Below are 72,089 nucleotides of genomic sequence, written 5' to 3'. Positions count from 1 at the left end.
TGATTGAGGTACTGTCAGCAGGATGAACACCTTCAAGTACGTAACAAGACCAGCATGGCTCATCATTACATGTATCCATTACAGGATCATCCTTATGACATGGGCAAAGAGGGCAAGCATGTAACAACAAGGGGCCCCCGTCTGGGCTCACATGCGCCGCATCCCTAACTACATCACAACTAACAATCTTAGCTGACTCTGGGGGGATGGATTCACTCTCTTGTATCCTCACATCATAAGTACGGTGATCCTTATCAGCATCCTTGTCATAACCTACACAACAGTTCTCAACTGATCGAACCCATCTCAATGCCAGATCCCAATCTGACCCTGGTTGTACATTGGCTATACACCCTTGGTGGTGAGCAATCATCCGTAACACATTACAACCCAGCAATATTGGGTACTTTTCCCTACGTGGTTTGGGGTCTCCAGTGGATGCACAGTTAGTAACAAGGAAACTTGCAGTTAGCTCCTGTCCAAATATCTTGATCTGTGTTCTGAAATAGCCCTTGAGAGGTATTTCCAGGTCATTTGCTCCTCTCAGATTTATAAATGTCCCTACATTGCCTAACTTCCCTACAACCTGCTCTAAGTGTTGATGATAAAATTTGAAAGACAGGAGCGAGGTCTCTGCCCCAGTATCAAGGATGCAATCTACCGTTTTACCCCCGATGCATATTTTAGCAGTAGGACTTTTGGCAAGGAGCTCGCGACGAAGAGTGTGTACATCCACCCTATCACCCCCGGTTTGCTCATATGTGTGGGTATCAGAAGTGGGCACCTCGCTGCCCTCTGCCACAGCGCCCTCTATGACAGAGGGGGAGCATTTCCCGAACTTGACTGCAATGCTGGCTTGCGGATTTGAATTTGGTTTTCCCGTCTCAGAACTACCAGTGTGACTAGTATTTCGGGCCTCATCGTTTTGGCGTTTGTAGCAAGTCTCAATTACGTGGCCACGTTTCTTACATAAAGTGCATCGTGGTACTGACCTACTAGATTGCTTTGGCCCCTCTGTGTGTACAGCGAGCCTGTTTACTGCTGCACTCAAGTCAGCGATTGCCTTACTTGTTTGCCCTTGGTTTGAAAGCACACCTTCCATGACCTTAAGGAGTTGAGCCTGACCATTCACTAAAGTGTCTAAGCTTTCTGGGTTGCACCCCCTGCAAGTACCTTATCAACCACCATTGGTTCAATGTCACGGCAAGGACTCCCATCAACATCATCCAAATCCTGGAAAAGCCGGACCGCCAAATCGCGAAATTCGAAAAATGAAACTGCAGGGTTATCCATCTCTAACCGACGCAGCTCACTACGCAAACCTGGCCTAGCAGCACCCTTTACAAATTGCTCCCTAAGAGCCTTCTCGCGGAGATGTGCAAGAGCTTCAGCCTCCTGAGGATCAGCAGCTGCTGCCTCGACACGGTTATAAAACATTATCAACGCACGCCAAAAGTCAGACAATGATTCACCCTCCAACTGGGTGCGCGTGTAAAATGCACAGTTAAGAGACTGCACCGATTCCGCGAGCCAAATCTAGTGTTCAGAACTTTGACTAGCTTTTCCCAATCTTGGCGTGTATCATCGGGACTGCAAAAAATTTCCTCCCTGGCTACCCCAGCCAAGTGGTCAAGGGCAGCTGCTACTTTCTCAGCCCCAACTGCCGACAATAAGCCTCCACCTCATACAGCCATTCCCCCAATGTAGGTTCCCCGGCCCTCCTGGGTTTGACAATAAAATTTTGATAATTTAGCTGTAGGCACCCGTTGGTATTTTAAGCCCTGGTGGGCACCAGCCAGTGTTTCTGCTAAGGCCTTCTGGGATTCTGCAATGATTTCTCCTACATTTGGATTTGCCATATCTGGGTTTGCCATGTTTGGGGCAGGGGACCAGTCGAGCAATAAGGAAAAATATGAAAATATTAAACTAGTCTTGCCCAAGTTACACACAAGATATTATTCTCAGTCGGGCTAGAATAACCCAAACATGTAGGGCTCACGGTTAAGAGAAAATCTAAACGATAACACTGCCTGCACTACCCTATGGTTGTCTCGTACAAAACTAGAAGGAAGCATATATATGTGCTAAATGCGGAGCACCGACTACAAAAATGCTCTGACAGTATATTAAATATTAAGGGTGGGGAAAACTAAGTACGATATCCCACACACAATTAGTATACTGCAATAAGGCACAAATACTAGTAAAAAAGCATCAGTCGGAAAAAGTGCTGCAGCACCAAAAATCCTCCTGGAAGACAACACAGAGAGCAATCAGCAGGAACAACAATGTTGGCAACAGGATGTGCCACGTCTGGCTTGAACATGCAGAATTCTTGCCTGCTACTGTACTCAATTCAAGGGCATCTAAAACGGTGATGCAGAGTGACATGCAGCACGCAGGATTGTTGTCCACGTTCACGACTAATCACCGAGAGAAACCAGCCAGCGCCCGAGGAATGTTATTTCAAAAATCAACAGGTCAGAAAAAGACTAAATTACCATGTACACGAGTCAACCATAATGCTGTTATACCCCTAGAGCAACCTGTCTACGACGCCAGAATGTCAGGGGTCAGGACAGGGTAGTGCAGTTTTGCACTTCGTTGTGGTGTGTCCGCCAGTGTATTATGACCGGATGCTCCAAGGGAAACAGACAACAGACCAGAAATAATCAATCGTCAATCACACTAGTATTCAGTTTTAACTTCACTGTAATATTTGTTAACTTATCTCCAGATCACAAAAAAGATGACACGGTTACCCCAATAAGGTTCCAATATAAAAGACAATTCCCCAAAGATATGTTTCTCTAATAAATTCCCCGGACTTAGTAAATTTCTAATCTAAATTCCCCGGACGCCGGTCGGGACCGCCCTCGCTCTACACAGTGGCTGCGTACACAAGAAAAAGCATCTTATTTAGGAGACGTCCAATTGGCTGGACAGTCAACCAGCAATCGTAGGGAGGGTGAATGCACTCTCCCAGCCTCAAGATTACAGCAACAATGGCATATGTGAGAAACAAAAAGCAGAAAAATAGGCCCAATTAAAAACGCTTGTCTCACCATTCGGTGTCAGCCAGAAAAGGAGCGAGTGTTCGTCCGGCGTACGCGGAAGACACATTTCCCTATAATATTCATACGCTAGAACAATACCAAAAATGTTGCAAAATGAAAACACGCAAGTTTAGACCCTATATTAATTATTGAAAATTTTTGTAGGTTAATTACCTTTACATTGGCACGTAAATGATAGATTCCAACGAGACTTTATTACAATATAATTGGACTAAATTGCGTAAGGGCGACAGGCCCTTGGGCGGTAATTTGCCTTCAAGAAGTTTCCAGAAGACAACACTACGGTGTCCCTGAAAAGGCTACCGACCCTCACAACGGTGTGTAAGCAAAAAAAAAAGCATCAAATTTTCCGAGGCAATTGATTTTAGGTTTGTCTTCATTTGTATGTAGAATGACTTCCATTTGGATTGCCAAACTACATGTACTTCTGTCATTAAAATATCTTTCTTTAATAAGTCATGACATTCCAACAAAAGTCAAAAGACCGGTTCATCTGAGTTGTGCATTGTAAAAACACAAAAACATTAGCGGAACAGACACTAAATGCAGTAAATACATACAAGTACGCCATACTAAGATTCACCAGTAAAGTCCTTAATTCGACTTTTCTCTTGTTACAGATGTTTACGTGCGAGCTGTGCAAAAAGATATTCAATAAGCGAGGCAACTTCAATCGTCATATTGCTTGCCACAACGATGTCAACCAGCATCAATGCAATGACTGTGGTAAGGTGTTTGCCCGACGGGATAATTATGATGATGGTGCCGAACCCCAAGACCTCGTTCGTATGGTGGTTGTACACCCTGAGCTGGACTTCCCTATAACTTTACCTTTTATCTCCAAGAAACACCTGACAGCAGAGCGCTTCTTATCGAGAGTAGAGATGATTCTCCAATCCTACGAGGAGTTTACGATAAATGCTACGATCGATATTCACATAACTCAGGTTTCTATTCCGCACGGAAGTAAGGCCACGAAGACAAAGTACATCAACATGGAAAGGATTTTAAAGGAAAAACAATGCATATTCAAATCGTCAATAAAGATGAACTCTGCGGCGCACGAGCTATAGTAACGGCAGAAGCAAGAGTCGACGAACACGAGAAGTGGGATGCTATTCGTAAAGGCTTCAAGATATAGCAGACGCTCGCTAAAGAAAAAATTGCATCATCAGGCCGGGTGCATTTGGCAAAGTGCGGAACTGACCAAATTAAACAGTTTAAAGATGTACTTCCCGACTATCAGCTCGTAGTGTGTTCTAGGGACTACGCCAATGCCGTCATTTACAGGGGACCCCAGGCTACCCGACAGATTTATTTGTATCATCACGATGACCACTATAACGACATCACTAGCATGCCAGCCTTCCTCAACCGAAGTTATTTCTGCGTAGAATGTCTCAAAGGCTACGACCACACTGAAGATCACCGATGCCAGGGTTCGTGCTACCTTTGTTTCCAGCCCAAGTGACTGGGTATACTGTTCCGAATGCAATCATTACTTCAGGAGCACTATGTGCTTTGACAACCATCCTAAGCCAAACACGCAGCGCATCAGTTTGTAAAACTCATTTCCGATGTCAAGATTGCGACAGATTTGTCAGTCGAAGACGACACAGAGCCCAAAATCACAGATGTGGAGAAAAGTTCTGTAACGTTTGTAGAGAGTTTGTTCTCCCTGATCATCTTTGTTATTTGCGACCGGTCGTAGGTGGTAAAGACAAACCCGTTGTCAGCGATGCGGCGGATGGAGGATTGAAAAATGAGGAAGCTGAATGTACAAATGAAAATGACGACATCACCAGCTATATCTTTTTTGACTTTGAACATGTACAAGAAACCGGTATCCACGAACCAAATCTATGTATCGCACAAAACGTATGTAAAGTGGATGCTTGGAAGGAGATACCTTGAAGTCATGTGATCGATGCGGGAAGAAAGAGCAAATTTTCTCTGCACCAACCACGAGGCAAGATTTTTGTAATTGGCTTTTTAGCGAAGAAAATGCGAGGGCCATCGTCCTATGCCATAACTTTAAGGGTTATGACTCTTAATTTGTACTGCGGCATCTTTATGACAACGCAGTTTTGCCAGAGGTCATCTCCAATGGAGCGAAAGTAATGAGCATCACCGTACCTGCAAACAACATGAAGTTCATCGACTCCAACTTTTTAACCATGGCCCTCTCCAAACTCCCCAATGCCTTCGGTCTGAAAGAATTGGCGAAAGGTTACTTCCCCCTTTTGTTCAATACATGGGCCAATCAAAATATCGTACAGCCACGCCTTCCCGAGATGCACTACTTTAATCCTGATTCGATGAAATCTGCAGACCGACAAATCTTTGTCAAGTGGTACGAGGAGCACCAAAATGATCAATTTGATTTTCAGCATGAGATCGTTAAATACTGCCGGTCTGATGTTGACATTCTTCGTCTTAGCTTCCGGTCCCTCTTCATGGAGGTGACTGCTGACGAGTCAACACCAGGGATCGACCAGTTCCAGCATTGCATAACCATTGCCTCTGCCTGCAATTTGGTGTACCGAAGCAAATACTTACAGCCAGACACAATAGCTATCATCCCACCCAACGGTTATCCCTCCAACGACCGCCGGTCCATCAAAGCTCTCCAGTGGTTGAAATGGATGGCTGATGAAACAGGTCACTTTATCCAGCACGCAGCCAACAAGGGGGAAAAACGTATCGGTAACTACGAGGTGGACGGTTTCTACGAGGCTGATGGGATGAAGACCATTACCCTCTGTCATGACCTTTTACAAAGGTCACGGCGCAGAAAAATGTCAAGATGGCGGCGGCCGAGTCTGCAAGTGTATCAGCACGAGACGTGTCTAGCGAAACGGTTGAAAATACGAAGCATATTCTCGGGACCTACGGAGCGCCAGTTGTTGGTTGCAAGGAGGAACTGACGGCAAGACTGCACACAATAGAAAACAATCCTGTTCTGGCAAACAAATTGAAAAAACGTGAAAATCTGAAGAAATCGTCCGACGTCAAGTTTCCAAGACTGGACTGGGATGCACCACACTCAAATGAAAACTGGCAGACGTTTGATCTTGGGAAATTTCCCCTTGTTAACGTTTCAGATGAGGTTATAGCCGACCACTTGAAAAACGTCCGTGGAATAAAAGCTCAGAGACTGAAAGGATCGCGAATGTACTACTCTCGTAAGGTCATGTGTCCTCCCAAAGCTATAACAGTAGTAAATAACGCAGGACCAGGAGATGACAACGGCAGTGGGTTGAAGTTGGGAACGTACATCCGGAGTCAGGTGAGAAGAAGTTACAGAGGAGAAGCCCAAGTACACATATTTTTCCCAGCTAATAGCACATCTATTAGGGCAAAATGTACATGTCCAGTAGGAGTTTCTGGGTTGTGTTGCCATGTGATATGCACTCTCTACCTTCTCAGGGATATGGGCCAAGGCAAACCAATGCTCTTAGAGATAGTGTGTACAAGCAAACTGCAGCGATGGCACAAGAAGGGAACAGCAACAAATAACAAATTTCCATCATATCAAATGATGCCACTTGAACGTCTTTCACTAAGAGCCCCAAGGCAAAGCAGAAAACGAGATGGGAAAAGGAATATTACTTCCAGGTATGAAAGCATTGCGGAAAATGTTACAAATATAGCACGTGCTAGTGTAAGTGTTGAAAAGCAGTCCACCTGTAGAGGAAGTCAGGTTTGCAGCTTACTAATGAACAGATATTAGAGCAAAGCCCTACAAGATCACAACTATGCGTCATCTGGTAGTGGTAATAGTTTTTATTTTTCTGATGAGTTTGGCTCAAACATGTATGCTTTGTTAAATCCCACAACCGACTTCTTCAGAAAGTGAATCCGTGCCCATTCCTGGATGGAAAATTAACCCTAAACAAGTAACCCCTCCTCCCACTCAGATGCACACATAATGGGTTTTGACCTACATGTACATGTACACTTACATGTATACATGTACTTGGCCCCAGGTGTGAACAAGGTCACACTTTCTGGAATGAATGATGATGCTGGGATTTAATCCAATGTTGCAGATTTTATATTAACCATTTTTTTAATTTATGGATGAAATGCTCATGAGGGCAAAATTTCATTGTGTAGGAATTTAAAAGATTGCAGTTAATGATTTTAGTTTATGTTGTTAAATATGTTAGAAAGGAGTGTTCTTTAGTTTAAAGGCTATTCAAACAGTTAAACCTTCTAGAAATTTGAGCAAGGGCATTTTGACCAAATTGCAGTTTGTTGGGCTTGACGGCTTGGTTGTTAAACACTGGCACTTTACATTAATTTTGATTCCCAGCCAGGTTTGAATCCTGTTGGACCGATTAAGATTTCTTTGCTCAATTTGATACCAACCACTCTTTTCAAAGTTAACATGCTTGGTACCTTGGTACAGAGTTTTTGTTTGTTTGTTGGGTTGTTTGTTTGTTTGTTGTTTGTTTTATTGTGCAAAAGGACATACCTGCAGTGCATGTATTTAGTCAAAAGGGGACCTTGGGACCTGTCCGGTTAAACTTGGCAATGCATTTTACTGAAAATTAAGAAGAGAAAAGACCCAAGACACAATGATGTCAGGTTGTGATACATGTATAACAATGCCCATGTACTATGGTATGAACACGTGTTAAGGTATTGATCTTTAAGTCTGATTCAAATACCATTGAATTTAACCAGCAATTTTCCATTTTCAGTGTCTGTAAAAAACAGGATGTTTTTAAACAGAAAATACCCTGGGTTTGTCATGCCCATCCTATTCATCATTGTGACTTAGTGAAAGTAGGTCAGAAGCACTGTGAGCTACAGCTGCATGTACTTGTTCACAGGGATTCTTTTCTTTTTTGTTTGGGAAGTGTTCAATTACAGGCTGTGAAAGTTTTTTTGCTAATGGCCTCATTGTTATTCTTTGAATACAGGTAACAGTGATGCTACTGAGCACAATGACCAGGTACCATCACATGGTTCCCATCAGGCATTTCCCTTGTCTTCAAATTTGAACCCACACCCTGTAACTTCCGATATGCTCCACGCTTACAAGTACAATCATCTGGACTTTACTGCTCTGTGAAAGCTGCTGGAGAGGAAATGGGCCAGATCCCACTTCAAGTGTCCCCTGAGCTGTGTTCTGAGAAGGGACATGCTATGGTTGCACAGAACAGTCCAGAGTGGTATCAACTTAGAAAGAAGATGGTAACATCAAGTAAAGTGCCAGCACTCCTGGGGCTCCGTGGGTCCAAGTGTCAGGAACAGATGCTTAGAGAGGTGATGGAGCAAGAGACTGAAGATGATCTCAAGAAAAATAAGAGGATGGCTAGTCTTCCCAGTTTCAAGCGAGGGCAGCAATATGAAGACAAAGCTGCTGAACATTTCACCCAAGAAACAGGTATACATGTATTTGGTTGCATTGTAGTTATATGCACCTTATTACAATGTAGGCCTGAAAGCAGGATTTTTTGTTCTACGGGGGTATCTTCATAAGTTGGACCACTATAGGTAATGATAATTGTTTAATAATAATTTGCATTGAATAAAAATTGCTGAAAAAAAAACAGACATTTTCAAATGTGGGGGGTGGTGCCGATTCCCCGTCAATCGATTTTCTCAAATTATCTCTCAAAGCAGTGAAATCTATCTTTTGTTAATCTGTCAGTTATAAATTATTTTTGGATACTTTTTACCCCAAGCAATTTTTTTAAAGGATTTTTTAAAACAAATACATTATAATTTTTTGTCATCAGGTATTCCTGCTTATAAAGTGGGAATTTATCGGCAAGGGAACACAATGTTTGCAGCAAGCCCAGACAGAATTCTACCTGGCAGCTGGCTACTAGAAATCAAGACTAGAGTAGCAGGAAGTGCCAGCCCCTTGGAAAAGCTTGATGGTACTCACTTTGCCCAAGTGCAAACCCAGCTGTATTGCACAGATAGAACTGAAGCTATTCTTATGTCCTTCTTGCCTGAAGAGCAACTCGCTCACTACTTTTACATTAAACGGAATCACGTTTGGTGGAAAGTTGCAGAAGTTATTCTTGGAAGTATTGTGCACAAAACAAAAGTAGAACATTGGGATTTGAGAGAAACTGAAGTCTTGAGGAAAATAGGGAACGCTCTTCTCGGTCAAAATGCAGAATTCTCTAACACCAAAGCATTCAGATCATGGACTAATGACCTAGGATCTACATGTAAGCGAGTACAACTGCAAGCAAGTGCTACATTGTGATGTGACCTGTTGTAAGACGTGTTTGTTGGACTGAGAAACAATAGTTTGTCCGTACACACTCAACAGAAGAGTAAACATGTGGATTAGTATTCATATCAACTACATGTACTCACAAATTCAATACACTTCAATACATGTACTCACAAATTAGACCGCTTGAATCCATTTAACAGGTTTTATTTATAAAAACAGGTTAATCAAAGGAAAAATAAATTGCTACTTCTGAAAATAAAAGACTAAACACCATGAACACACTGTCACCATGTTTCATCTTTGTACTTCAGTTGGTGTTCTTAACTTCTTACTATGAAAGTTGCATCTAGGAAATCTTACCAAGGGTTCATACTTTTGGTCCAATAGGCTTCCTTAGCAGTACAAACATAAGGCAAATACCTCGCCAAATGTGTGACAACAAGTCTAGTTGTGTGATTGGCCATTTTTGTTAAGAATTTCCCATTGTCTTACTTGGCCAATAAAACGTTCAACGTGAATCCGCAGAGATGCAATATCAAAGTTTTGGTGACACTCAAATTGATCAAACTGATCCTTAGAATGAAGTGAGGGTTTGTTCAGAACAGCCCCTTTTTTGAGGCAAAGGTCGAAAATGTTAAATCCCTTGTCAGTCAGTACAGTACTGCCTTCATAGACTGGTTTCATGACTTCATCTTCAACCTGTTCTGTCAATGTTGAGTCAGTTATTGAACCTGGATAGCAGTTACTAAAAAAGGTCCCTGAACCATTGGCAGTAATTGCAACAAGGGATTTGCAAGTGGCTGCATTTTTGTAGTCTGAAACATTCATGCCATTCAGCTGATAGTCACTGAAGTTTTCATGTTTAAATTCGGTGCAATCGAGTATCAATGACGTGTCTCCATACCCTGCGCCTTTAAATACCTTTGGCATTTGGGACAAAATAAAGTCTTTTGAAGGGCACAAATCAATCTGATCCAAAACAGCTGGAATAAATAATGTCCAAGCCTCAACTAAGCGGCTAACAGTCTTTTCTGAGATGCCAAACAAGTATGATGCAACATTTTGTTTCATCCCCTGTCTCCATATTGTAAGCAAACACAGTAGTTCATTTTGCTTATCTAACCTGCGGCTTAAAGAGATACATCCAGGATAAGCAATTGCACTTAAGTATGGCTCTAGGACTCTATACAAGGTAATGAATTCTTCTACAGTTAGTCCAGATATTTCTGAGAATTTGATCTTATTTTCAGATAACGTTTCAAACGGCAGATGTACACGTGCCTTTGTTTCTATTTTGCATTCTGCATTTTGAATGTTGTCTTGAACATTGTGGTTCTTATTTTCACTGCTGGATTCTTGAAGCATCTTTTGTTCTTCCAATTTCTTTTCCAGCTGATGCTTTTCCCTTTCCAATTCCTCTATGTCAGCCATTCTAGACTTCAGCTTTTCATTTTCGTTGAAAAGCTTTCTCCCCAGTCTTGATTTGCATTTTACTGGGGCAACATTTGGTCGGTTGCTACGATCGGTTGGTGCTCGTCTGGGAGCAACATCCAATTTTCTCAGTCGTTTTGCCTTAAGAAGTTTGACCTAAATTTTCTTTTGCCTCTCTTTTCGGGGGGTTTTCGCCAACCTTTCTTCCAAAGCATTAATTACATTATCTGGAACAGCAATGTCTGGTATATGATCAAGAGACAGTCTCTGTCCGCCAGTCCAGTGAGAAGCACAGCAGTACGCTTTACTCCAGTTGACGTTGTCTGTATGTAAAGCACAAGCGTACAGCTTTTGAATATGGCTGTCAGGAGGAACTCGGTAAGCGGCCACAGATGGCTTGGTTTTGTAGTTGTTCGTGCACAGAGCTTGGCAACAGTTCCAATGGCATTTCATCTCAGAAGTCTCCATTCTATTGAAAAATGAACACGATACATTTAAAATATATTAGTGGGTGTAAATGTACATGCACTTTCATTGCTCAATGCCGCAGACTGTTTTAACCAAGACTACAACAATGAAGCCAAGTTTCAAGCCAGACGGACACGACTGCACTTTAGAAGTTCACTCTTCACGATCAACACGGCATAGCTAGTCTACATATAGTAGAGTGGCGCACTTGACGATCGCTCGATTTTCTTCACACAGCGTGGCCAAACCTTAACCTCTTTGTTGAAAAAATTCCAAATTCAGTTGATGAAATACCTAATACATTTACCTTCACGACACATGGTGTTGAACCTTCGTAAACAATTTCAGTGTCATGAAATTTCGTCTGAAATTAAACAAGGGTAACGTCCGGAAATTGGGCTTGAATTGAGTGCAGTGTCCTCTAACTTAATACATGGTGCATCCCCCCCCCCAAAAAAAAAGCTAAGAAAATCGCACCTAAACATTAACCAAGTTCCTTTAAGTTGATAAATTATAGTAAATTACAGTTTCTTGCACTCACATACCTGTCTACCATGTGTGTCTACAGTTTTGTTAGAAAATGTTTTTCTTACTTTTTGGGGAAAATCAAATTAAAAGCGAGTTCATTTTCCACTGAGAAAAAAACGTATAGGGGCCTAGCTGGAACAAAACATCGAGAATTATCAATCAGAATAGTTGTTTATTGCTCCAGTAAGAAATAAGAGCCGAAAAAATCTCAGTGCGCCACGTTTGAGGACGCGCCACGTCATGCACGTTGACGTTAGACTACATCATATCAGCAATCATAATGTAACGTTAGACATCGTAAAAAAAGAGGCGATTGCAATTCACAAGGGGTCCAGTTAAAAGTAACATTGTAGCAACTCAGACCGGGGTCAGTACTAATCAAACATACTCACTTGAAAAAGATCGGATTGAAAACGATCGTCAAGTGAGTCCAACTCACTTAACGGAGCGGATTTCCGCTGCGTTGACTCACGAGACTAGGGTCGCCATCTTGACAATTTTCCGCGATGCGCCCTCACCGTCAATATTCAGCTATTTTATGACAGAGGGTAATGTCATTAAAAGTCAATGAGCAAAGTTTTCATGAAACAAAAGGTCCAAAGAAAATCTTTCTTTTTCATCTCACAGCACCGAACCTGGTAACACTTGAAATTTCTGATCGTCACTGTTGCAAGTATAATTCAGGGAGTTGGCTGGCACCGAACACACTTTACCAATGGCTGGACTATGACAGATTTGTTTGTGCTGCCATATTTGTGTTTGACTATAAAAGCCCTGGCACTCTCCACACATAACAGTGTCTGTAGAACCCTGTTGTCTTTCCCTAATTAAATAAAGGGTGTGTGATGGTTTGCCTGGCTCCCTTGCCCTGTTAGACTATTCTCTTCATGTTTTCGTGAAAAGTCCCCTCTTTTTTATTTGTGCCATGGCCTTCAACATTTTTCCCAAAGGAGATCCAGTTCAAGCTTATTTCATGTTCCTCCGGCGGCTGAGTTGGGCCTGTTGTTCTCCACAGTATAGGCATGGATGTTTGGGCCGAATTTTTGGTACTTTTTGTTGTTCTTCAACCTACATGAATAACAGCAAACACAAGTTTGTGACACTGTAGCATCGTCATTTGCAACGGAACATACGGTGTACATGTGTGCACGTGCATGTGGATGAAGTCAATGCTCCTGATGAGCTTTCAATTTTAAATGTGTATGTATACTTTTAAGTGGCACATGGTCTAATATTTCCTTATTTGAAGTTGTATCCTTCATCCGTGAGGACAATTTTTCTACGAAAATAGTGGCAATGATACAAGGTAATTGTCTAAATTCTTTTACCATCTCCTTCAGAACATTTTACTGTCCGAAATTTTACTTGGGTACATGTACATGCATTCAAGCATCCTTTAGTACATGTATTTTAGTCACGTAGCATTTTTGCACTGCACAGAAATGACACTATTTAATCGTTAAAAATATCAAAAAACAGTTTACGTACATGTAAATCACCGGCTGCACATGAACTGATGTGACATGGACAGTTGGTGCACCAAAAACAGACAAAATGCTACATGTTGCATGCCCAGGAAAAGGTCGTTAGTGGCCAAAATAGACAAAAACCACTTTTGGAGATAATAAAATTCAAAGGTTTTTGCGCTCCAATTTCCAAATTAAAAATCACATAAAGCTTGAATTTGGGGGCATGATTTTTGTTCATAATTGTAATAATTATGGGTAATTTCTGATTAAATGTGATACATAATTTTCAATTTATTTGCATGTTTAAGTTAACGACGTCTTGCCGGAAACTCTCTTGGCTGTTACATGCTTTAAGTAGCACAGTAAGTCATTAACGTCCTTTTGCCAGGAATAAAGTTTGCTTTCAGTACGAATTTCAGTGGGACGTTAGAATGATTGGAACACATTTTGCAACATTAAAAAAAATACGTTGACTTTTTTTGCCGGGCAAATTTTTTTTAAAAGGCCTTCCGCCCTTTCCTTGTTATTAATTACGCCATTATGACGTAGACCCTTTAGAATTATGTTTTACACGCCGTATTCAACGGGGTGTAAACGCGCTCCGGTTTGATCTGCCGGAAACAAGATTTGCCGAATTTCTCGACTCAATGGTTGCAATACTGACAACCCACATTGCAGTGCATCACCAAGAAGTTATCAAATAGAGGCCTTTTTGCAGTGCATTATGGGATAGTGGACAAGTGTCATTTTCTAACTGCCCTGTGCGCGGAAAACGTTTGTCTATCCCGGTTGGGAATTAGAAATTCCTCATAGCGAATGAGTTTTATAGGTAGTCAAACTGGTGGATTTTGTGTGATGCAGGGAAACCCCTCCATTAATCATATAGGAATATCATATGGAGTACGCTTAATTGCGGCAGCTTGTCGACCGTGACCGTAAATTTGACCTGTCTGTGGCAAACTCTGGGTGGGGTGCTTTATTGTGAATTAACCGTATTGTGTGGACTGTTTGCACCATTTGTTTTTAATTTTATTGCATTTAATCCTTAACAGTTAATCATTTATTCATGGGCCATACCTTGGCCTTTTTTTCGCCACATCATCAATAAGGCAAATCTGCGCTGAATATTTATACGTAACACAAGACACCGACATTCAATGGGATACAAATTTGGACAGAAACGAATAAAGAAGAAAAGAGTCGAGTCCAAAACTTATTTTGACGGGAATGAAAGAACCTATATATGCTTTGCTAGCTCCACGTTTGGCTCAACCGTTGCCCGAGTCGCAAAGAGGAAGCATCGTGGTGTCTACCGGGTACTACGGAATCGATTGGTTTGATTTTATTTTAAACGCCATCCCTGGAGTAAGTTTTAAGGTGCACTCGGAATCGAAAAGGGTGACCTTAACCATTACGGATCCCAATCTCAAATTGCAACTCAATAGAGAGGTGGCTAATTGTTAAGCTTACCCGAAAACAAACTTTCACCCAACGTTATTTACATAGGTGAGTATAACTCAACTCCTACGTTTATTCACTGCCAACAATTGGAGCACTCCATCAATTTTTATAACGGAAAGTCTTCTAACCTGCTTGACGTTATCCCTTACGACTCAACGAATAAAACGCCTGAAAAGCTGATACCCCGCAACATCGGCAAATTGAACTCCTGAACAACACCAGCAAAATTTTGATTGAATTAGATATCTATTAATAAAATGGAGAAAGATATTGAGACCCACACATTTCACTTGACTAAAAATCCACGGACATTTAAACTTAAAAACGAGATCAAAAATGAAGAAGGGACCAAACGTATCTGCGTCAAAAATATTCAGCTTGAAAATTTTTTTTAAACATTACGAGGGATACAGAGATCGAGTGGATAGTAAAAGAGGAAGCAGCTGAGGAGCCTGGTGCGGATGGGTTAGTAAATTTAAAATTGATAAAAAATATATACCAAGTATTTTGTTCGGGATACTGGTTTCCCCTCTTTTGGTTATAGTTTTAGAAATGTAATAGAAATATTTATAAACTGTTATGTAACAACTTTCGATTTTTTACAAAACCAACATAAATATATTGCTAATTGGGCCTTTAATGTTAAACGAATCAAGGTCATGAGAAGCATGATGCTTTCTATTTTGCAAGCTTTTAGAGTTGGTTATTCTACTTTTATACCGGGCAGAGAAGAGGGTAAACCTTTTTCTGTTTTTGAACCTGGAGAAACGGGCGATGAAAATACAGCGACAGTGAAAGAAGAGCTTTTACGTATTTTTAATGTTTCTGCAAAAGATCGTTCTAGTTTAATAGATACTTTTTTTGAGAATAATAATCTAAGTGTTATAGATTTTTAGACTTTTCCTGGGGTAATAAGAACATCGTACGGGGCTTTTTTGGAACAAGTTGATGCTGGGTTTTCATCTGTATTTTCAAATATTGATAATTTTATTTTAGCGGCGAAGGTTCTCTTGGGATTGGTTTTAGGGCTTGAAGGTATATTTGATACACTAGATTACCGAAGCGCTCTTTCGGATCAACCACCAAACGTCGACAGTCTCTCTACCGAAATGAAGAGAAAGTATGTTTGGTATTCTAGTGAAAGTAAATTAGTTCTTGCGCCTGGTGAACTTGTTGAAGGCGATGAGCAACCAAGTGATCGTGTAGACCCCATATTTAACCGGCTTTACGCCGAGCGAGCGTTTGAGTCAGTGAACGTCTCAGGGGCGAGTGGTAGTATCGTATTAGAGCCCGGATATTATGGAATCGAATGGTTTGATTTTATTTTAAACGCCATCCCGGGTGTTATTTTTAAAGTTTACAAAGAGTCTCAAATAGTTAACCTGATCCTTTTTGACCCTTTTTTAAAACTAAAACTAAACAAACACGCGGGTAAATTGCTCGGTCTGCCCCACGACGAACAACAAAGCCTAGTTGTATACAAAGGCAACTATGACATTGATAATATCAAACATCTGTTTATCCACGCGAGCAGCTCGACCCACATTATAATTTTTATGATGGGAAGTCTTCAACGGTACTCGCTACCCGAGATACAGATTTATGTAATTTAGAGGTCAACCCAACCTGTAAAAGGCTTATAGATCGGAACATAGACGAACTCACCTTTTCTTTAAAAAGCGACACGGGTAGGTTAGTAAGCGGTAAAGGAGATGGAATTTTGCTTGAGGTGAATATCGTTTAAAAAATCTTAATTATAAAAGATGATATACCCAGATTTAAGTAAACACTTAAACTCAGCTGAAACGAGCGAAGCGAGTGAAACCAAAATTTACAGACTCAGAAAGATTGAAAAATTAAATCCCAAATCCAAAGAGAACACGACGCGAGGGAAAATAGTTACAAAAGGATCAAACGACTTTTAACCGCGCTCGGATACGTGGGGTACGGCATGGAAGCCCTAGGCATGTCTTCGGCAGCCGTCGGCATTCCCGCCATTTTGGGCGTCGTTACCGGACCAGTCGGACTTGTGATGGAAGCATCGTTATCGGTGCGTTTGGCGCTTACGCAGTTCTTAAGTACACCTCCCGTAGACTCAACCACAAAACTAAAAAACACGACCAAATTCGAATGTTGGCAGACGCTAAATTAAACACCATCGAGGAATATGTATCTCACGCGATTGAAGACGGTGACATATCCCAGGAAGAATTTGTCCTTATTTTATCCGAGCTGAAAAGCGAGCAGCGAAGCGAGCACTAAAGGAGAATTCGAACGTCAAGTTAACGAAAGAGCAGAAGCGCTAGCCAACGAACGGGCGGCGGTTTTTAAAAAAGATCTTATGAAAAAACTTGGCGAATAAGTTTTACAAAGTCGGTTAAATACGAAGAGAAACCAGAATCTCCACCCGCTTATCGAGAAGCAAGCAACCCGACCATTTTCACCCAACCGACGGCACCTCCTTTGAAATTCTTTTAAAATAAATGGGAGGCAATTTTAGTAGTCTAAATATTTTAGTCAACGAAGACAATTCCTTTACAGCCGAGTTTCCAAATTTAACGCACGCGTATAAATTACCGAAAGTAACCACGGACGAAGCGGTCAATAGGTGGTCTACCGAGTCGATATTGTTTTACCAAAATCAATTTAATTTCGCAGTCTATTGCGCAACGACGGCCTGCGGTGTGGGCTTTGATCTGCTGTCCGACCCCAATCCGTACGTCTCGGCTTTATTTAACTTTCACGTGTATTACACCGTACGAAAAATATTTTACGACTGCGTGACGCCCATTCCTAGCGACGACGTATTTGACGTGTTACACAATAATTACGACCATCGGAAGTTTACCGACACGTGGCTTTTATACGGAGTAGACCCGAATAAATCGTATGCAAGAGACACTTTTTTGGAACGGATTAGGCACCGCTTGTTATTTCACAGTCGGATGCAGTTACTTTGGCCTGGTGGGATTTCGTTCCTAAAAAGTCTCGGTTGACGGACGTGGGAATCACCAAGGTAAATGAATCAATTCGAGCTTACGTCTACGCATTACTCGGGGCACAGGCACAGACCAAGACCAGCGTGTTTGCCACCGGCACCGAATTAGACGCGCAACGGCAATTTATTACAATCGTGGAATCTTTAATCAATTCGGACCCCGATCTCGAATAGTCGATCGACCAATTTCAAGATTCGCTACAATACGCAAAAACTGCAAAGGGCAAAGCGCCTAAAGCTTTCAACCCGAGTTTCTTCAACACGTTTGCCAGGTTCCACAGTTGACGTTTGATCCAATCGGTAATTCCACCTTTGGAAGGAGGAGCCGGCGTTGGTTTAGGTGCGGGTTCAGGTTCAGGTGTTGGTTTGCTCACTCCGGCAGCTCTGACGCTAGCTACGATACTACTAACGATGGTACTTACCGCTAAACTAAAAGCCGTTAAAATGCTTACGATTGTGACGCCTTGCTCTCTAAATATCGTTCGAATCTTATCACCCAGGGTGTCATCCGAATGTAAAGCGTAATTAATTAAATCTTTAACTCGCGATATTTGGCTTTTGAGTTGACCGTTTAATATGTCTTTTTGAGCTTGTAGTCCTTCGAGTTGATCTTGCAAGTCACGTAAGATCTGTATCCTCAGAAGTCTCGAGAATACTTATTTCTTCTTGAATTTCTGTAATTTTAGCTTCGTTTAATCGTATCTGTCCTCTAATAGTTTGCAATTGTTTGTCTAATCCTAAGAGCTCTTTGTAATTTAAACCCTCGGTTTGAACGTTTGTATCTTGGGTGAGCTCTTCTACGATGTCAATGACTTGGTCTGATATTTGTGGTAGCTCTTCCATTGGAATGCTCTCGGGTTGAATGGCGTTTAGTCTTTTTCTGGTAATCCAAAAAACCGAGTTCTTCGCGAATAAATTTTGATCCACTTTTAAATCCAGCTTTTTTAGCACGCTTTGCTATGGTATCTAGCGATTCAAATCTTCTCGGGTTACGTTCGTCTGTAAGTAATATCTTACTGGGTCCCAGTACATTTTTATAATATAGACCTTTTTTTGAGTTTACTACATTTGTCTGGCTTTTTGTGATATATTCAAAATTTTCGAAAGCGGGCTTTGGTATATCTGATCGACTTTTATCTTTGTAAAAATTGTAAAAATCGTTTACTCTGGGATTACCGATAAACATCGGTCGACCCTCTTCTAAAATTTCGTCTGTCGTTTCGCCTTCTATAAAGGACGTTTCTTGTCGCTCATTCTCAACAAAATCTTGGTCGCGCTCGCTTATTTCTTGATCTTGATGTTCTAAGAGAGGTATTTCCTCGGGATCGAATCCTCCTGCCATTTCTTTTATAATATACATTTTTTAAGCGGTGGGCAGGCTCGCGGGCAGGATACCTTGTGCTTCCAACAAACCCTGGGTGGCCAATGCACCGCTAGACAGCGCGGTCAATTTCAACGCGTCTTCAGCAGACAATTTATTGATATCCGGCGGTTTGACCTTGAACAGCTTGCTCGATAGCATGGCGTAACCGAGCGATAGCCCCAAAACGACCGCATCGTGGTAAACAGTATTGGCGATTCCGTTTGCGTCGATTGATTTAGCGTTACTCATATTTAGTAATAAGGAATCTTAAATTTATTCCAGGTCTAAAATCTGTTCTTAAATTTTATTTTCTTGGCTCGAGTTTGCTTTGTTTCGCTCGCTTTTTGGTTGAACTAATTGGTTTCTCGACATCAGAAGCTTATCCGTGATGCTGCAAGACTAGAAGCCAGCTTCCACGAAGTGTTGATGAACTTCGCTGATGTCCATCACGGGATAAACCACAGCAGACCAATCGACGAGGAGGACCTGAAAAGGATTGGTAAGCAAATTAAAAGACCAGCTGTGTGACCAATGTTTACATGTTATCAATTGACATGCATGTATTATGGGTATTCCTTATCTCATTTGGTGCAGAGCAACTGTGCGGAAGACTAATGTACTGACAACAGTCTTCTTTGCATTTCTCTACTTCAGCACACTCTGCAACAAATGAAATCATGAAATATCCTTTGTAAGTCATGTAATGGCATGTAAACACATTGGTCATGTAAGCAGTCTATTGTTTCATTCCTTTTTAATTTTTTGAGTGTGAAAACTATTTCGGTTGCTAATTGGTTAAAACTGCACATTAATTTATCTACATGTACTTTCAATTTTAAGGTCGATGCATCACTAGGTTTATGGAGTCATACCAAAGCCACTTCCCACAGCGTCCATCACCCCTATAATGCACCTTCTTGAGGACCATGCCCTTGACAAACTGCAGCGGTTCGTGTTTTGGATTCGCTGTGCTAAATGAGCAAGGAGGGGAGCTCATACCGAATTCAATCGCACAGGAAAAGTAGTCCACGGCATGCGAGACCAGCTGAAACGCCTCCTCACTACAATGGAACTGCATCACATCAGCAGCACCACCCCAGAAATTCAGGGCAGCATGATTACAAAACCGCACGAGGAATGAACACCTGCCTCCTGCAAATTAAATGAAATAAAAGCTTTACAAATGAAATATTTACAGTCAGTCAGCTCTGATCACTCTACATGTATAATTTATTACTTGTCATATGTTACATACACTGTATACATTGCAACTTGTAGACCTTATTTGTTCATGTAGCTGCATATTATATACCTCATGTCCACTTTTATACTTTACACAAATTTCATTTTAACTCTTCTGTCATACATGTACATGTAGTTTCGAGCATGTATTCAAGTCCTATGAGCATAGAGCTAGGATGCTACGAGTATGAAGATTTATTCCTTACAGGCCTACGTTAGTACATGAAGGCCTACTAACAACTACATGTACAATAACTAAGGTCAAGAAGATAGATACTGCCTGCATTTTATTAAACGTCACTAGGCTACTCCCCTGTTTAGAGGTCAATATGGTGTTTGTGTGACCTTTAGAGTTAGCATACACAATGAAAACGCTACATGTACATGCAGACCTGTTGATTGGTTGGTGCATGGTTGGATGAGTTGAAGTTTCGCGCAAAGATAGTGTAGGCCTAGGCGTACTGTTGCTAGGCCCCTTACTTATTAGGCCTACTAACATTTATACATTGACATACAAATTCGTGCCTAATGTTACCAATATAAATGCACAGATATTGATTGGGGGATTCAGACTTTTAACAAGGCCAAATTGATACTAATGATTTGGAAAATTTATGTTTTTCCATGAAGGAAATGTCCAACTAGACTCAGTCAGTCCGCAGCGCTCGCGATAATGAGGTCAAATCCCGAACTTTATGTGCTCAGCCAAACGTACGTGTACGAAATAGCTGCGAGAGTTCCGCGCGTTGTTGCGAGATTTCAACCGATCTTTTGTAACGAACTACAGGTTCTAAAAGAAGTAGTGGGCATCCAAGATGGCGTGGTCAGTAGAAGGAACACGTTTTTCCGATTCGAATGGTGGTAAAAATACCCAGTTTAAACCACTTTTTAGCCGTTTTTTTGCACGTCTAAAGTTTAGGCGTAATGCTGTGGCTGTTTTCATTTGCGTTTTTATTTGCTGCGCCCTGACTGGACTAGGTAACAATGACGAAAACTATCACTACAGATCGAAAGAGAAAGCGATAAGCTTTCATTTGGTTTAAATTTTAGCATGTGGGCGAAGTGCGTGCACTTTTTCTGTGACACTTTTTGCGCACGAGATTTCATCTTTTTCAGGAATTTTTTTATAGAGCACGTGCGTTGTGTGCGTTGGTAATAAGGTACAGTGCAGCCTACATGTACTACAGGTGTACAGTACATGTGAATTACTGTGCATGTAAATGCTAAGCAAATAGGCTCAACACTGTAACAGGCCAATTTTTTACATCAAGTTCAAATATAATGATTCATGCTAGGCCTTTTAATAATACAATTGTTCGACTAAGGCCTACTCGTTTGTATTTTTATGAGTAATTTAATGCATGAATTTGGAAAAAAGTGGAAAAATTGTTGCAGCCTGACGCTTTCATGCCTTCTTAATTGCCTTATTTTGAAATAGGCCTTGTACTGTAGTTTTCAGTTGAAAATCAAGTTTTTCCATTACTTTGATTTCTTGAAAATGTCAATGTTTAATATACACTTTTGTATGAAACGCAAAACAAAAAAACCCCATCATTTCCATGTTGTTGCTTGTTGCCTCCAAAATTATATGAGTTACATGTACCTTGTGTCTATGAGCCCAAAGAAGACATGTTTCTTTTTATATTGCTGAACATTGTGATGAAACTAAAGGTTTTAGTGTTACATGTGGATGTACACATGTATGACCACTGAAAATACATGCATCTTTTTGTTCGTTTGTAGGTCAGGCCGTCCACCACCATGGCCAGTCCCACCACAGCCAGCATCACTAGATCAGCCAACGCGATCATGTTGGGAGCCTATATGAAAGGCTAGAGCTCTCATACTTGGAGATTCCCTAACAAAGTACCTCAAAGAAAACATCACAACTGAATTAGTTGATGTGGAGGTAGCAACTCGCCGCGGTGCAACAATTTCGGGCCTTCGAAAGCATTTGCTTCAGTGTCGTGACATGTATACAACTACGCCTGACATTGTTGTAATCCATGTCGGAACAAACGATTTAGAGTGGGGTTTCCTGCACAGCAACTTGAAGCATTTCAGGGAACTCATCACCACCTTACGCGAGATCTTTCCAACTGCTAAGCTGGTGTGCAGTTGAATTCTTCCTCGGCAGGACAGTGAAAGTTTGGAGGCCTCACGTGTGAGCTACAACATTCACTTGGGGAATGTTTGTGGGCAGCTTGGTTGTCATTTTTTTGACAGTGGCGACAAGTTTTAACATTGGCATTTTGCCAGAGATGGCCTTCACTTGAATTGGGATGGGAATTCCCTACTTGGTGCGGTGGTTGAGGGCCATCTAGAGAGATATGCCAGGATGCTTTCACCAATTTCTGGAAAAAGCTCCTGCAACGACACAAGACGGTTTGAGCCTCCAGAGCTGCGCAGGTTGGTACGGAGACCAATGCGGGTGAAGAAGCCCAAGTCAACTCCAGCAGAAACAACCAAATTGCGTCCCTCAATGCTTCCTCCTCCCAAGGACATTGGTTGTGCAAGCCAACCAAGACGAATGAAGATGCCGTCTGTTTCGTCGGTAAAGAAGAGGATGAGGCGGATCAGCATTAATGTCCAGGGTGAGGATTTCAAGATATATGGGCTAGCTCCATTCAAGCCGAAATCTACCCCTGCTGACAAGCCGCACAGTGCAATGGCACATATTGCATACTCTCAAGTGCATGGTCCGACACATCGCTTCAGGGAATTCGGGAATGGCGTTTCCTTGCCAAAACCAAATTCTCCCTATGTTTCATCCTGGAGGCAAACCAAGAGGAGACACTCGGTGCAGAAACGTACGAAGAAGAAAAGACGACGGCGAAAGCGCAAGGTTTGAATAGAAATAGAAATGATTTTTTTTCTTCATGCTAAAGTTGTTGGAAAAAAAGTCTCTCTTTCTGTTTACTCACAAAAATATTGCCCAACTATGCCTTGTGAAAACTAATTGTAATGTTTAAAAATGCCATTAGAGTAACAAGTCAGTTGAAATATTCAGGCAACGAATCGATACTCCAGTGCAGTACAAGATTCAGGTGCGCCAGCTGAGAGCCTCACATCTAGATAATCACTATGTAGCAGCCCTTCTGATGTACCTGTAAAGGTTCGTAATCATGCTGGGTCGAGTAAGATGTTGCTTAATGTTCAGTGATGACAAAGTTAAGTGCCCTTTGGAGAACCAGGCCATATTTTGAGCACAGGTGTGAGAGGACGGTCATCTTTAGCTCCAACCACTACAAGCCATCAGGCTGAATACCACGATATTCCTAAGAAGAGCTCTCTTACCCCATCTGTGTACTATGATTTTGAGATTCCCCAGTCGTCAAAAGCGTCATTTTACAGAGGGAAAATCAATGTGTCAGTGAATGACAGTGCCTTTCAGTCATCAAGACCTTCGCGCCACGGTGCAGCAAATGTGCACATTCTCCGAAATCTTCCAGGGGGTGTACCTTCAGTGTTCGCATAGTTCAGTGATGACGGTACAGACCAGAGAATCACACTTGAACATGTAAAATGCTCTCACATTGCAGAATTTAAATTGCTGAATCTGGACCTCTTGGTTGCATGTCGATGTGCCCCAGGCCAGAGCTGGATCAACTTGGCAAAGCAATGGATGTCACTTCTCAACTTGAGTCTACAAAACTGTGCCTTGGAGAGAGAGAACTGCAGTCAAGAGACAGGACAGAAGTTGAAATCACTTGTAGGAGTAGCTGCAATCCGAGAGGCTGGTAGTTCTGACCCAAAGCTTGCTGTCGAACGGAAAGAATCTTTGAAACCCATACAGGTAAACACCGATATGCTTTGCAGTTCCCTCTCCCAGAAATGTTGGGTTCGTATTTGAACTTTCCAATAAGCCATTAATGAGCAGAGATTTTAGAGGTTGAGTTTGAAAGGAGAGCCAGTGTCCGCCTTCCCTGTTGATGATCAGCAGATTAGCGAACTGGGGGAAGTCTTTTTCTGATTATTGACCTTCAGAAGCTGACAAACTAAGGGCTGAAGAAAACATATCACAAATGGGTAGCAGCACATTGCATTGAAAGAACATACTCCTTCCAGATCAAAAGGTATTGTGCATGAACCCAATACATGAACCTGTCTATATGTAGGTGCAATCTGAAAGCATTTTCTGCATTGAGTTTTTTCCAATACCTTAATTGTGTCCTTAATTCATTAAGGCTCTGCTTTTATAATCCACATGATTATTTAGGTGCAAAAACCCTTTTGTGTTGCCCTGAGCCTCGTCTTGGGTGGGACTAGGTTGATAGAACTGGCCAACTCCATGACCCAGTTTTGAACCCCACTGGCAAACACTTCCACAAATTTGAGGAGGTCGTTGGCAAAAGTGATCTGCATGCAGCACAGCCCCCATCTATGGAACCAATTGTGAAAACCAAGAAGAAACAGGTTTGGGTTTGTTAAATTTAAATATGGCACAATGTACATTTTAAAAGGGTTAGAATTGAAGAGTACTGACAAACATTGAAAGGTATCAATTGGCTTAAAGAGTATGGATGAACAAGGTATTGGGGTCAAGCGTCTCCCTTTACTTTTCCCTTTCTAAAATCTGTTTTCGAGCGGGCCCTGTGGCATCTCTGGGTATCATCCATAATTATGCTAACACATTTATCAGCACTGCTGTCATATGAAGAAGGTTCAGTGCGGGTGGAATGGATGAAGCACAACAAAGCTCCTGAAAGAAATTGTTCCCAGTACATGATGGACACAGCATGACCACGCTAACGGTGGTGGATTAGACTGACGATGGATCTCGGGGGAACAGTTTTGGAAATCCTAGAAAAATACCCACGTCTCCTGGAAGATGGAAAGGTGAGTAGTAATTTCCGTTCTCTAATAATATAACAAATCAGAATTTATCGTCTTTTGTTTAATTTGTGATATGTAGATTGTCTGGCTTTTGATGTGGAAGAAGCAAGTTCAAAAGCAAGTGTGGCTTTGCACTTACACAAGATGCTGTTACCACAAATAAAACCGAAAGCCATACTGTCCTCATATGCTTGCTTTTCTTTGGTGGTGTATTAAGGTTTGGTATTTGATAAGTAAATATACCAAATACTATTTTCCTGTTTGTCCCTTGATTTTTCTTTGTAAACAAATTGAAAAAACAAAGACCCCTCCGCAATGACACATCACTGTTTCCTGATATACATGCATAGGATGACCTCCCTCTCGATGCTGGTTGATGAAACATAGATGTCAATAGTGTGGCATTTTTCATTACTACCTGCTTGGTGTAAAGTCGATTTTCATGACAAACCTCTCTCAACCGCTGCTGGCAGTCAAACTTATGGAAACTGTTGCTTAGGCAATAACATGAGTGTTGTCATTGTACTTTTCTGGAATTTTTACCTGTTTAGATAGATAATGAAATCCAGAACTTGAAAGCCCTGACGATGTCTTGGAGTAAAACGATCCATGATATTCTAATCGCGGTAAACGGCAGATTCAGTAAGGAAAACAATCAACTCCGAACATCCAAGCATCGAAACTACAAACTCAGAGTCCAGAGGCTATACATTGCTACAAAGAAGCGAATCTCAATCCATGAAAAAATTTTGATGAACAAACTGTTCAAAGAACGGAAAAGAGCCCAAGAAATGACCTCAACCGGAAAAGCGTTTTGCTTTCATTACTTCACTAACCTTCAAATTTATTTCTATCTATGTACAATTATAATCTCCCACCCACCGATCTTCTTCCCACAAAGTTACACCGTGCAGTCACCCTTTTGCTTACTTACCAAGAGTATGAACTCGTCCACCACCTCCCCTCTGCCAAAACCAATGTCGTGAATTTGAACAAAACTTAAGCTACCATCACTCGTTGATGCAATGGGTCACCAGTATGTGTACAAGAACACTTTTACTCTAAACAATACTAATGAAATTAAAACGGTAGCTTGAGGCAAGAAAGTAGTAATCAGAATTTACAATAAAAAAATGGGTCTGTTTCACTAGTGTTCACTGGTACGTCCAAGAATACAAGAGGCAACTGCACTCTAACACATACTCTTGCATTAACACAGTCAATAAGATATTGATTCGTTGATCTAATTTGCATACAAACAGCTGAAAACTATCTTTGCCAGCAGTAATTCCCCTCACGCTCCCTCTGATCGAACTGCTATTCATGGAGTACTCGCTGCTAACAAATACAAACTCCCATCCATTGATCTACTGCCTAAAGTCCATAAATGGACTGAAACCCAACCCCTGATAACGAAAAAAAACTCTGAAAGAGAGACCCATTATCATTGCACATAGTCGTGTCACTGCGCCGGGATTTTAAAACTAAATTCACAAAAAAACCAATTTCCATGGCCCATTAAAACCAGTTCAATGCCATTGATCGACTCCTTGCACACTCTAAACGTTGGCTTTTGTGACGAGTTGTCCTTCGTATAATTTGATTTCGAGAATCTACTTTAATATTGAACACAGTGACGTCTATGACGCCCTCTTCCTAATCACGGCGCTTTATAACCCCAGTCACGATGATTTCTCTTACTTCCTTAAAACTTCAGCCATTTTTCGGTAGACAAAAGCCTGAATAAACAAAATAGCGGAGTACAGCTATCACTCTGCCCAAATCGCAAATCTTGTTCTTGCTCTACGGGAATTTAAAGTTTTGTCAACTTAAAGACGCAATGATATTTTTCTGTTCGTGTGTTACATCGACGACGGTCATCATCTCCGATAAGTCCGTTCCAGATAACACTAAAATCATGGAAACTCTATCAAAACTGTACCTTAAATCAATCCCAGTAGCTTCGTAGTTAATGGCAAACCCGTCAATTTCCTCAACCTTACGTTATCTGTGAACCGTCACACAATAAATCCTAACCTTATCCACCACTGCAACTTCCAAAAACCTTTCCAGAAATTTACTTACGTCCATTACAAATCTAACAAACCCTGTATCTTCCGAAGCTTAATCAACGGTGAAAGTCGTCGCTATAGCACCTACTCCTCCAATGCACAGAATGTGAGTTCAAGTGCCACAATTACTTGCCTTCTTTTGACTTTACAATGAACTATGCGCTGACCGACGTTTGTGAAGGAGGGTTGATTAATTTAATATCTACTGGTCATACATCATACACATACTTATTAATGAACTCGTTCAGGAAAAGAAATTTTTTAAAACATGAAACTTGGTATTCGTTGTTAACTTTATTTTGAAAAGAAAAACTTTCGTATACTAAGTACAAGAAAATTAACAATTGGGTTGGCCAAGGGGGAAAATAACCATTTCACCATGGAAATCTTCATACAAGCACTTTTTTTTTGGTATGCTCACTTGTTAAGCACGTTAATATTGAGCTCTTAGGTGGAGTAGTAGGAAAGGGACAGTTATGGACCACACGCCCCTTTTTACCCCGTTTTTGCTCAAAACCCTTGGGTAGTACATCGACTCAAAAAATCGTGGGAATCTTTTTGGTGAGAAAAAATGGGAAAAAATATAAATTACTTGAAATCCAGGTTTTTACCCCCCAAAAACCCCTGGGTAGTACATCGACAAAAAAAGCCCGGCTCTAAAATATATACATTCTGAGCCAAAACCCCCTTTCACCCACCACACACACCGGTAATACTCGCTGCTCCCTCTGGTCGCTTTGCTTCGCTCGCTGTAAACAACTCGTGACTAGCGCCGCTCGCTTCACTGACCTTGAACTTTTGACCCCGGCTGTAAACAACTCGTGACTGGCAATCACTCACAAACAAGTCGAGACTTGCCCGATCTGAACTCCTGACTGGCACCGACCTGCACCAGCACTCACTCAAAACAAAAATGGATTTTCCCTTGCTTTTCCGGTCTGAACTCGTGATCTCTACTTAAAGCGTAGCTCTGTTCAAAGCAAAACACGCTATATTTACAACCACCTTAAATAAATGGACTATTAATAAAATGACTGACGCGGAACTTTGTCACTTGCTGAATCTAAAGGAAGTACACATAGCGGGATCACAAAAACAAAGTCAACCGATGCCCGCTTGCGACCACCAAATACTCGAAATAGATGAAAAATACGCTTGTAAACATTGCGGCCTAATTTTTGGGTGGATTCCTTCTTACACCCCAGCAGACGTGGGAGATCGGTACTTTAATCATCACGTTTGGAGAAAACCGCCACCACCAAAATCGAGAAAAACGTTGCAGAAGTATAACATTTCTTTTAAAAACGGCGAAGAGGGTGAAATAGAATACAAGTTAAACCAAGTTCTAAACGGTAAGATCTCTCGAGGTAAACCGTTGAAGGCTTTAATCGCGGTATGTTATCAAGACGTCACTGTGAAAACCGAATCTAAAGTGAAAGACCTTTTTTAAGTCTCGGATAAGCACTGGAAAAACGCCCTCGAAAAGTTTAACCTCGCCAAACGACGTATAAAACGTATATAATAAAATGGAGACTCACACGTTTTACTTGACCGAGAGCGAGCAGACGTTTAGATTGAAAAACGAGATCACCAACCAAAGGCGACAAGGTCATCCGAGTAAAGAATATTCAGTTTGAAGCTGGATATTTTAACGTAACAAACGCCACTGAAATTGAGTGGGATACAAACTTGGACGGTAGGCCCGCAGGAGTACTTGGCGAACGACCGCCCGGTATACCCTCAGTGGAAAGAACGGACGCATCTCCCAATCCAGAATTCGTACAAACAGCTAAAAACAGATTGATCCAAGCAAATAAAAGAGGTGAGTTAGCGGAAGAAATCAGAATCATCGCTGATGAAATTGAGCAGCTAAACCAATAAATCGCAACTTTAGAAGATCAGTTTAACCAAAGACAACCATTTGAAACGCGAGCTCTTTTAGCTTTTGATATCGACGATAAAAAAATCAAATCAGCTTCACTGCTCGAGGGGCAAAGACAAGCTTTAGATGAAATCAACGAAGGGAATCCCCCGACTCGACCTACCACCACCACCAACTCCCCCAGGAGACCCAGAAGAGAATTAACTAAAAGACTGTTTTTGACGGGGCTAACTGAACCTATATACGACAGACTTCATTCGCCAAGCTCATCCGAACCATTACCCCAGGGCCAAAGAGGAAGCATCGTGGTACCCCCGGTTATTACGGCATGGACTGGTTTCACTTTTTGTTAAACTCGATCCCGGGCGTTTCTTTTAAGGTTCACTCGGAATCTAAAAAGGGTGACTTTGGCCATTACGGACCCCAATCTCAAGTTGCGACTAAACAAAGAAGTGTCCAAGCTATTAAACTTACCCAAAATAAAACTTTTACCCAACGTCATTTACGAAGGCAAGTACGATTTGAACCCATTGAAACTCGCGTTTATTCATTGCAAACAATTAAATACATTTGACAATTTTTATAACGGGCAATCTTTAGACGTGCTGTACGTGATGGCTACCGAGCCTTGCACCCGTAATCATTGTGAAACGCCTAAAAAGTTAATCGAAAGGAACATCAGTGAATTGACTTTTTCTGTTAAAATCGATAAAGGCGAGCTCTTGAATAACATTGGCAAAATTTTAATCGAGTTAGACATTTTTTTAAAACGCGTAATTATAAAAGTAATAAGATGACGACTAACATATACCCGGATTTGACTTTAAACTCGGCTGAACAAGCAGAAACAAAGGTTTACAGGCTAAGAAAGATCGAAGAAATTAAATCCCAAATCCAAAGAGAATGCGACGCGAGGGAAAATAGTTACAAAAAGACCAAACGACTTTTAACTGCGCTTGGATACGTGGAGTACGGCGTGGAAGCCCTGGGCGCGTCTTCGGCAGCCGTCGGAATTCCCGCCATTTTGGGTGTCGTTACCGGACCCGTTGGACTTGTGATGGAAGGCATCACTATCGGTGCGTTTGGCGCTTACGCCATTCTAAAGTACGCCTCCCGTAGACTCACCCAAAAAACTAAAAACACGACCAAATTAGAATGTTGGCAGACGCTAAATTAAACACCATCGAGGAATACGTATCTCACGCGATTGAAGACGGTGACATATCCCAGGAAGAATTTGTCCTTATTTTATCTGAGCTGAAAAAGTTTAATGAGATGAAAGAAAAGATCAGATCGCGTACGTCTACAATATTGGAAGCGAGCAAAGCGAGCGAAACGTCTAAAGAAGAATTTGAACGTCAAGTTAACGAAAAAGCAGAAGCGCTAGCCAACAAACGGGCGGCGGTTTTAAAAAAGATCTTATGAAAAAACTTGGCGAATAAGTTTTACAAAGTCGGTTAAATACGAAGAGAATCCACCCGCTTATCGAGAAGCGAGTATACCGACGGCACCTCCTTTAAAATTCTTTTAAAATAAATGGGAGGCAATTTTAGTAGTCTAAATATTTTAGTCAACGAAGACAATTCCTTTACAGCCGAGTTTCCAAATTTAACGCACGCGTTTAAATTACCGAAAGTAACCACGGACGAAGCGGTAAATAGGTGGTCTACCGAGTCGATATCTTTTACCAAAGTCAATTTAATTTCGCGGTCTATTGCGCGACGACGGCCTGCGGTGTGGGTTTTGATCTGCTGTCCGACCCTAATCCGTACGTCTCGGCTTTATTCAACTTTCACATGTATTACACCGTACGAAAAATACTTCACGACTGCGTGATGCCCATTCCGAGCGACGACGTATTTGACGCGTTACACAATAATTACGACCATCGGAAGTTTACCGACACGTGCCTTATATACGGAGTAGACCCGAATAAATCGTATAAACAAACAATAGACACTTTGTCGAACGGATTAGGGACAGCTTTTTATTACAACAATGGATATATACCTGTTCCGGGTAAAAACTACGACGTGCACGACTTACACGTGACCAACGGTTAAAATGCCGGATCTACTTACATGGGATTTGGATGGGCTAAGCCACGTAAAGGTTCCGGTCACGCGAGTACCTACACGGTCACCTGGATTTCACAGTCGGACACGGTTACCTTGGCCTGGTGGGATTTTGTTCCTAAAAAGTCTCGGACGTGGGAATCACCAAGGTAAACGAATCAATTCGAGCTTACGTCTACGCGTTACTAGGGGCACAGGCACAGACCAAGACCAGCGTTTTAGCCACCGGCACCGGATTAGACGCGCGACGGCAATTTATTACGATCGTGGAATCTTTAATTAATTCGGACCCAATCTCGAACAGTCGATCGACCAATTTCGAGATTCGCTACAATACGCAAAAACGCCTTTAAACTTCGTAGTTTCTCTGGGTTTGTACCTGGTGCCCTCGGACATGGACTTACGCATCGGTACGTTTGAGGGATATAACAATAATTTACAAGTGGCGACTACAGATATAAAGATTGGATACCTACCGAGTTTAATTAAATAGCGAAGCGAGCGGAGCAAGTTTAAAAGGTGATTTTAATGAAGAGGAAGTGTTACCGAGGTCAACTGTAAAGCCAATTGTAAGCAAACCTTTAGACGCTCACAACGAAGAGAAACTATCATTAACCATCGGAGCTGTTGCCGTGGGTGTCATCGGTTTTACGTTTTATAAGGTTTTCACATAAACGGTTTGAATTAGGGCCAAAAAAAATTCACCCCAAATTTGGGGTGAATTTTTATTTATTTTTTTTTGCCTTTTTACCCACGTACGTCAAAATCAAAACACCCAAGCCTACGAAGAAGGTCCACACGTGCTCTGCCACCCATCCGACCGCTTTACCCGCCTTTATGCCTTTAAGCTTCGTTTAATCGTATTTGTCCTCTAATCGTTCGCAATTGTTTGTCTAATCCTAAGAACTCTCTTTGGTTTAATCCTTCTGTTTGAACGTTTGTATCTTGGGTGAGCTCTTCTAGGATGTCACTGACTTGATCTGATATTTGGGGTAGCTCTTCCATTTGAATGCTCTCTGGTTTAATGGATTTTAACTTTGATTCAGCTTTTTGCACCGATCTTCCATAATTTTTAAATCTTAATTTGAATCTAATAAAATCTTGCGCTGACATGGTGTCTTCACCCCTTCCGGTGTATCCAGCAGCTTTGGCGTTTTTGATGATTGTGTTAAGACCGACAACTACATCTGGATTTGTTTTGTCGGTTAATAGCACATCACCGTATTCGCCTTCACTTTTGTAAAATAAACCTTTGCGGTAATCAAACTAGTGAAGTACTGATGGTACATCTTTTCTTTCGGCGAGTTTAAAATATCGGTAAAGTCTTTTACAATTGGATTAGTTATGAATGCCGCTCTCCCTTGTTCTAAAAGATCACCGGATAATGTTACTGGTCTGGGGTTTTTGGTCGATTTTGGTCCAATCAATTTTGTTGTTAACCTTTACTCCATATGATGAAGTGTTGGTATCGTCCCATTACAGGTTTATTTGGTTTAAACGGTTCTGTTCCTACTTTTAAGTTCATGTAATGAAATGTTGGTATCGTCCCATCCAGGTTCACTTGCACCTTCTATAAAGGACGTTTCTTGTCGATCATTCTCAACAAAATCTTGGTCGCGCTCGCTTCGCTCGCTTTCTTGATTTTCTAATTGAGGATATTCCTCCAGATCGAATCCTCCTTCTGCCATTTCTTTTATGATATACGTTTTGTATTTTTTTAAGCGGTGGGCAGGCTCGCGGGAAGGATACCCTGCGCTACCAACCAACCTTGGGTAGCCAATGCACCGCTAGACAGCGCGGTCAATTTCAACGCGTCTTCGGCAGATAATTTATTTAGATCTGGCGGTTTAATTTTAAAAGGCCTACTCGACAGCATAGCATATCCAATAGAAATTCCCAAAACGACAGCACCGTGGTAAACCGTATTGGCGATTCCGTTTACGTCGATTGATTTAGCGTTACTCATATTTATATATAAAGAACTTTTAAATTTATTTCATATCTAAAATTGGTTCTTGGTTTGGTTTACTCGGTTCTTGCTTTAGTTAACTCGGTTCTTGCTTTGGTTGAATAATTTGTTGAGAGGTAGAAAACTTATTTCTCCAAATTAAATAGAGAAGAACCCCAGTGATACCCAATCCAAAAAATATCAAGCTTCTGTTTTCAAAGGCCGTTTGGGTAAAGCTAGATTTTTTTCCTCGGTGTTTTCTTCATCCGCTAATTTCATCTTGGAGAGCTGTTGCTTCATCTTTTTGTTATGCTCGGCCAATTTCTTACCTTGTTCTACACGCTTCGGATTTTTGGCTTTAGTTACCGTCTGAATTTGGTTGTTTGGATTGCTCGCTACGCTCACTTTGTTGTTGCTCGTTTCTGTTGACATCCTCTTTTATAATAACAGAACTTTTGTTGAGTTCTAGATGTTTTTTGTAATCAATGCTGCTGTAAGCGGAGACAGGTAAATCCCGTACTTGTAACAAACTTCAGTGAGTAGGTGCCCCATGGTGTGGCTGATGATCGGGTCGTCGTTTAGATCCTTAGTCAGTGCTTCTTCTGATTTTAAGTTGACGTTGAATCCGAGTAGATCGATCGGAGTAGCTATACCGAGTAGGCGAGAATACAGGCTCAAATTAGCGTGGCCGAGAGTTTTTACGATCTTTTTCCCAAATTTAACTTCGTACAAATTAAAAAGCTTTTCTTGATCTTTGGGTGACATAGCTTCGATCTCTTTGATCGAGTATTCTTTGCCGAGATATTTTTTAGATTCACCTGACGCGGCTATCGCGCAAAGTCTATCTTTTACGTTTGAGGTTGATTCGCTGCTCGCTCCGCTTCGCTCGGTGAGAATGCTTTTGATGTCGTCCATTTAAATATATACGTTTTTATTTTGTTGTAGGTATGCTTTAGTCGTAGGTACTCAAAGGTAATAATTTAAGTTAGCTGCTATAACTAGCTGAGCAACCAGCTGTAGCACAGTTATCATTTTGTTAGAAGCAAATAAAATTTAGTTACAACCGAGCTAATTTAGTCCAATTGTAACAAAGTGCAATTAATTTTCAACTCGATTGTAACAAATTGGAAGTAATTAAAGCATATCAACAATTAACTTCCTTAGAAATAAGCAAATCAACAATTAACTTTCTTAGCTCTCTTTACCGTTTCCCGTTCAAGGTGATCTTCCTCATTTTTACACGATAAACAATAAAGCTCGACATTTCTCTTGATGTGACCCTTACTCGTGTCTAATCGACGCAAAACACAAAACCCGTCGCTATCTTTGTCCAAAAATTGGAGCTCGGTATAGCAGTAAGGACACTTTTTTTTCGGATCAAGTCGCGGCAAAAGTCTCGATCTGCGAATCGTTTTTTGTCAAAGTAGCCAAAACAAGTTATATCTTCCGACAAACAATCAATTGTAGCGTTGTCCAACCATTTTTACATTTTTAAGCCTCCTCAAACAACTACTTACACCAACCGCAAAAGCAATTCCCCTTTTTCTTTTTACAATGACTCTGCATTTATCAAATGCACTAGTTCAAAAATATTAGACGCCGTTTCTTCATCGCACAATTGGCAATTTTCACTTTGTTTATCTTGTCGATTTCTTACCTTCGTAATACATTCATCGCAAGTCGCGTTTATTTTACCCGTTTTTTGAGTTCTAAAATGTTCCGAGTCAAAAAGGTGCCTACACTTGGCGCAACGTTTTTGGTTATTTTCAATCATATTTAACTTATTAACGGTGTTCATATTTTCTCTCATTTTTTCATAATATAAAGAAAGATAATATTTTTTTTCTTTTTTTACCCCACAAGGTAATTTGCGGGTGGTTCGGTATTTAAAACGAGTTTACTAAATTTCACGTCGCGTAAATACCTTTTGATCTTTTTCGTTTTTCGTCCGGTACTACATCGTTTTCGTCGAGACATTGATCAAAGGACGATCGATCTTTACAATGAAACAAAGCTGTCCAAGCGGTGTTCTCGCGAAAATCCTTTAAAACCGAGTTGTACTTCTGGGTAAGTAGCCAACAGGAATGAAGATAGTGCCTACCGCTAAAAGCCATTTTAGACAAAGCGCACGTATTGGTACCCTTAGACTTCTTTCGATATTTAATAAACTGATTGGCCGCGCAGTCGTCTATGATAAACCAAGTATTCACCCCGTCAAAATTTTTTTGGTAAAGTTCGATTGCTTCGTTTAATTCTAGTTTCTCTCTATCTAAATCACAAAGATAAACGTTTTCGTCGGTGTACATCCACAGTCGGTCCAAGTACGTTTTGTTTTTAAAAAGCGTCGGACAGATGATGACGATGGCTTCAAATGCGAATTTACATTCCTTTTCTAAAAGATTTAAAATCCACTAGGTCTTCCCGCTACCCGTCTTACCCACGATTAAAGCGCAATGCGGATTCTTGTACATGGAGTTCATTTAATTTAAGTGATTTTACTCGCTTTGTTCATTCGCTTCACTCATTTTAATAAACCAAACTCTTAAAGTTTCCCTCTTCCACCGTGAGTTGAGAATCCATTACCAAAAATACGTACATCGTTAGCGGTCCGCTCGCTCTTTTCATCTGTATAGAAATTTCCCCTCCTCCGCCGAGTGGTCTACCCGATCCGTGGGCAAAATTGTCGTCAGAACTTCTGAAATCGAGCCAGAGACCGTACTTGTCTTTAAATAGTCGGCCATATCTACTCCCAACAAAGATATGTCTGAGACGACCCCTCTAGCCAATTCTTTATCCGAATCGCAAAAGTACTTTGTAACTTCATTCCAATGTTGATATTCAAACAGACCCTGCGAATAAAGTTGATTCGGTTTACCTTCGACCGTGACGTGACGACTAGTATGTCTGAGTATTTCAATTAATTTTCCGACTGCTAATTATTCAGTTACTGTATACACTATGCCTTTGATGTATTCAACGTTAGCAGCTTAGCCTTACGCCTTTAGAGACAACGCTTTAAGTTTTCGTATGTGCATGATAGAGATGTAGTACCCTGAAGTCCCTTGTGCACGTGGACTTTTAATCTGTATATGAACCACACGTACATTGTAACTTCCTTTCTGAAGTGTAGTAATATTATTCGTGTTTTCACAGACTACTTTCTGTGTACGTTCTCCGTTTACTTGCTTTGCAGATAAAGTCTTTTTCCCAACCTGCTTGTAATTTTGTAATTGCTATATACGGGTCACTCAAGTATTAGGCTCAATTCATTTCCAGTTGTCATGCTATGCAAAGCAGTTTGTTTATGTAACCGAGTTTTTATCATTTGAACTTGGCCACCTAAACATTGTAGTGTGTATCCTTTGTTTTTTAAAAGTTTATCGTATACAGAGTCCTCGAGGAATATAATGCGAGAGGCCAAATGATGAAAGACCCTATCTATGTATAGTACTGTAAACGCCATAATGCGTTTCCAGTTAGACTGGTTGCGTTTGCTTTGAGCAGAAGTCCGGAAATGAGGACGCGTCTTTCTATTGCCCAAAATGGAAATCCTCTAGCATGTCCAGGAGAGATCCTGCCTGCAAGAATGAAGTTCCCAAGACACAATCTCTACGCCGAAGAACACCTCAATGGGGACCAAATACAGAAGCACATGATGACAAATTCCACCTAATGCTTTCTTTAGACAACCAGGTAGCGATTCTACTGACAAGGACGTGAACTCCCTACAAAATCTTTTCCTAGCAAAAGTAAGGTTTTCATCAGTGTCTCAGCAACAAAGTGGTAAAATAAAACCACTTTGAAAAAAACAACTAGAAAAACAAGCTGGCACCTTTTTCTTATCTTAATAAGATAGCAAGGAAAACGATCGCTGCAGGCTGTCCGTCGCTGAGCTCAGATGTTAAACCTTACCGGCAAGATCCCCAGTTTACTCCAACAAGAAGACATAAATCCAGACACACACACCTTCAATTTTGTATCACCCGGCGACCTGAATTATAGCAGTTCTTCAAGACGGGGAGAATTGAAAAGTAAAACCATGGTTTTAAACGATTTAGTTTACATTTACCGTACGTCGACAGCTTCATATTGCGTGGTTAGCCCACTAATACAACTGAACCAAAAAACGGCTGTAGGGAAGGTAAAGGCCCATTCATGAAAGCAATTAAGTGCGAATTCCAGAATTATTGCAAATACATTTTAACCCTCCCAACAACAACGCTGGAAAATGAGAGAGATATCCGATTCAAGGTAGTCAGAAAAGGTAAACCTGACCACTCGCGTCTCCATGGCGAAAAGCGTCACATAAGACTGTGTTATTGTCCCAAACCTTAAAAAAGGAGAGTAACAAATCTGGTCCGGTGCATGTATTTGCCTAAAATGACAGATGAACAGAAGGGATATTGTCCTCAAATACCCACCCTCAGCACAATTCTCTACTTCCACAATCCTTGCCAACATGGCTTTTAGCAAGACTATACGGCACTTCTACAGTATATACTGTAGGTATGACTGCCCAAACCTCACTTGTTTGGTTCAAAGTTTAAAGTGTTGCAGAAACGGCAAGACATGTTGAGCATGTACAAGATGCACAATGCTTTATGTTTGTAATTTGCAGTAAGCAAAGGAAACAGCTAAAAGGTAGAAATTGATGCTTCAGAAAAGAAATCTTTTTGAGGAAATTCGCATTTGGGTTTAAATATTAACAGTATAACTTTTCTCTTTCGCAATGCAATCTTTAGCAGAGCCTGGTTACTGTGATTTAGAATAAAGGAGCCAAATGCTAGCTACACCAAACAAGTCATATTGAAGAAATGAATTCACGTTTTAAAACCTATACCCAAAAGCTTAATGGCCATCTAAGCTAATTATACTCTGGAAATATATGCAGCTGATAATCATTTTGATACTTTCCTTGATCACTTATCTATATTGATCTCCCATACTTTAATGCAACTTCTGCATATCTAGCCTGTGTATTTGAAATGTCACCGGATAGGTAATTGTAACGAAATTTTGTCTACCAAAATGGGGACCATCAGGATTTGGCTGAGAAATACATAATACCATCAACACTCATTCTCTCTTCTAAAAATGGCACTTTCAGAAAGCACAAATCTGACTAAATATCTTGACTATCAAGACCGTGGCTATCTCATTGCATTGTCCAACTACATTGTTATATTATAAATACTGTAGAGGGCCGTGTGGTATGAAAAACCTGATTCGCATGAAACTGGTGTGCGACAAGTTACTTTACCCGTATAAGATCAATCACATAATGACGTCTCATTTCGTTATTTAATCTAATTGAATCCCCTAACTGAAGTGCTGACAAGGGTATGGTACTTAAGTAATGCACATGTCAACTTTCATGTAGGCCAAGTTCAAAAACACTTCTTGCTTACTTGTCAAATGATGTGACTTATGACTGCAAGTGTCCGCAGTCTAAAGATGCGATTGAAGAATTAAGTGGGTGTAGACCAACAAACCGCTCAATCTAAAACTTTCCAGGTTGGCAACAGTCTTTATGGACAAGGGATCATGCCTCTCACGACTGTGCAAGCTGACCTGGGGAGCCCCCTCCCAGCTCTATAGACTCGAGTCCATAAACAGAAGAAATACTGATGCAATTAAATCACTTTGAAATCATTTATGACTGCACGAGCGTCACACAGTGTAACGGTAAGGATTGTACACAGCAAATGAAGTTAAATATATCTACTGCGAAAATACCCGTGACAACAATCAGCACTGACAAATGCTTTTTGCCGAGATTGAGGACGTAACAGTGTATAAACTGTGGCATTGCTCTTCTTTTCACGGAGCTAAATATCAAAGCTGATTAATAATCAATAAATATTGGTAAAGTGGTTTACATGTCTAAGCCAATTGAAGGAGCATTATACGTACATCTTTTGGTACTATCAACTATGAAGTTATACTACAAGAAATGCAAATATTTTGCCAAGTTACTTGTCAACTCCGCCTTAAATACAAAGTGGTGTATAACCCTTTAAGGTACGGGAAAACGAAAGAAAAATGTAGAGATACATGTTTAATTTACAGAAGCCAAGAATGTAATAAAAGCTAAGAGTATCACTGTAAACACGTGAACTGTCAATAATGCTACAACAGACGCATTTCGTGCAATCCCAGTCATCGTTTGTGTGAAGTTTCTAGGGCGAGTATTCACATGACTAACAGTTGGGGTAGACTGCATGAGAAATCAGAATTGCTGTGGCATTTGATGTCGTACCGCCGATGGTGTGTGTAAGATATCGATACAAAAAACCTTACATGTTCAAACATTACTTTTAATGCTGCCATTCATTGCAATGTAACTGAACATGCTCGCGTTACTCAAGTACTGTATAATGCATTTCAGAAATTGGATCACCTTTAGATGTAAAGTTACGCAGGAACCCTCAAACGCGGAACAGGCAAACGAGGGAGATATACCAAACGAAAGAAGTGTGAAACAATGCCGACATTAAAATAATAAATAGTTAGAATGTAAGCAGAATAATTGACAAATGAGAGAAACAGATCCCGATTGATGGACAGCATTTTTCTTAACCATCGACATTTTGATCAATTGGACATAGTTGTTCACCCCACACTGCTTTGTTTATTTTACTCATGAATGTACCATGCTAAAAAAATCTGCCACACCCCTCAGTGGGAGCAGGACCCATTGGTGTGTTTGATAAATACTATGATAAAGGATTCAACTAGAACCTAATTATGTATTGTTTATCAGGTTAAATCTTGTCTACAGATCTTTAAAGTGATCTTTGCAGAGGCAAATGCACGTACGAGCAGCCGTTAGGACTACAGACACCTGCAGTTTAACATTTACTAGATTCCATCGTTGCGGACTCGATGCATCGACTATTTTGCTAGGGCACATTATCCTTCAGCTAATCAGCTGCTTCTGATTCGCAAGGCACAATGCACACACGTTACGTAGATTACTTAATAGAGCGTACTTCTCCAGTTTCTTTTTGTGGTGCGTCAAGTACATGTAGACTAGGTGATTGCCAGCAACGAACTGAAATTCCACTACTATACACGTATGTCCAATGCGCGCTATCCGTGCAGCACTTAGTTCAGAATTACGTGCGTACTTTGCGCATGCGCAAAGCGGTGATTGTGTCATCGCATAACGTTAGAGGAATGAGAATAATGTACTAATATAACGGTGGATTGTCCTTGATTAGGAGTTTTCTCGAGAAAAATCACCAATACATTATGTAGATCAGACATCACATTTATAGTTGCAAGAAGGTTGATCAGTGCTACATTTTTTTTAATGGAGATTCAAGGGCAGGAATTCCGAACAGATTCACAGTGGCAGCGATAGTTGCTTGATCATTACAATTAACCGATCCACACGTTTCCGCGGTGCACACGCGGTATCGCCAACTCGGGTTCACGCACAAAAAGTGTGACTGGACAGGTTTCATGCTTTAAAAACTACAGGCTGTGACTTACAATTTAAATAACAATAAACACTAAATACAAAAAGGTTCCTGCTTTCATTTTTTAATCATTGTTGTTGTCAGACTAAAGAATCGATACCCTACACAAACATGGAATCGACACTACACAAAAGTTTTTCCCGCCGCTTCTTCGTGGTTCAAAAAAATAACTTCGCTTTTGACGCGCTTACTTTTACTTCATTCAGTATCATCGTCACAATCAAAGTTTTACAATGTCTTTAATGCTGGGGCCGGGGCTTACATCCACGCTAGAGGGTCACAAAAAATATCTACAACGGCTATGCAGAATATGCGCAAAAAGAACAATGAAAGAATGCGAGGATGCCAAAGGGAAGACGGCAAAACTTGCGGCCGCATATCAGGACAAAATAAAACACAGGTTTGAAGTGGACATAAGTGGAGACACGACTGATATTCATCCACAGCATATTTGCCATTGCTGCTACTCGAGGTTATTCCAGACAAGAACACAAACAAATGAACAAACAACTGTGTGTTGGAGGCCTCATCCAAGAACAGGACAATGTGAGGTCTGCAGAGATTGTGTCAAGCAGTCAAGAGGAGGAAGACCACCTAAACCAAAACACCCAGGTCGACCAAAGGCCCCTGAAAACCTTGACAGCCATTTCGAGTCCCTAAATTCATTGGGAAACAACTTTAGACAGCCTGTAAACTCCAGCAGTTTCTCAGCAACATGCAACACATTTAAATGTGGGGTGTGCAAGAGACTTTTAAGCAGCCCAGTAGCAATGCCATGTGACCATGTCTTCTGCTTGACATGCATAAAGACAAAATATGAAAATGAGAAAAGGGTCAAAATTCCTTGCCCTGTATATAACTCTGTCACACATTACAAGCAGGTTGCCTCTGTCAAGCAATACTACTGGGAAGCCTTCACCACCACAAGTCTCCAATGTGATTCTTGCAATAAAGTACTGCCCTTGTCTGAAACAGGAGGACACAAATGCAATCCTGTTCTCTCCATCAGCAAAGAAATACATAATGCCCTCAAAGAGCCCATCATGCCAAATCCTTTACCTCTTACACTAGAGAAACTGGGGACACAAATACTAAAATCCAAGCTGGCACAATCATCAGATGGTATTTCCACTACTTTTAAGACTGGTGGACAGGTAAGATTTTAATAGAAAACTTTGCCACAATTTCAATCAATACTGACATTTATAAATTATGATATATACAAGTTTTTAAAAATGTATTTACTTTACAGGGTAAAAGCCTGCATCTAAGGCAAGATTGCACAAATTTGAATCCTGGCAGCATGTCTGTATTTTAACTTTATCTGTGGAAGCATATACATGTATACAAATGAACTAATACAAAAGTGTAGTTTTGCTTATTTTCTTGAAGAGAAAAATGAATGGTCAGAACCCCCCAACGCTGCCCCCTCCCCCTGAGGAAAAGGAAAAAAGGAAAAAGATCCCCCAAAGCAAACAAAAACAACTACTACCAATGACGAAATAAAGAAGGGGTTTCTAAAATAGAAAGACTCTCAAAATCCTCCTCTGAAAACATTTCCTTAAATGCCCCCCCCCACACACACACAAAATGCTGGATGTATTGGTGACACTACAAATTGCATAATTCATTCTGCAGCAACTGGTGGCAGTCTGCATTCCCAAACCACGTCGAACCAGCGAGGAGGCATCTTCATCTGCCAAAAGGCGTAGAACACGTGTTCTGCAGACAGCTAGAGACATCATCAGTGGGGGCTCAGTTCAAGTTCAGTTAGCTCATGAAATCAAATTGCAGAAAGACCACAAAGAGCTTCAACAAGAGCTTAGCAGTCTGCAGCATATCAGGATTCCCCAGGGTGATCTCCTTTCACTTAAGGCAAACATGTGTTTTAGCTGGAAAAGAAACAGAGAGTTAAAATGGTTAGTAAATTTTGCCATCTTGTGCAGCATGCAACTTTTCATCAGATTATAAATGCACTTCAAAATATCCCAGATTTTCATAACAGAGATGAAGCCAAAACATTTCTGACTGTTTTATCTTTCTCAGCTGGCTCCAACAGTATGGAATCCACACAGAGTACGAAGCAAAGCTACGTTCTCAACAGAAGGCAGTTATTAACGACAACATAATTGCAGAGTACTTGCCATTTACATTTCCCGATGAAGTTAACGGTGGGTTTGTCGTGAAAAATGCTGCATGCGTTGCAGTCAGGTCGCTCCATGACAAGGTGATACAGCAGCTGCAAGAGAATGAAGAGTAAGCATTGCTTTAAAAACCAATCATTAAATGTGACAGATGCACAACAGTGGTCATTGCAAACAAACAGGAGGGTTAAATGTGTAACCACAAGAAGTTCTATCGACTGTAAATGTATCTTGATGGGAATATCTGTCTGCACAAGTTTCAAAGAAATCTTCTTTCTATGCTCCTTTCATCACCAGTGCTGGAAAACTGACTTGGCACGAAGGATTGATTCCCCAGGGTAAAGTTTGGATAAAGATAGGAGGAGACAAAGGAGGTGGCACATTCAAGCAAATGCTTCAAATTGGAAATGTTCAACATCCCAACTCACTATCCAACACTTCAGTAATAACCATCTTTGAGGCATCAGACACAATTCACAACATCAAACTTGGCCTCTTACGTCACCAGCAGCAAGTGAAGGAGCTTATGGAGTCAACATGGAGGTAAACCTTTACAAAAAAAAGGTTGACTAAGAAAATGCAACTTATAGTATCAATCAATTCTTTTACATGTATTTCAAAAATTAAAAAAATTAACGAGTTTTATCCATCATAACCTCACTCGTACCATTTTTTTCCAAGGGGACATACCTTTGACATCTTATTCGGAGATTACGAATACCTCTGTCGCATGTATGGCATCAGCGGAGCTTCAGGTAAATGAATCTGATATAATAAGAATATATTGAAAGTATTCATGAACAACTAAAATTAATATTTTGTGATGTTCAGTCTAACAATAAATACACATAATAACTTTAATGATTTAACGTCTTTTAATTAGGTCGCCACTGTTGCCTATATTGCGATATCACTAAGGAAGACATGCAGCTCAAGCATTCCAAGCGAAGACCAGTTCATCAGCGGACCCTTGACAGCATGAAAAGGGACCTGGACAACTTTGTAGCAAGTGGGGCTGATCCAAGGAATGCCAAAATGTACAACAATGTTGTCAGAGCTCCAATCCTTCCTATCCCTCTTACCCATGTAAGTTGTCCACCAATTTTTAAACACAATACATTGTCCTGGGAGTTGTGCATGACAGAAAACCTTTTTGTTGTATTGATGAGGCCATCTGAAACAAGAGTTTAACATTTCTGTCTTTTATTCATATATTATCATCATAGGTATGTCCTCCTGGCTTACACATAAGTCTGGGACTTTTCCTGAAGCACTTCAACAGCTTAGAGGCTGCCTGTAGTGAGCTTGACATGAAGGTTGCATCGACCCTCGCAAGGAGCGAAAAGGGACAAGGGGAGAAGGAGCTGGGTAGGTGTTGCCAAGAGTACATCCAGGCACTCAGAGCAGCCACTCACCTGGAAGAGCAAGCAGCTTCCTGGCGCACAAATGCAGAACATCTGCAGGAACAGCTGACTGCTACACTGATAGAAGTTGGTGATAATGATCACCCACTAGTGGAGCTCCTGTCTGAGTCAGTACAGGAAAGTACACAGAAAAGTAAAGAATTGGTAAGTGTACATCACTCTCAGTTTGTAAGATGGAGGAATGAATATGCTTTTTATACTAATGAATACTTACAATGAATATGAAGATTTAACTCTCATGTTGAAAACTGTCTCTAATATTTTTGCAGACGTCTCAAGCATCACAACTAAGGAAAGATGCAAAACTGACACCTGGACAAGGCCCTTTGACCAGTGCCCTAGACTCATTCCTCCAAGAGTTCAAAGTTCAGCGTCAAGTGTACCACAACAAGTCATTCGTAGGAAATCATGTACACAAATGCTGCAAGGTAAGTAAACACTATTGATCAAAGTTAACATACATGTAGTTGACAATCTCTATCAACCAAACAACCAACATTTATCTGTTTTCTGATGTTGTTTTTCTTTTGTTTTTTATTGCAGACTGAGAACATCTACAAATTAACAAGTGCAGTTGTAAAGACTGTGAAGCAAGTCTGTCCAACCTCTCCCGCAAGACTACGAGAAGCAGAGAGCCTTGCTGCCAAGTACAGCAAGCTTTTCCATGCATTTGCCAGTTGCCACAATTTATACAACTTGGCCAGGGAGATGGAGGAGGAAGACATCAACACACTTGGTTAGTAACTATTCGAATGTTACAAACTACCTTTCAATGTATTGATGAAAATTTCCACCTTGTATACATGATTGCTCTTTCATTGTTTTTTTTCCCCCAGAAAACAACATTGCCGAGTACCTTGCATTCTGCCGAGAAGAATTCCCCAAAGAATCCATCCCCCCGAAGATGCACATTTTGGAGAGCCACGTTGTTCCTTGGATTCGAAGATGGAGAGTTGGGCTGGGATTCCATGGCGAACAAGGGGGGGAATCAGTTCACGCACGTCTGAACAACATCCGTTCCAATATCAGAGGTATCAGGGAAGCAACAGACATCCTAAAAGCAGTGATTGAGACGCACTGGATCCAGACAAGTCCCGCAACAAGAGGAGACCACTGAGGAACACAAACCAGCAAAAGTACAGCCAAATATAATTTATGTTCTAGCTGACAACTATCTTAAAGTCAAAGTTGGAACTATATGCCTTCTTGTAAAAAACATGCAGGTTTCTGAATACATACATATGTACGTAGAATACTAGTATAGGCCTGCTGCCCTTAATTAAATGAAAACAGGTGTAAACAATCACAAGCAGATAGCTACATGCGCCACTTTACATAGGCCAACAACGATACATGAAACATTCACTTATGTTGCCGTATCAACTTGTCCCTTGTCACGTCAAAACAAGGCCTAAACACACAGGGTATACATTTATCAGAGTTTCTTTCCAATGACAGTCAAGAAGACTACTACGAGTACGAGTATACGAGACCTATTTTGTAAACTGCAAGCAGAAAGAAATATCTATAAACGGAAGATCACATACAAACTATGTTATCCTGGATCTCAGTTTCTCCTCAAAAAGCTGAAATAGCACTTACCCACACTCCTTATTGTATGAATAAAATAGCAATCTTCGTTGGAACTGCGAGGGTTCCGTCTAGCAATGTACGTGTACATGGGCGATTACGTACAACTTCAAGTACAACAACAGCGACACGGCCCTCCGGATTGTGTACACAATTAAATGGATATGCATCGACAACGACCGCCTCGGTCCTTGGTTCAACCCCTAGACGCTTTTAAAGTATTCAATCGGTTATTGATGTCTTCAATCAATATTATAATAGCATCCCTTGCCTAAAATTAATCAATCGAAGTATTTTGAAACTCCATTTCCTCATGAATTTACACTGTAAATTAAATTATTTCACCTCTGTTACTTGAAATTTTGCAGAAAAACACGTAATTTCAACAATCCTTGCTGGTAAAAACAAAATTATTGCTCTTCTACTGATTGAACGACAGCTTTTCAAAAGCCTCAAACTTCAAATAAATCGGTCTGAAAGACCCATGAAAACTCAAGTTGTCATGTTCAGTACTTAATTTGCAAGCATGTTGCTAAAAACACGGATTTTGGCTCAAAATATCGCTTTTTTGTTGAGACGAAGTGCAGCATAAATAGCGCGCACATGAACTCACCAACGGCTGCAAATAACGTCTATCACCCAAGTCTTGTAATTAATATTAATATATTCATCATGACGGTATCAGAACAGACGATGTCAGTGGATAAAAGAGACCCCTCTTGATGACGCGTCGAGACATGTTTACTACGAGCGTGGTATTTAAACACCTTGCTGCGCATGCGTAAAAACTGAATGGCACGCATGGACATACGTGTATACTATGTGTTTGTGTGTGTGTGCACTTTTTTGTGCCTGCTTTGCGGACGTTGTACAGGTAATTACAGCTCGCAGTAGTAGCACCAGTAGCCAATCAGCGTATCCTGGGCGGTCCGGCTTCTTCCAGCTTCGGGGAGCACCTTGCGCGCCCTCTGCGTTAGCCTGCGAGTACTCAAACGTTCCTCTGTCGCGTTGCAGTAAGTGTAATTTTGGAAAGGAGCAGAATAAATCTCGATGACCAGCATTCCAAGTGATACGGACCCGCCCGTTATGTAAAGTGAGTAAATTGTTAAGGTTGCGTGTTGTGCAGCCCCAAGTTAACATGGAACAATTTAAATATGGTGATATGACAGAATTATGCAATGTTAATGAAATATTTCCCGGAAAATATATATATCTTAGACGATTCATGATACCAATAATCTTGAGTTTTTCCCTGGTTCATCAATATATTTACGGTAACTTTTATCAATAGTAATACCCCCCCAATTAGTACTTCCCATTTTTTTCCAATTTTTACTTTACTTAACATCCTATTATTCAATAATACTTGTATTTGTGTGTGATTTTAGGGCATTAATACATAAATTGTTAGCAAAGAGCCATTTACGGATCTTTGTAAATTCCAAATTAAGGTTTTGACTAGCTTTATTTACATTAGTGTACAAGGTAGTATTATCGGCAAGTGAACAGAATGTCATACAATCTGAGGTTTACAGAGAATAAAGAGTAGAGGGCCCGGCACAGACCCATACTCCACAGGTAATGACTTATTTGGTAGAATTTATACAAATCATATTGTTGTCTGTTACCAAAAGATCCAGTGCTGTTTCTTGCACACCATAATACTCAAATTTACTGATTAAAATATCCCGTTTTAAAATATTTAGATAAATCCAGAAATACCCCTATGGAGAAATTTTGATCAATCCCCCTATACATTTTATTAATACCATAATATACCGCTAGTTCTGAAGAATGTTTTACTTTAAATCCAATTTTTGGCTCAGAAAGAATCTTGTGATTATTGATGAAATATATTAATCTCTGGCAAGTAAGTCTTTCAAATAATTTACTCATAGGCTACACAGAATTGATACTGGCATGCAGTGAGCCATGTTGTGGGTGGATCCCGTTTCGTAGATCGGTGTTATCAGCATATACTCACGCTGTCAAACACTTATTCAACATATATGCAAGAATCTTCGCTAATGACTGTTTGATAAAGAATTTAGGTCATCATATCCAGTGAATTTAGAGTAAAGATATTTTTTCTTCGCAGATTTTATTTCATAATTCAATTTTTTTATACAGGAGTACGTAGGTTTGTTGATCTCGGTTGGGATCCCTAAGAATTATCTGTATACATGTAGATAGTTTTTACACCCAATAGAATTGTAAATGGCATCAGATAACCACGGGGATTTTATTATTATAACATCTTGCAGTGGAAATTTTCTGTCATATAGTCGTTGAACTTGTACTGAAAAGGAATCATGCATACAGTATATCACTGATTAGTGTAATATAATCCCAGTTAATTGTCTTTAAATCACTAATAAAAGTTTGGATATAACTGACGTTAAAAGTACGTTTTCACATTCTCTGCCGATTGTACATATAGATATTTCTTTGAAGTTATTTGTAACTAGGAACACTGGAGGATGATCAGTATCATCAGTCATGAGGAATTATTTGCAAGATCATTGGTTAAAATATTGTCTATGAGTGTTGCTGATTAAACAGCAAGTTTTGTCGGTTTGTCAATAGGTCTAAGGGTGAAACTAAAGGGTATTCATAGATTGTGTTCCATAACGTTAACATAAAGATTACCCGTGATGTAGAACCTTGTTTTATTAGATATGAGCGACAAAATTGTATTGACAATTTCCGTTACTCGGCGCACAGGGGGGGTTGTAGACAAATCCTATTATAACATTTGCTTTACCTGTAATGATCAATTCAATAAAACGTACTTTGATATCTCAATTATAATCAGTAAGTCATTGCAAACTTTATAAACCAGGTCTATTTGTACATAAAGTGCAACCCCTTTTCCTCTTTTACTTGCCCCCTGCGGTGGTATAATTTTGTGGAATTCGTAATAAAGGGACATATATGTAGGGTACCAGAATTAAAATGCTCCAATTTCATATCTGTGTTATGGAAATTGTAAGTTTATCCTGATCATAAGAATCATAGCTGCTGTCCGGGATACAAAATTCGTCTATAGTGAACAACCTCTGAATCATCGAATACAACAGGTCAATAGAACAACCAGGATAATAATTGTTTGTCTCAAATACACATACGTAAAAACGAATAACAAAAGCTGATTGACGGTGCGTGCTTGCTCAGACAGTGTCTTTCTCAAAACGATAAGATCTGTACACATCAGCAAAGTGGCCAGCCTCATATTGCACCTTGACAGTTACTAAACCTTTGTGGGTATAAACAAAAAAACGGCACCAACTTCTTGCTGTAACAGCCATCTCCACGTGTACCTAGGTGTAATAAGCACTATTTCTTTTCAATTTAATACTTCCTTTCTCTTTGATGAGATTGATTAAGTGGATATTTAATTTCCAAAACTCTCTTTCCACAGCAGAGGCGAGAAACAAGGCCATCAGGACTTGCCCCAAGGTAAACTGTATCTTATTTTTAAAAAGTACACGGGTAGAGACTTCAAGGTTTTTGTGCTTGCCACTATTTTCCCTTATGTACACCATCCTAGCTTCATCATCAATATCTCCTCCATGCCTAAGAGCAGGTAGATTCATATTAACCACCGACCTCCCTAAAACCTTATTCAATGTGGCATCCCATTTCACCTTCCTGCATTATCCATGGTTTTGCTCTTTAGCAAAGGCGTCATGGGCCATTGTTTTATTGCGTTGTGGATACACCACGTAGGCACCCTGCTTCGTGTATAAATTGTATAACATTGCATTATGTTGTGGGTCTGTAACCGTGGAATAGCTGAGTCAGGATTACAGTTTGAATACGTGACGCATATTGCAAGCGATGCTTAATTCACCTTTTTGTGTCTTAAGAATGGCATGTATAATGGTTTCGATTGAATAATTTATTTTCAGGGTGTTTATTTCTTGAGGATTTCATGGGGCAATTTAATGCTCCATGCTCATGACTGATTGATCATTATAACCACCACCAGTCACCTCCCAGCCCTGTTTTCCGGTGTCCCTTCATTGTCCAGCATTCCTTGCCAAGTACTAACTTACTAACCTCCCCCAACTGGCACAATTCACAAAGACTTAACGAGATCCGCATCATGAACACACCATCAAAATGACCCCAACCATGACCCTATTATTAGGAGGACATGTTAAAACATTGGACCCTGCTTATTAGCTCTGTGGGGAATTCGAAAATAACATGAAAGTGCCATAAACAAAACCATGGTAACCTCAGCAAAACCACACCATGAAAAAGGGCTTAAACGTACCAGTTGACAACCTTCTCAAAACTGTGAAGGGCCATCTCGAAATTCCAACCTCTTTTACAAGCTTCACAGAGGGAAACTGATACCATATGGCAATGCTCTTCCTAATTTAGACTCCTCGCAGTGTTGGCGTCCACTTTCTTCACTATAGCCAGTGGACGTGCTGTTCTCTGTAGAATTTCTGCCCCTCCAGGACCATTATAATCTGTCTCTCATTGGCTAATACAGAATGTAATATAATTTGTAATACAATTATCGTAACGATATATTTCAACTATATCAATGTATTATTTGGTGGCATGCAATGTGTCACATCAAAACTACCTATGACTTTTTCCCACAGAAAAAAAAAACATATATCCATTTATAGGAACGTTTATCACTTACAAAATTTAGGGAACATTGACATCATTACAAGATAACAATTTCTCTTTCTAAAGTCCCATGACATACGGTATTAATGTCTTTATGTGCTGCACGACTTGGAGTAAAATCCCTCATTTCATGATATGGTACCATTTATTTCATAACTTGCTCAAAGAAAAATACAACTTGGTCAATGTAATACATTTTTCAAGAGAACTCAGAATACCTGCAATTGTCTAGTAGTAGGAAACTGAGAGTTCTGGACCACACGCCCCTTTTTGCCCGGTTTTTGCTCAAAACCCTTGGGTAGTACATCGACCCAAAAAATCGTCGAAACATTTTTTGTAGGAAAAAATGGGAAAATCCTGGAATGACGTGAACCCCCGTTTTTGCTCAACACCCTTGGGTAATACATCGACCCAAAAAACGGGAATTTCCGCTTACCTTTTGACCCCGGCACCGCTCGCTTGCTCGCTGTCTAAACAACCCGTGACTAGCGCTGGGGATTTCCACTCAACTTTTGACCCCGGTGCCGCTCGCTACGCTCGCTGTAAACAACTCGTGACAGAAATCCCGCCCGAATAAAAATGGAAAAAAATTTAGAAACCTATATAAAAATAGAGATATGAGCAACCAGCAATACCTACCTCTACTAACGAATTTCAATCGATTTAAGAAGGCATTTTTAGAAGATTTTGCCAAGCGGTATAACATCCCATTACCGGCACCTAAAAATAAACATCATACACGATTTGAACTAATAAACGCTATACGAGCAGATGAAAAACAATTGAGGTACCTCCCGAGTCAGTCATATCGGCAGCTGTTGAAAACGGTACAAAAATATAATATTCCTTATGCAAACAAAGACAGATACGTCAAACAGGACTTTATCAATGCGATTAAAGCTTATACACAACCTAAAGAACTCGAGGAAGTAGACATTAAACGTATAAGGCGTTTTAAAGATAATTTTCGTAATTGGGAGTTGATTCCTCGCTTCTATGAAGACGATTTAATACATTTTTTTTTATTTTTACAAGCAGTTGATAGAGAAAACAGCGTTAGCTGAACTCAAAGAAATCGGGAGTTACAAATGACAAACATATCTTAAAGTGCAGTTTAGATTGGAAAAACTTGACGAAACGATTGACTACGGCACATTTCCCTTTCAGAGTGATCAAGACGTAGTAACAAATAAACCTGGTTTTAAAAATGCACGTGCTAAGCAACGCGAAGAACAAATCGAACAGGTGGAGGCTCATACGCAAAAAGGCTCGGGTTGGATCTTTGACAAAGTTGTCGCTTTTTACATCAACGTGGTTAAATATAATCCAGTGGGTTCTTCTTACATTCCGTTGCCTAAGGAACTGTTAGACAAAAAAAAATCATAAACGTCCAAAATAAAGATCAAGAATGTATCCGATGGGCGTTGAGAGCAGCTTTAAAATTATATTCAGACGACGTTAAAAGACAGTTGGGAACAAATCCAAAATATAAAATACATGACGAGAGACCTTCGACTTACCGCTCAGTATCAGACGGTTTAAATTTTACAAACAAAAGCTTTCCAACACCGATTTCACAAATCCCACGTATCGAATCGCAAAATAAGTTGGCGATCAATGTATTTGGTTACACCAAAAAAGACGGTATTTACATTCTCCACAAAAGCAAGCGCACGGAGGAACCGATCAATTTACTTTACTTTACCCGAGATGAAGACAATCACTACTGTTGGATAAAAAACTTTTCTCGGTTGACGGGTGATATCGATCATCACAACGGCCAAAAACAAGTGCATGTTTCAAGTGCATGTCGCCTTTCCTAACGGAAGAAAAGTTAGCCAGCCACATAGAAGATTGTCAAGGTTTAAACGTTCCCACGTGTAAAGTCGAAATGCCAGTCGAAGGCGAGAATATACTCAAGTTCAAAAATTACAAAAATAAGCAAGACGCGCCTTTTGTCATTTACGCCGATTTTGAGTCTGTTTTAGAAAAATTACCGCCGGCTGACACAAACACGGTCAAAACACAGATTCACAAGCCTTGCGGATACTCATACGCTGTCGTCAGATGCAATGGAGTTTGCACTAGCCAAAAGACTTATATAGAGGTCAAGACGCGGCTGGTAATTTTGTAGGGTCACTTTCTCAAGAAACAGAGACTATAAACGAAACGTTTAAAAACAAAGAGCCGTTGATTTGGAACGATCAATTACAAAAAAATTACGAAAAATGTAATAGATGTTGGATCTGCGAAAAGTTGATAGATCGAGCGAAAGCGGATGAATCTCAATGCCAGTGTGATATTCCAAAAACACCAGAGACAAAAGAAGAAAAAATCAAGTTTTGTCGTATAGTTAAAGTTGAAGGCAAAGATAAAGAGTTCAAAGAATGGAAATGTTTAGATTGCGAAAAGCCCATCAACAATTTTAGAAAGGTTAGGGATCATTGTCACGTGACGGGGAAGTACCGAGGCCCAGTGCACGCTAGTTGTAATCTCAAGTTAATAAAAGTGGTTGATCAAACACCTATTCCGGTGATCTTACACAACTTGGAGAAATACGATGCGCATTTAATCATGCAAGGCGCTCACGAATTTTACGGGAAATCAATCAAGTTGATCGCTAAAAATACTGAAAATTACATTTCGTTTTCTTTTGGCCAGCTCAGATTTTTGGACTCCTTTCATTTTATGGCGGCATCCTTAGATTGGTTGGTTAAAAATTGTTCGCCCGATGATTTTAACTTGCTTTGTAAAAGGTTTACAAATAATAGTCATTTACTCTTGGAAAAGGGGGTTTACCCCTATGAGTATATAGACTCCTTTGATCGGTTTCAAGAGAGACAGCTCCCACACGTAGACGCTTTCTATAGCTCTCTCAAGCAGGGAGGGATAACCGAGCAAGAATACGCTCGTGCGGAGACAGTATGGGAAAAATTTAATTGCCAAAACCTAGGCGACTACCACGACCTATACGTGGAAACGGATGTGCTATTGTTCGCGGGTGTATTATTTTGAAAATTTCCGGAAGGTATGCAAGAAGAACTACGGCCTTGACCCAGCCAACTATTATACGGCGCCAGGCCTATCGTGGGATGCCCTCTTAAAACACTCTGACATCCCATTGGAACTACTGACAGACATTGACAAGCACTTGTTCTTTGAAAGGGCAAAAAGAGATGGTATTTCGAGTATGGGCGCAAAGCGATATGCAAAGGCTAATAGTCCAGAACTACCCGATTACGACCCAAATAAGCCAGAGTCACAGATCATATACCTAGTCGCAAATAATTTATACGGCTGGGAGATGAGCAAATATTTGCCTGTAGGGGAATTTACCTGGGAAACAGACTTAGCAAAATTTAATTACTCTTACATCCAAGAGTTACGACTAACTGACGACTACGGTTACATGTTTGAGATCTCTTTAGATTACCCGGAACGTCACCATGACAAACATAATGACTTTCCACTTGCACCCGAAAATATGTCGGTGCCGAACGAATGGTTTTCGAGTTACCAACAGGATTTAATTGGTAATGGTGAAGCGAGTACGACCTCGGTAGACAAACTAGTGGCCACTCTCAACACCAAACGAAAATATGTGTGTCATTATCGTACATTGCTAAAATATCTCAAACTAGGGTTGTGGATCAAAGAAGTTCATCGGGTATTGAAATTTCGTCAAAAGCCGTGGATGAAGAGCTATATTGACAAAAACACAAAATTGCGCAAGAAAGCAAAAAATCATTTTGAGAAAGACTTTTTCAAATTGATGAACAATTCGGTCTTTGGCAAGACGATGGAAAATGTAAGATATAGAATTGACGGTCATTTATTGAGGGAAGAACAAGACGCCGACAAATACAAAAAATTAACTTATAAACCAAGTTATAAATCGACGGTGCCATTTGGGGACTGTTCTCTTTCGTTTGTGGAGATGTACCGAACCAAAACAAAATTAAATAAGCCAATCTATTGCGGTGTAAGTATTCTCGATATCTAAAAAAGTTAATGTACGATTTCTATTACAACGAACTAAAATCAACTTTTCGATTTTTCAAATCGAGCGAAGCTCACACGATTTAACTGGTTACCTAAACGAAAAGCGCCATTTATTTGACTTTAGTAATTACCCGCCCAATCATCCGCTTTACAGCGTCAAAAATAAAAAAGTTATAGGCAAAATGAAAGACGAAGTTGGTGGCAAAACAATTTTAAAAGCCGTTTGTATCAGACCGAAAATGTATTCAATCTTAACTACCCGAAAGGGGTTTCCAAAGTAGTAACTGAGAAAAGCTTAACCCACGAGATGTATACAAGCTGCCTATTTGACAAAACGCATTATTGCAATAAACAACAACTATTTAGATAAATTTATTTAATAAATAGTATAAAGTCGGGCCCGTTTTGACCCTCTTGCCTTTCACTCGTTTAAATTGACTAGTTCGCTTTTCAATTTGGTAGACGTCCACGGACCATATCGGACCCGTTGCCCTTCTCACGGTGCCGCCCTCTTGCTCGCCCGGGTAATAGAGGTACCTAACGACCGCGTCTGGAGGAAGTTCTCTTTGGGTAGTTCTTACAGGTGCACTGGGTGTTTGGCTCGGTAATACTCGCTTCGCTCGTTGCTCCCTCCGGTCGCCTACGTTTTTTCCTCGTTTAACGATTTCACGACCTGAGGCAAACGTTGTGCCCATTCCACGTTACGCACACCTACATTTAACATTTCTTGAGCGTATTGGTGGCCAAATAACCTTTCGGCTAAAGTGCAATTAAACCTTTCCACGATTCCTTGAGATCTGTGTACCCCAGGTTCACCCACTTGAATTTGTACTTTATTTTTTGTCATTAGCCGTTTGAAGTCACCTTTGAATTCAGATCCCGAGTCTACCATTACGAATTTGGGCCAGGTTAGAGGTGATCGCTCGTAAATTTTTTTATTGCCTCGCTCACTTGCTCGGCGGTTTTACTGGTCAACGGTTCCGCCTCTTTATACCGGGAACCCACGTCTACCACGGTCAAAGCGTACTTAAACGTTTTTCTTTTAACGCGGTCCCAGGGTAAATACAAAACGTCCATTTGATGCGCGTTATTAGGTTCGACCGATTTTGATCGCAACATTGTAGGTCTGGGTACGTCATGTGGTGCGGGTAAGTATATTTGCCAAACGGCCTGCTTTTTTAGCCAGTTTCTGATAACTGATTTCGTCGGTTTTTTCCATACCGGCGAAAGTGAAACACAACGCGTTTCGAGTAAATTGCGTTTAAAGCTAGGCCGTTTTTGTCTGATCAACAGAGACTTCTATTTTTAAAGAGACACAAAAACAAAGACACATATGCGGTTGGTATATGTCAAAGTTTGGCATCTTGTATTTGGTGGATTTTATGCAGTTTTGTTTTTTTCATTTCAGCTGTTTAAAATCATTCGCCAGTATGAAAAAAAATAATCGTGACCGCGAGCATGATTCGCTGCTGCGTGAGGCTTATTCGTCAGTATGACAAAAATCGTGTGCTTAATCACATAATGACGAATAGATACACGATGAACACAAAAATAAACAAAATTCGTTGGATGAGATTCACAAAATTCTTTTAGTTCCAACAATTATGATATATACTTGATAAAACAAACCAGGCTTATGAAAACATTTGGAAATATGACGACAAAGGAAAAGATGTATGCAGACTCTAAATCACTTTATTTAGTGTCAGGTTTCATCGAGTTTCAATTCATTATTGCCTCAACATCAATTCATTACAATAAAATTATGAATAATTCACAAAATTCCAATGCACATTTAATGTTTTGGAGGCCACTACTCACAAGTCAGCACAATTAGGAGAAAGCCTTAAATTACTTAAACATTTAGCAGTAATGACATGCAGCAAATTTTAAGTAGTTGTGGAAAATACATGCTGAAAAATGGAATAATTTCATTCGAAATGTAAAAAGAAGTGACAAAACATATCAATTTATATTTCTTTTAGAAAATTGGACATTCCACATGAAATAAAATACCTAAAAGAACTGTGGAGAAGACATTTAAGCTGGTAATTAACGAGTCGGGGAATTTTGCAACATTGGTGATTATTTACACTGGCAACGAACATTGGTAGAAATTATTTAATGGTGTGGCAGATCCTGGTAAAATCGCTGATGTTCTGAATGCCTTATTACCGGGCACTGACCTGAGCACAGACTCATCAGATCATTGTACTTTGCACTTGATATCCTTGGAGGACCTGTGGCATATGCTCCACGGGGTACTTGTGTTGCTAGCACCCCTAGGCTTCGTCTTTGGTTTGAAAGACTCAAGGTGCCAAACTCTTTTTCAAGGTGGGACATTTTAAGCAAAAGTGTATGTGGCTTATTGTGCTGCACTCTAATTAGTTTGAGTTTCAACCAGCTCTCACAGGCTCACCTTCTTCTGTCTGACGAACTCTTAGTATCCCCAGTTTTTCTGCATGCTCTTTCCAGTGTAGAATATCCTGAGGATTGACTTGAACAATTTTATAAGGAAACGGTGTTTTTCTTGCTAGACTCATAACGGTGGCTAACTGGGATGGCAAGAAGATATTACCTGCTCGTTTCAAAGCTCTTTCTATTGCACTATGGGCTGAATCACCCTCACTTTGCCCATGCGATGTTTCAAAATAATGCAGGGTAATCTGCTTGACATGTTTTGCATTATTCACAAAAGTTAGCAGCATTGAAGCAACCGACGTGTTCTTATTTTGTCCTGCACACCCATCTGAGAAGATAGCTATTTCTTCCATACCATCTTTGTCAGCTTTCACAAGAAAGTCATACAAATATGACTATATTTCATTGGAACCTCTGGATGCAACCCCCCGTGCCAAAGATAACACGTGCACTCTCTGCTGTCAAGAACATAAACGGTAAAATTATAACACGATAAACGTCTCTTATAAAACAGCTCAGAATTATAACATGATGGCAAATAAATGACTTGTTGCATGTCAAATGTAGCAACTCTCAGCTTTTTGTTTGTCAAAGATTTCGCCTTAAGTTCCGACTTCAGTTCTCTTACCTCGGTCTTTTCTTGAGAATGAGCTTCATATTTTTCGTGAAGCTGTTCCTTTTCTTGGGTGTTTGCTTTATGATATGTATCACAGAGAGTGCACATGTCCTTTTTGGAACGATGGAATTTAATATCCATTGAATTAAATACGCTGTAATACAGGCTGAATGAAACTGGGTTGTCGTTTTCAGCTTTATACATCTGGTACATTTTCTGAAGAGTTAGATCTGCTGCCAAATACTGGCAATGGCTATTTTTTCGACAATAATGTGACTCAGTTCGAGGGAATCTCATAATGTGTGCTCTAACAGACTCTCCAAGTGATTCATTTTTCTTTTGTCTGCATTTAGACATTCCTCCACGTTTCTCACATTCTAGTACCCCTTCTGCATTCATCTTACGGAGAGATGTTCTAACCTGGCGCTCGCTTATGGCAAGGGTATTTAGAAACAACAACCGACACACCCTTTGGCGAGTTCCCTTCTCATCAGGAAGAAAATATCCAAGTGTTCTCTTTTTTCAACTCCCACTAGGTTTCTGAGGGTAAGAATGCTTAACATGACTCACTATAAATGTCCTTTGCTTGTGTAATTCCCCTGTGTCAAAGTATGCATCCTGAATTTTGTTACGACGAGTTGCAGTAAAATACTTGCAGTGAAAACCCATTAGATTGCAGTAATCACCTTTACATGATGGTTTAAGTCCCCGACGTGCTGGAATGTCTTTGTCTGACGTCATACTTGTGTACTGCAGACCAAGATTCCGGCGCTTTTTTGCAGTCTTGTGTTTTGACAGTTTCTTCACTGTTTTGTCTGGAACCGCTTCTTCTGGTTGACTACCTTCAACAACATAATCTTCTGGTTGTGGGTGTGCAGTCTGAGTGTTTGTACTGTGGGGTTCAGCTTCACATGCACTTGATTCAGGTATGGGTACAGGATGCTCCTCAGGTGTGGCTATTAGTTCAACAGTCATGGAGGTTTCTTTCTCATTCACCCAGCAAGCACTTGATTCAGGCACAGGTTCAGGATGCTCCCCAGGGGTGACAATCAGCTCGTCACTTGTACAAACTTCCTCATGTTCTGATACTTCAGGCACTTCTTCACTCACAGATGACTCTGTTGCCGTGTTCAAAAGCCGATTGAGTGGTATATCATCCAGGTTATGGATGACATAGTCCAGATGTTCGTCAAATGACTTTTCAACGGTAGCCTCCTGATTCAACTCAGTTTCAGTCGGATTTGGGATGGACACTTGGCTTGGAAGAGCAAATTGGTTATGAAGATGACAGGGTGAGCTCTCTTCAAAATGCTTGAAGCACAACAAGCAAAGACAAGAAGTACATGCTGCCCACACCTCTTCATTGCAAAAAAATGTCTCACACTGATTTATATGTAGGCCTACTTGCGTTGGTGATGCTGGCTCTGGGACAGAGTGGACAAGTTTGGAAAGTGGAACATCATCTTCATCATCACTGTCACTTTTTACGTTTTGACTTCCAGGTCCGTAATCAACAACTGTTCCTGTCTCCGCTGCCCACCACATGAGTATGCTGGTGCCTTTGCTTAGAGGGTGGGAGGTGTTAGACCTGATGTCTTTCACTTTTACAATATTTTTTGTCCCATCTTCCCACTTGACGAGAACATCTGTATCAGGTCCTGGCGTGGTTATTCTGAGGATGAGAACATTGAATAAGAGTATATCATAAGTTTTTTTCCTCATATCGGCGAAAGCCAAGTATCAGCATTGAAACACAAACAATCTACAGTGGTTCTCCTCTAAAAAATTACATGTATTAGATGAAACAACATGCCTTAAATGAGCCAGTAGCAAATCCTCAAGCCACTTTTGTAGACATGTTCAAGCAAACTCGAGTACAACCATGACAGGCAGCCGTATTGATTTAACAAATCCCCAAGTGTTTGTCAAGAAACATTAACCCACTCTCCAGAGGCTGCATGTAATTGTAGGGCCTAACGTTTATGTACATGTGAATACTAGTGATTGTTACAATACCCTACGTGCAATCCCATGGTATGCAACCTATAGTAATATAAATTTGCCTAATTGGGGGCCTTATTCACCATTTGTTCGTCAAGATACATACAACCCACTTTCCAGTGCCCGTACTTCCAGTAGTTTTAAGTTTTAATGTTAAAATAGGGGCTTGTTGCCACACATGTAATCTTTCCCATACACGACCGCCATATTTCGTGTTGAGTGTGTTTACGTTGGCTTATGCGTACTGCTACTATAGGCTAGGCCTACCTTCATGTTTAGGCACTGGCTTCGAGGAAGCTGTCATGAAAGTCGTGCATAAATAAAGGCTCGAGCATTAAAACATGCAATTGGAATGATCTACAGACAAAGAATTAGTGACCCAACTCAGCTACCCAAAATTTTGAGATAAAACTCACTCTCAAACAAGTGATTCAATGAGAATTTTACCTTTTTTGATGCGGCATTTTCTTACGATGAATGGCCTTTGCAATATGCGCAAGGCTGGTACACTGCCCATGTCTATCGTGGAACAACACAGGCAAATGCGTGTGGTCACCACGCGTACGTCACTACGGTAAGATGTGTGGCCAGTGCAGAGAGTTTTTTTCGTAGTGACGAATATGGATTCGACGGTATAGCAAATACGGAAACGTTCTTCTTAAGCAGTTTCGTACCTCTGAAGAGTAAATATCTCAAGAAATACTCAAAGATACGCTTCAAGACTCTGCACACTAACAGATTGAACCCCCCAAAACACGAAAAGCACCATAATCTAAATTTCGACCAAATCCAGTTTCGCCGGTATGGGAAAAATGCGACGAAATGCTTCCCAAAAGCATGGTTTTTCTTTAACCGTGAGCATAGCCGCCGTTACTCGGTATCTGACACTCGCTCCGCAAGAAAGTGAACCGTGGGCACCAAAATAAATATCTTTAAGAGAGATCAAAGAGACCGCGTGGCATTTTTTATTTGCAAAAAGAGCGCGATCGATTTCTTTAAATAACTTATCCACCAAAGAGGCATCATAGTCGATCTTAACATACATCCTACTTTTATCGGTAAAAGCCGGTCTAACTAAGCAACTGATCCTATCGGGTATGTCGTCTAGTTTTTGAGACACTTTAAAAGAGTTACGCGTACTCGCGGGTAGATTTTCTAGCACCTCTAGGTTTTTAAAATAATTATAAACTTCGTCATTTATACGTAATAGCAACGATTCGGTCTCGGGAGATATCTGATAACAAATTTGATCTTGACCAGTAGGTTCCTTAGTGCCATATTTGTAAACTGGGCTGACCCCGTAACAAGGGTCTTCGAGCCTAATCAACAGTTGTTTGTTTTGTCCATCGTGGTGATAAGCGATCTTAGAAGAACACTTTGTAGGTCTTAAAATGACTAATTATTTAGGATCAAAGGGACCATAGGTAATTTTTGGGTTTTTGTTGCCGGCATTTAGACGCTCGTGGTCATTTAAGACGATATATATTTTATATATAGTTTTTTTAAATTTTTTCTCATTTTTATTCGGGCAGGATTTCTACTTTAATTAAATGTTGGACGTCAGCGTCGTATTCAATAATTAATCCAATTTTGTATAAGTCCACGTCGAGTTTAGTCGATGAATCGGGCAGTGGCTCGTTCTCTCGTGCGTGCCTCAGCTTTTTATGCTTGCCGTCTACGAGCACCACGTGATCCATTCCTTCCAACTCGACACAATTTACGCAGCAGGTGCAATAGGTACAACCAAAACATTCGATACAATGGGCGCACTCGTAACAATCCTCGCAACTGTCCAAGGCATTTGAATTTCTGCAGTCGTATGAATTAAAACAAGCCACACAATTTATACATCTACCACAATCGTCGCTGGTGGAGCAGTCCTTACATGTGACGCAGTCTTGGCATTCATGACAATTGTGGCATTCTTTACAATCGGCGCATTTGCGTAAACTTTTGGAATTTAAACAACGAAAGAAATCGTACGAATCTATCAAGTCGATCGAATCTCTTGTGTCTTTGCAAAAATAACAATTCACGTTTGTAGTTTTATCTACCATTAATTTTTATGTATTTTTATTATTGTTTTTTTCGCTTTTTTATTTTATAATGGGCAAGTCGAGACTTGTTTGTGAGTGATTGCCAGTCACGAGTTGTTTACAGCCGGGGTCAAAAGTTCAAGGTCAGTGAAGTGGAAATCCCCGGCGCTAGTCACGAGTTGTTTACAGGAAAAGTGCGCCGGGGTCAAAAGGTGAGTGGAAATCCCTGGTGAGTGTGATTGGTGAAAGGGGTAGGAAAGGGCGTGTGCTCCAGAACTGTCCAATGCCTACTACTCCTGCAAGTACAAGGATTATTCTTTATATATGTAAGTTTGTAAAATCAACTTGCCGCTCGGCCCATTTATTCTAAAACTTACTGGTGATTGGTCTGGGTAGTCCTATTCGATATGCACTTTTTGATGTTAAAATATCAGGAAAAAAATCACGTTATACATGTATGTCATTCCTCTGTCATTAAATGGAGTGCCCCTCGGTGATTAAAAGAGGGAGCCCATTCATCTTTCATCATTCCTCATGAATGAAAATAAAAAATGACCATAAAAGGTCTTCATTGTACCAGTTGACTGTTGTAATTTGAATGTGTAACTGCGCAAGACTTTGATATGCATGAAAAAAAATTAATGTACCTTGTGCCACGTGACCATCAATTTTGCTGAGGTAGCCACCAACTGTTACTATTTCCTTGATGGCTGCAGGACATTGGTACAAAGGTCCTACACAAGGGACATTTACGCCCACAATACACGAGTATTTGTCACATTTACTGATTGGAATGGTGTTTTGACATGCAACTACAGCGTGTGGAGTACAGCATGCGGGCTGTCATTTGACCGTGCATCGGACGGAGGCGAGTGCATGTGCAGCGCACGCGGCACTTTGGTTGGAGCGTGTCGCGGTGGCGTGACACTGAGTGAGTCGCAATCGCGGTTGCTATACTACAGGATCACGCGTTGTTCATATTTCGAATCCACGCCACGACATTGTATTTTTAAAAGAAGGGAACGAAATTTCAAGGTAAATTTGTCGGGTTTGATCCTGAAATAACAGAAAATGAGGTCATGTTTCTTGTCTGACTTCAAATCCCGATCTCTGCTGCGTGTGCAGATGCTGTGAAAACGTCCTGTGGTCCATGGATTTCTGCATGCAAATTTACACAAGCAGCTCCGTAAGCTTTAAAAGATCAGCTTTTCTCTTGATTTTTTCTCGAGACTGATACCAAAATATGAAATAAAACAATGGATTTGTACTTACAATGAATAAAAACCACAAAAATTTGCTAATTTCGAAAAATTACTGCAATTAAAAATCCTGTACGCCCCCTTTAAACTTCCAAAAGGTGGGATAATTTGATGCAATTGAAAATCCTGTACGACCCCTTTAAACTTCCAAATGCTGGGAAAATTTGATGTTCTGGATGATGAACGTAACTCCCCCCCCCAACTGAAGCTAATTGTTGTTGATCAGCATTCTGCTGGGTGCTCTGCGCTCACACAGCCAAGGTAAAACTTGAAGCACGCGACTTTCCCTGGCTGCCCCCAAATAACGTGGCCCGCGCCCGCTAGCGCATTGTCATCATCAGGCAGTTTCTTACAGCACATGCATTCGCCACTCGTCATTCATAAGTTCCCCCATCGCTGGGGTTTCTGATGCATCAACACTGTGCAGAAAGATGGAAGATATGACACAGCTTTCCTATGCAAGGAATCATTGGAGTCAAAATTAAAAAATTGTGTGTTGTTGCCATTTACAGGGGCTTCTTGGTGAATAATTGTAAAGAGTGTGCATGGGTTAGCAGTTGCAAGCAAGTTGGTTTATCACGAATGGGTTCTGATTAAGGAGATACATATACCTGGTACTTGCAAATGTAGTGGTGTAGACATTTCCAGTTACGTAGGTGATTTGTAGGTAAAATTTTTCTTATGGCAGGAATGAAGTACCGGTACATGCAGGTTGTCAGGATAAATATTAGTCTTGAATGAACTGACTTTGGGAATTGGGAAATTTTACTAACATCCCCATCCATTGGCCGTGTAAGAAAAAATATGCACTGTTGCAGCTAGGACGGTCATCCAACCCTCAAAAAGTACTAAGCTTACATTTTATTAAGATTGTTTCACAGCGCCTGAAGACATTTGTGGTGCAGTTTATTTTTTATGTAAGTATGTACCAAGTCTATACAAAATATAGACGGTGGGTTAAAAAATTGGGTTTGAAAAACGGCATCCTTTCATCCGGATTCAAATTTCAATCAATTCAAATTTCAACTCGCCATAATTTTGTCCCTTTGTGTTGGAAGTAGTACACATAGACATCATTTTCAATATCTTTGCAGTCTTCCTCTGGCTTGAGAACCCCTCTGTATTCAACAATGAGGTCCCCGGGATCAATATCCTTTGTTGCAAAAAGGCCTTCACCTACGGTATCATGGTGGAAAAAGGTAACCTTTTGTTTTATCTTACTCCATAAAAACATGCTGAAATTGCTGGATCAGGAGTTTATTTGGTTTTACACGCTCATCATCCAACAGACAGTATTTGCTTTGATACCCTAAAATGAAACTCAACTCATGCCTTAAAAAAACCTGAAACTGAACCCCGAAATGAGTTGTTAAGACATGCCGAAAGAAAGTTATATTCAGTTTAATTATTCTGGAGTGGAGGATTTCAAAGAATTGAGGATAAATGGCGAAATTGCCTTGCTCCAGAATGCCATTTGCACCCTTTCAGTACAACAGCAGGAACAGCTGGAGTATTTTGGAGGACTGAGCATAAGTGCGAAATTGGAGGATTAGGAATATACCCAGGCAAAAAGGGTTAATATTCCAACAAAGATTATGCCCTATACAGTCAAGAATTTTTCAGGGACAATAAAAATCCATGGCAAATATATGTACTAGTTGGATAGAGAATCCTTTTTTGTTACTGATACTGGTCCTATTCCTTTTTGCATCTTAGATCCGTCCATTCAATTTTTCTGACCGTAGGCGGGTTTGTCATTCATGTCAGGTAAGTTGGATGTCAGATAACAATGCCAGACTTTCAAAAAGTGGAAATGACGGGAATCCTGTCAAATTATTACCAATGTAGTCATTGATGAATCTCCCTGTTAACCAATCAGGGTCCGTTCCTTTTCGCAACCATTTCATGGCCTCATCATGGGTATCCCTTAGCTCGTTTCTCTGTGACCCTTGAAAGAGAAAAACTACTTTTTATTTATTTTCCTGGAAATTCATGGACACTACCCCTCCCCTCCCCCAAAAAATATTTCTTGCAAGGTGTTTCATTGAATAGGCTCTGGGAACCATTTCAATTTTCATTTCTTGATAGCCGAGCAATATTGAATAAATATGTGCTCAGCTTTAAAAATAAGTGTAAGAGGATGGGCGCAAATTAAATCCAAGCCACAGGTGAGTGCATTCATTCATTCTCCTGAGCCATTTACATGTACACGCAGTTTAAGACCAAACAAACAAATATGCCCAATTCATAAATAAGGAAATGAATATGTACTTGGTCAGCATCAACGATCATTTAAGACCGCTCAGGAGAATTGGTGCGACTAATGCTTGCGCCGCACTTGCCAATGCTGTAATTTTTTAGGACTTTTAGTATATTGTTTAGGGGGTAAAACTGACAACAGTGCAGCAGAAATAAATCTTTGGCAATTATTCTTCTTCTTAGTGTGCCACATCCTTTGCAAGTAGTTGTGGGTAAAACCAGTATTTTGACTCAACTAATTACCAAATGTTAATACATTGTCAAGATGAATCGGGAGACTGTATTTATGAATATTTGGCTTTTTCGAAACTAAGCGAAAAAGGCATTGTTTTTATCCAGATTTTTTGGCTTTTCCGCAATGTTGTGGACAATGGTCGAAAAGCCTTTCTTTTTGTTCAGATTTTTTTCCGCCGCCGTCGTCGTCTTCCTTTTTGACCAAAAGTCCATTTACCTAGCACAGGGTTATTCTGCACGCCACTTTTGCCAGTAAACTGTATTGCACTTCGTTCAAAGTTTGCATAGGCAAAGTCCCTCCTGCATAGATGTGTCCCGACGAGTCAAGTCATGATGACGTCATCATGGGTCATGTGACGTCATCACAAAGTTGCATATTTGAAAGCCCTACATGTATATATATACAGAACAGTGGGTTCGATTGGGTCGAAACTTGGTACACGACTAGAATGGGGTGTGTTATAGATGAAAATTGAGATGACATCATGATGACGTTATCGCCTTATTTTTTATGACTTTTTAATTTTCAAGATTTTGAATTTCTTTTAAAAATCCTGAACGATACAAGTTTTTTTTAAAATTCCTTCAGCAAGACCTTAGGTAGGTAGTATAGATGTGTGGGTAACTTGTGCAATGTTGTGCCTTCATGATTACGTTATCAAAATGCACATTACAATGTATGCATTGATATCAATGGGTTTTTATTGCTTTAAATACTAACCAAGATCAAATAAGCATAAAATTCATACAGCCTATACAACCCTTTTTCAATATCACATCTGAGAAGTTACGTTGTTATTACTTGTTCATATGATTTGTTATTAAATTTTGAATATTTCTCAAAACACCCATTGTGTTTGCACACAGAATTTATTTGCATAAACCACCGTGACAGTTGTTAGAAGACTAAAGAATTTGATGTAAACAAGCCTTCCGACAGAGCATCGTGTCTGCTATTTGCCTGTAACCAAGGCGCGTATAGACAGGCACTTTAGTCCCTTTGCAAGCTTGAATCTTTATCATAGTTGCCTAAGGCAAAGACCTTATATCAGAGATGTGTCCCGAAGCATGACGTTATGATGACGTCATCAACTGATTTATCGTAGATGTTTAAATATTTGTTTTGGCCCACTGACTTTGTACACGTTTTTGAGGCACAATTTTGGGCACTTAGCTATCTTCAATTTTCATCAAACTTACACCCACCAAAGACCCAATGACAAAATATTTTTCACAAGTAATGACGTCATGGCAACGTCATTATTTGATTTATTATTATTAGTAATTGTGAATATTTAATTTTCTCCATAGACTTTGTGCATAGATTGAAGGTGTATTTTCTTTGCCCAGTGGGCTTCAATCCATCCCAGAGTTATACCATGCACAGGTGCTTGGGCAAAGACTCGACCAAATTTATGACGTCACGATGACGTCATCTTGTGATTTATTGTTGAATTTTGAATCTTTATATTCCTTCATAGACTTTGTACACGGATTTCAAACAGCCCTTCGGCCAGTGACCGTCCATCCGTATCAAAGTGATGCCTAGCACTAATACTCAAAGATCCTGCCAAATTAGTAACGTTGTGATTACGTCATCACGTGACCAGTCACGTGACATTGAAGGGGCAGTCTTTTAAACCAGTATTTCTCCTAAACTACATTATATGTCTGATTGGGCTGAAACTTTGCATGTATCTACAGAGGGAAGTGTTATAGATGAAACCGGACATGATGTGCCAATTACTTCATCAGATGACCAGTCATGTGACATTAAAGGGGCATTCTTTAAGCTGCTTTAACTTTAACACTAAATGCCTGATCAGTTTGAAATCTTGCGTATTGTTCGTGTTGTTGATATCTACGTAATGTGCAAAAAAGCCCTATGTTCTGTTGCAAACAGAAATAGAACCTATATTTTTTCTTCTCCCTGTTCTCCCAAAATCCGATTTGTTTTGTGTACGGTTCTTACGCATACTACTTTAGTCCCTTTGCAAGCTTGGATCTTTATCAAATTTGCCTAAGGCAAAGACCCTATAGCAAAGATGTGCTGCGAAGCATGACGTCATGATGACGTCATCAACTGATTTATTATACATTTTTATATATTTTTTCCGCCCATCGTCTAGTTGATTCTTTGAATCTTTTGTGATTTTAGTGAATAAATCAGACTTTTCTGATGCCTTTTACCACCTCAGACCTCAAGTTTAGAAAGGTGAAAGGAAAGACTGGCAAAATAACTTAGATATTGTGGAACAGATCAGTTTCAAATTGTTCAGACTGGTAAAAAAAAGCGATTCAAATTTGATTTATTTTAGGGGGGCCAATTGAGAGAAAATAAACTGTTACAACATATATATAGATTCCATATTAGACTGTATCAGAGACACTCGCTTTTGCTGTGGGCACTAGAATTGTAGCAACCCAAGTACGTCAGGGGAACCCCTGCTGTGATGAAGTTTTACTAAGGACTGGACAATATACAGCAATCTTCAACTTTCTTGTGATTTGTTGCACTGTTCTGTTGTGTCTGAGATTTTTTGCGGTGTCTGTATGCATAAATATTGCTATTTCCCATTAGGATTGAATTAAATTACCGTTTGGCGTCTTATTGCCATGGCTCCCTTCATTGCACCTGTAAAAATAAATTGATAAAGTAAATTTATTTGACCGTTATTAAAATGCCTCAATAAAATCATTTAGAAATAGTTTGCACAATTAACATTCTCGAAGATCAGCATAATAAGCTTTGTGCAGAATATGGTGTAATGAAGGGTAATATCACTCTGCTTTTAAGATTTAAAGAGGCTTTTTAGGAATTACATGCATTGTAAAAAAAGAAAGAAATTAATTCGAAAGGAGGTAAGAGAATAACCGACTGCTTTTCAGGTTGAGACAACTTTTTGCATTTATTTACAAATATGGGGTGAGAAGGTTAAATGCTGAAAAAGAAATTTGATAAGTTGTTCTCAATTTCTCAATTTTGCGTTGAATGTTGGTCTTTTAAAGTAAAGCTACAAGATTATGAACAGCAGATACTTATGGAATGCAAGATTTCATTCATATTCATTATTGTCTGTTATCACTTACTTGTTATCCAAAAATTTAAATGAAAAAGGAAGCAGAAATGGACTTATGAATGTTTTAACTATTACAAATCCAATTGAAAGGAATTCGATTCAACAATGCAAGTTTTTTACTTACGCTCATAGTTTTAATTCTTAAACTCGGAATACTGGGTTTTTTGTTTCGTTTTTAATCCACATTTTCATCTTCTTATATATTAAAGTGAAACCTTTTCAATTGAAAGTTAATTTGGTTGATAGTACTTGTATGATTTTGCAAATTTCTTTTTGTTTTTTGTGGTGGATCAACATCAAAAGATGCACTTAAGAGTAAGTTTTATAAGAGACACAGAGATGAAAGTTTTTACATTTTTATTAACAAGAGAACAATGGTAAAATTTTCTAGAGGGCAGCAATTTGGAACTGGGAATGATTATTCCAGTAGGCCTATCAAATGTTGTATATATTGCTACATTTCCATTGTATGCTTTAGTTTGAGGACTTTTGACCTTCTCAAGTTCTTGTCTACAAATAAAAAGAAAAAGGCTTGGCCATTCGATGACCAGTTTGTGAGTGGGCCTAAGCCCGCTAGTGGTTTGTTTATACATTGTTGTAGTTATACTGTTGCATCATGCTGTAGTAACCCATCAACTCAACGTTGATAATACACTTTGTGCACTGTTGCTAGGCTATTCACAAATACAGACTCTGCGAAACCTGTTAGAAATGTTTCAGGTCAGAAGCCCAAGATTATGGCTGATATTAAACATGCTAAAGCAGTCTCATATTGGAAGAAGTACTGCCCACTGCCATGACTGAATTCTCCTGTAGGCCCTAAGCCTAACGTAAATTTCAGAGGTCGGTCTAACGTTAGCCCTATTCTTGCTGCATTGCCGGCCTAGCCCACTCTAATAATGACATGATAAACTGGTTCAACAGGCTTGATTATTACGTCCTCCAACCCCTCAACCCTCTAAATCCCTCCCATAAATATATATCACCTAGGCATACAACTCGCCAGATATCTCCAGCTGTGAACTTGCAGCTCGACGCAACACTGACATGACTGATGTTAATTCCAACTACAGCTGCATACAGAGTTACGTGAATGTTGTATTGTTAACTTCTTACTATCATAGACCAACATGCAAACAAAAAATGCATAGCGCGCTATACAAGATACATGGGCAACGACCTTCGAGTACACAGAGACTATTACCAGATACCTGATACAGTATTGCGGGTGGCAAAGCTTTCAAAGCTGTTCATTGCATTGGAGAAGGGTATCCTACCAACACAGCAGGGGAAGTCTCTAGATGAGCTGACCATTGATGACAACTCTTTGGGTAATTGTTGAGTAATTTGAATTATACAAAGACTAGAAAATCCAATCAATTGTGAATTGCTCTTTTAAAAAGTAACCATTCAGTATTGCAAATCCTGATAGTAGTAGGAAATAGCCGATTCTGGACCAAACACCCCTTTTCACCGTTTTCAGCAAAAACCCCTGGGTAGTACATCGACTAAAAAATCGGGGGAATCCCCTAAAAATCTGGAATTCCAGATTTCCCCCGGTACCTCATCGACCCAAAAATCTGGCTCTGAGGTGCCGGGCGAATATATACATTCTGAGCCAAAACCCCCTTTCACCCACCACACTCACCGGGTATTCCCACTCACCTTTTGACCCCGGCGCACTTTTCCTGTAAACAACTCGTGACTAGCGCCGGGGATTCCCACTTCACTGACCTTGAGCTTTTGACCCCGGCGCACTTTTGTGTAAACAACTCGTGACCAGCACCGATCGCACCAGCAATCACTCACAAACAAAAAAGGGACTTCCCGTCGCTGGCCCGTCATAAAAAATGATAAAAAATAAATAAACAATAATAAAAAATACATAAAAATAAATGGTAGATAAAACTATTTAGACAAACAATAATAAAAATACATAAAAATAAATGGTAGATAAAACTATAAACGTGAATTGTTATTTTTGCAAAGACACGAGAAATCCGATCAACTTGATAGATTCGTACGATTGCTTTCGTTGTTTAAATTCCAAAAGTTTACGCAAATGTACCGATTGTAAAGAATGCCACAATTGTCACCAATGTAACGATTGGGTCAGATGTAAGGACTGCTCCACCAGCGACGATTGCGGTAGATGTAAAAATTGCGTGGCTTGTTTTAATTCATACGACTGCCGAAATTCAAATGCCTTAGACAGTTGCGAGGACTGTTACGAGTGTGCCCATTGTATCGAGTATTTTGGTTGTACCTATTGCACCTGCTGCGTAATATGTGTCGAGTTGGAAGGAATGGATCACGTGGTGCTCGTAGACGGCAAGCATAAAAAGCTGAGGCACGCGCGAGAGAACGAGCCACTGCCCGATTCATCGACTAAACTCGACGCGGACTTATACAAAATTGGATTAATTATTAAATCCGACGCTGATGTCGAACATTTAATTAAAGTAGAAATCCCAGGTTAATTTTTTACCTTAAATAAATGCACTATATATAAAAGATGACTGATGCGGAGCTTTGTCACTTGCTGAATCTAAAGGAAGTACACATAGCGGGATCTCAAACAAAGTAAACCGATACCCGCTTGTAACCACCAAATACTTGAAATAGATGAAAGATACGCTTGTAAACATTGCGGTCTAACTTTTGGGTTTGATTTGCTTACTTCTTACACCCCTGCAGATATGGGAGATCGATACTACAAGCATCACGTTTGGAGGAAACCGCCGCCACCAAAATCGAAAAGAACGTTGCAGAAGTACATCATTTGTTTTAAAAATGGGGAAGCGGGCGAAATAGAATATAAGTTAAACCAGGTTTTAAACGGTAAGATCTCCAGAGGTAAACCGTTGAAGGCTTTAATCGCCGTATGTTTCAAGAGACAACCGGGGAAACCGAGTCTCAAGTGAAAGATCTAGTTCAAGTTTCGGATAAGCACTGGGAAAACGCCCGAGAAAAGTTTATAAAGAGTGTATAATATTAAAATGGAGACCCGCACATTTCACTTGACTAAAAATCCGCAGACATTTAAACTTAAAAACGAAATCAAAAATGAAGAAGGGACAAAATGTGTTTGCGTTAAAAATATTCAGCTTGAAAAAAAGTTTTTTAACATTACAAGGGAGACAGAGATCGAGTGGGGAGTAAAAGAGGAGACAGCTGAGGAGCCTGGTGCGGATGGGTTAGTAAATTTAGAATTGGTAAAAAAATATGTACCAAGTATTTAGGGCATGGTGGTTTCCCCGATTTTGGTTATATTATAGTTTTAGAAATTTAATAGAAATATTTCTAAACTGTTATGTAACAACTTCAGATTTTTAAAAAAACCAAGATAAATATATTCCTAATTGGGCCTTTAATGTTAAACGAGTGAAGGTCATGAGAAGCATGATGCTTTCTATTTTGCAAGCTTTTAGAGTTGGTTATTCTAATTTTATACCAGGTGGAGAAGAGGGTATACCTTTTTCTGTTTTTGAACCTGGAGAAACGGTTGACGAAAATACACCGAGAATAAAAGAAAACATTTTTTTGTTGCAAAAGATCGTTCTGGTTTAATGAGTATTTTGTTTTGATGGTGACATAAGGAATACGATTTCAGCTGATATAATATATGTGGGCATGAGTTTGATTGAAGCAATTGATACTCTGTTTATATCAGTATTTTCAAGACATGAAGATCTTATTTTAGCGGCGAATGTGCTCTTGGGATTGATTTAGGGCTTGAAGGTATATTTGATACTCTAGATTATGGAAGCTCTCTATCGGATCAACCACCAAACGTCGACATTCTCTCTACCGAAATGAAAAGAAAGT

The 72,089-nt window shown here is 40.2% G+C and overlaps 3 protein-coding genes, 3 long non-coding RNA genes and 1 pseudogene across 8 annotated transcripts; 5 read left to right on the top strand and 2 right to left on the bottom strand.

The window, feature by feature from the left end:
- Positions 1-5,407: 5,407 nt before the first annotated feature.
- On the top strand, positions 5,408-9,562 carry LOC110990453 (uncharacterized). Its single transcript, XM_022255460.2, has 3 exons — positions 5,408-6,366; positions 8,009-8,475; positions 8,831-9,562. Exons 1-2 carry the CDS (start codon positions 5,884-5,886, stop codon positions 8,087-8,089), a joined length of 564 nt encoding a protein of 187 aa, XP_022111152.2. The 5' UTR covers positions 5,408-5,883; the 3' UTR covers positions 8,090-8,475; positions 8,831-9,562.
- Positions 9,460-13,572, bottom strand: LOC110990452 (uncharacterized). Its single transcript, XR_015426941.1, has 2 exons — positions 12,105-13,572; positions 9,460-11,185 (listed from the first exon to the last, which is right to left on the bottom strand). It is a non-coding gene; the product is annotated as an uncharacterized LOC110990452 (long non-coding RNA).
- A 7,314-nt stretch (positions 13,573-20,886) lies between these two features.
- LOC110990450 (uncharacterized) lies at positions 20,887-23,096 on the top strand (annotated as a pseudogene). Its single transcript, XR_015426814.1, has 3 exons — positions 20,887-21,068; positions 21,989-22,409; positions 22,497-23,096. The product of XR_015426814.1 is annotated as an uncharacterized LOC110990450 (transcript).
- A 17,495-nt stretch (positions 23,097-40,591) lies between these two features.
- Positions 40,592-42,827, bottom strand: LOC147797821 (uncharacterized). Its single transcript, XR_015426779.1, has 2 exons — positions 42,687-42,827; positions 40,592-42,434 (listed from the first exon to the last, which is right to left on the bottom strand). It is a non-coding gene; the product is annotated as an uncharacterized LOC147797821 (long non-coding RNA).
- LOC147797820 (uncharacterized) lies at positions 42,375-43,233 on the top strand. Its single transcript, XM_087142419.1, has 3 exons — positions 42,375-42,461; positions 42,589-42,798; positions 42,984-43,233. The coding sequence occupies exons 1-3, from the start codon at positions 42,424-42,426 to the stop codon at positions 43,231-43,233; spliced, it is 498 nt and encodes a 165-aa protein (XP_086998545.1). The 5' UTR covers positions 42,375-42,423.
- Positions 43,234-43,371: 138 nt separating this feature from the next.
- On the top strand, positions 43,372-45,797 carry LOC147797819 (uncharacterized). Its single transcript, XM_087142418.1, has 6 exons — positions 43,372-43,441; positions 43,570-43,772; positions 43,913-44,254; positions 44,380-44,538; positions 44,654-44,846; positions 44,947-45,797. The coding sequence occupies exons 1-6, from the start codon at positions 43,417-43,419 to the stop codon at positions 45,225-45,227; spliced, it is 1,203 nt and encodes a 400-aa protein (XP_086998544.1). The 5' UTR covers positions 43,372-43,416; the 3' UTR covers positions 45,228-45,797.
- Positions 45,798-46,574: 777 nt separating this feature from the next.
- Positions 46,575-71,815, top strand: LOC147797818 (uncharacterized). Of its 2 annotated transcripts, XR_015426781.1 has the most exons (5): positions 46,575-46,793; positions 49,122-49,159; positions 63,783-63,887; positions 64,405-64,455; positions 70,959-71,815. It is a non-coding gene; the product is annotated as an uncharacterized LOC147797818 (long non-coding RNA). The 2 variants fall into 2 exon arrangements; XR_015426780.1 differs by lacking the exons at positions 46,575-46,793; positions 49,122-49,159 and having other exon boundaries at positions 62,566-63,887.
- Positions 71,816-72,089: the final 274 nt, after the last annotated feature.

Source organism: Acanthaster planci, linkage group LG10, assembly GCF_054643075.1.
Source record: "Acanthaster planci isolate LZ-2023a linkage group LG10, COTS_SCS, whole genome shotgun sequence".
Classification (NCBI taxonomy): Eukaryota; Metazoa; Echinodermata; class Asteroidea; order Valvatida; family Acanthasteridae; genus Acanthaster; species Acanthaster planci.
This window is presented reverse-complemented; position numbering and strand designations above follow the sequence as displayed.

What these genes read in the sequence shown, in the direction of transcription:
- LOC147797820 (XM_087142419.1), top strand. Translation starts at nt 42,424, where the DNA reads ATGTGTTTTAGCTGGAAAAGAAACAGAGAGTTAAAATG. An exon ending in AGAAACAGAGAGTTAAAATG is followed by an intron (nt 42,462 to 42,588) that starts GTTAGTAAATTT and finishes TATCTTTCTCAG; the next exon opens with CTGGCTCCAACAGTATGGAA. An exon ending in CAGCTGCAAGAGAATGAAGA is followed by an intron (nt 42,799 to 42,983) that starts GTAAGCATTGCT and finishes TTTCATCACCAG; the next exon opens with TGCTGGAAAACTGACTTGGC.
- LOC147797819 (XM_087142418.1), top strand. Translation starts at nt 43,417, where the DNA reads ATGTATGGCATCAGCGGAGCTTCAG. An exon ending in TGGCATCAGCGGAGCTTCAG is followed by an intron (nt 43,442 to 43,569) that starts GTAAATGAATCT and finishes TCTTTTAATTAG; the next exon opens with GTCGCCACTGTTGCCTATAT. An exon ending in ATGTACACAAATGCTGCAAG is followed by an intron (nt 44,539 to 44,653) that starts GTAAGTAAACAC and finishes TTTTTATTGCAG; the next exon opens with ACTGAGAACATCTACAAATT.
- LOC110990453 (XM_022255460.2), top strand. Translation starts at nt 5,884, where the DNA reads ATGGCGGCGGCCGAGTCTGCAAGTGTATCAGCACGAGACGTGTCTAGC. An exon ending in GAACGTACATCCGGAGTCAG is followed by an intron (nt 6,367 to 8,008) that starts GTGAGAAGAAGT and finishes CTTTGAATACAG; the next exon opens with GTAACAGTGATGCTACTGAG.